This window comes from Mobula hypostoma, chromosome 2, assembly GCF_963921235.1.
Source record: "Mobula hypostoma chromosome 2, sMobHyp1.1, whole genome shotgun sequence".
NCBI classification, from domain to species: domain Eukaryota; kingdom Metazoa; phylum Chordata; class Chondrichthyes; order Myliobatiformes; family Myliobatidae; genus Mobula; species Mobula hypostoma.
In genome coordinates, this window is record NC_086098.1 from 166,702,091 (window position 1) to 166,774,179 (window position 72,089).

At 42.7% G+C, this 72,089-nt stretch overlaps 3 protein-coding genes across 5 annotated transcripts; all 3 read right to left on the bottom strand.

Annotated features, from left to right (window-relative positions):
- Nucleotides 1-1,603: 1,603 nt before the first annotated feature.
- On the bottom strand, nt 1,604-35,135 carry poglut1 (protein O-glucosyltransferase 1). Of its 2 annotated transcripts, none has more exons than XM_063041023.1 (11): nt 34,429-34,745; nt 28,106-28,190; nt 24,587-24,730; nt 22,199-22,334; nt 21,163-21,284; nt 14,770-14,829; nt 13,460-13,559; nt 10,882-10,940; nt 10,149-10,316; nt 4,903-4,959; nt 1,604-3,107 (listed from the first exon to the last, which is right to left on the bottom strand). In XM_063041023.1, the coding sequence occupies exons 1-11, from the start codon at nt 34,505-34,507 to the stop codon at nt 2,951-2,953; spliced, it is 1,167 nt and encodes a 388-aa protein (XP_062897093.1). In that variant the 5' UTR covers nt 34,508-34,745; the 3' UTR covers nt 1,604-2,950. The 2 variants fall into 2 exon arrangements, with proteins under 2 accessions (XP_062897093.1, XP_062897094.1); XM_063041024.1 differs by lacking the exon at nt 34,429-34,745 and adding an exon at nt 35,112-35,135 and having other exon boundaries at nt 1,605-3,107.
- A 5,376-nt stretch (nt 35,136-40,511) lies between these two features.
- timmdc1 (translocase of inner mitochondrial membrane domain containing 1) lies at nt 40,512-58,072 on the bottom strand. Of its 2 annotated transcripts, XM_063073774.1 has the most exons (8): nt 57,936-58,057; nt 57,203-57,469; nt 54,520-54,685; nt 52,727-52,815; nt 50,573-50,640; nt 47,462-47,540; nt 43,610-43,720; nt 40,512-42,183 (listed from the first exon to the last, which is right to left on the bottom strand). In XM_063073774.1, exons 2-8 carry the CDS (start codon nt 57,331-57,333, stop codon nt 42,045-42,047), a joined length of 783 nt encoding a protein of 260 aa, XP_062929844.1. In that variant the 5' UTR covers nt 57,334-57,469; nt 57,936-58,057; the 3' UTR covers nt 40,512-42,044. The 2 variants fall into 2 exon arrangements, with proteins under 2 accessions (XP_062929844.1, XP_062929854.1); XM_063073784.1 differs by lacking the exon at nt 57,203-57,469 and having other exon boundaries at nt 57,936-58,072.
- A 7,495-nt stretch (nt 58,073-65,567) lies between these two features.
- On the bottom strand, nt 65,568-66,927 carry abraa (actin binding Rho activating protein a). Its single transcript, XM_063073797.1, has one exon. It carries the CDS (start codon nt 66,887-66,889, stop codon nt 65,795-65,797), a length of 1,095 nt encoding a protein of 364 aa, XP_062929867.1. The 5' UTR covers nt 66,890-66,927; the 3' UTR covers nt 65,568-65,794.
- Nucleotides 66,928-72,089: the final 5,162 nt, after the last annotated feature.

Below are 72,089 nucleotides of genomic sequence, written 5' to 3' on the forward strand. Positions count from 1 at the left end.
AGAAATTGCTTCCATTTTTGAGGAGAGTCCAGGGGAATAAATGGGCGGTTACAGATCATCTTGTCCGAAAGGCTAATGAGTCTCCAGGCAGCACAATCTCCCTTAAAATTACATCAACGAGGAAGTAATCAAAATGTGGAGGGGTGTTTTGACTGGCTGTGAGACTCAACAACAAGTGATAGTTAAAAGTACTAATAAACACATGAGATTTTACCGATGCTGGAAATCTAGAGCAACACACACCAAATACTGGGGGAACCCAGCAGGTCAGGCAGCATCTATAGAGAGGAATAAACAGCTGATGCTTCAGGATGAGGCCATTCATCAGGACTGGAAAGGAAGGAGAAAGAAAGCAGAATAATAAGGTGGTAGGAGGCGGGGAAGAAGTACAAGCTGGGTGGTGAGAGGTGGAAGGAATAAATGGCTGAAGAAGAAATCTAAAAGGAGAAGAGAGTGGACCATGGGAGAAAGGGAAGGAGAGGAACCAGAGTGAGCTGATGGGCAGGCAGGAGAGGAGAAAGGGAGAGGGGACTAGTACAAATCATAAACATAAGAAGGTCTGCAGATGCTGGAAATCCAAAGCAATACACACAAAATGCTGGAAAAACTCAGCAGGCCAGGCAGCATCTATGGAAATGAATCAATGGCCAAACCCTTCGTCAGGACTAGAAAGGAAGGGGGAAGACATCAGAACTAAGGATAGAACATAGAATAGTACAGCACAGTACAGGCCCTTCGGCCCACAATGTTGTGCCGACCCTCAAACCCTGCCTCCCATATAAGCCCCCACCTTAGATTCCTCCATATATCTGTCTAGTAGTCTCTTAAACTTCACTAGTGTATCTGCCTCCACCACTGACTCAGGCAGTGCATTCCACGCACCAACCACTCTCTGAGTAAAAAAACCTTCCTCTAATATCCCCCTTGAACTTCCCATCCCTTACCTTAAAGCCACGTCCTCTTGTATTGAGCAGTGGTGCCCTGGGGAAGAGGCGCTGGCTATCCACTCTATCTATTCCTCTTATTATCTTGTACACCTCTATCATGTCTCCTCTCATCCTCCTTCTCTCCAAAGAGTAAAGCCCTAGCTCCCTTAATCTCTGATAATAATGCATACTTTCTAAACCAGGCAGCATCCTAGAAAATTTCCTCTGTACCCTTTCCAATGCTTCCACATCCTTCCTATAATGAGGTGACCAGAACTGGACACAATACTCCAAGTGTGGCCTAACCAGAGTTTTATAGAGCTGCATCATTACATCGCGACTCTTAAACTCTATCCCTCGACTTATGAAAGCTAACACCCCATAAGCTTTCTTAACTACCCTATCCACCTGTGAATCAACTTTCAGGGATCTGTGGACATGTACCCCGAGATCCCTCTGCTCCTCCACACTAGCAAGTATCTTGCCATTTACTTTGTACTCTGCCTTGGAGTTTGTCCTTCCAAAGTGTACCACCTCACACTTCTCCGGGTTGAACTCCATCTGCCACTTCTCAGCCCACTTCTGCATCCTATCAATGTCTCTCTGCAATCTTTGACAATCCTCTACACTATCTACAACACCACCAACCTTTGTGTTGTCTGCAAACTTGCCAACCCACCCTTCTACCCCCACATCCAGGTCGTTAATAAAAATCACGAAAAGTAGAGGTCCCAGAACAGATCCTTGTGGGACACCACTAGTCACAATCCTCCAATCTGAATGTACTCCCTCCACCACCACCCTCTGCCTTCTGCAGGCAAGCCAATTCTGAATCCACCTGGCCAAACGTCCCATGCCTTCTAACTTTCTGAATAAGCCTACCCTGTGGAACCTTGTCAAATGCCTTACTAAAATCTATATAGATCACATCCACTGCACTACCCTCATCTATATGCCTGGTCACCTCCTCAAAGAACTCTATCAGGCTTGTTAGAAACAATAGGGGAGGAAAAGGAGGATAGCTAGAAAGTGATAGGTGAAACCAGGTGGGTAGGAAAGATAAAAGTCTGGAGAGGAAGGAATCAGATGGGAGAGGACAGTGGACCACAGGAGAAAGAGAAAGAAGAGGTACCGGGGGATGTAATAGGCAGGTGAGAAGTGAAAGGTCGGTGTGGGTAACAGATGAGGGTGGGAAGGGGATTTGTTTACTGGTGGGAAAAAAAAAATCAACATTCATACCATTCAAATTGGAAGCTACCCAGATAGAATATTAGGTGTTGCTCCTCCACCCTGAGGGTGGCCTCATCTTGGTACAAAAGGGGGCCACTGATTAACATCAGAAAGGAATGGGAACTGAAACGTTTGGCCTCTGGGAAGTCCGTCTTGTGGGAGATGGTGCGAGGTGCTCAACAAAATGGTCTCACCAGTCTAAAGGAGGCTGCATCGGGAGCACCAGACACAATAGACGACCCCAGCAGATTCACAGGTAAAGTGTTGCCTCACCTGGAAGGACTGCCTGGGGCCCTGAATGGAGGTGAGGGAGGAGGTGAACGGACACTCAGGCTGCTTGCAGGCATAGGTGCCGGGAAGGACAATGGACAAGGGAATCACAGCAGGAAGCAGAGTGTGGGGGGTACATGGGGGAGGTAAGGATATGTTAGTGGCAGGATCGCTTTAGAGATAACAGGTTGCGATGTATAATGTGTTGGATGTGGAGGATGATAGGGTGGTAGGTTAGGACAAGAGGAAATATCACTATTAAGGAAGATACAATGAGCGTGGATGTATGGGAAATGGAGGAGATGCAGGTGAGGGCCATATCAACATTGGAGGGAGGATATCTCTGATGTCCTGGAATGGAAACCTGCATCCTGGGCACAGATGTGGCACAGGCAAATATAAATACTAGTCAAACCCTTTTAGAAAACCCAGAGGTCAAGAAGCTTGCTACCCACGCTGAAAGTTTGGCATGGAATGTGTTAGGTGTTGTAGAGGGACCTGGAAGGTCCAGGTGGTTTTGGAAGCTATAGTTCACTGTGCCTGTCCTTGCTGAGGATCTGGGAGTAGCTCCTGTGTCTCCTGGGTTTGTAAAGGAGCAGCTTGGAATACTCCACCAGCAGCTGCTTCCAGTAACAGGAAACGTCCTTCATCTTGAGGTGATCCTGGATGAACCTGCAGCCCCTGGTGAAGACAAACACATGCTGGAATTACGGGAAAGCACAGTTACTTAGTGGTTAGCACAACTCTTTACAGTGCCAGTAACCTGGGTTCAATTCCTGTGGCCGCCTGCAAGGAGCTTGCACGTTCTCCTTATGGGCACATAGATTTCCTTCTGGTGCTCTGGTTTCCTCCCACATTCCAAAGACGCGCAGGTTAGGGTTTGTAAGCTGTGAACATGTTATGTCGGCGCTGGAAGCGTGGTGAAACGTGCACACTACCCAGCACATCCTCGATCCTCGGACTGTGTTGGTCATTGATACGAACGACACATTTCTCTGTATTTTTCAATGTACAAGTGACAAGTAAAGCTAATCTTTACGGATGAGAGCTCAGATGAACTGTAATAATTGGGCATTGATAACAGGGAAGATAATCCAAATTAACTCAACCTTGCATCCCTGCACCCAGTATAGAGATAGTGATAGTGGATGATGAAGTTGCTGTTATTTTGGGAACAGTGACAATAAACTTTCACCAGAAAAAGGAGAGGAAAGTCTTTCCACATTGTGTTTGGCTCATAGCTGGTTCCAGAACAAACTTCAGAAAATAAGGCTAAAATGGATAAAGTTAACTGTCAACTGTGAGCAGCAAGATTATTAGCAACATTGAGAGTCACTGTAAAAAGTAAAATTTCTATGAAGTTGAAGCAAAAGAATAAACAGGATGGAGAATGACAGGAGATATGATAGAAGTATATAGAATTTTGAGCAGCGTACTGCCCTTGCTGAGGTGTTCTAACATTAATTAGACAGTCAGCCAAACTCCATTCAAAAACAACACGAGAGCCAGGGTATAACATCCTAGCTCCCTGGGTTTGTTGCAGACTCAGTATCACGACATAATGAAGAGGAGCTAGGACGCTATACCCTGACTCTCATGTCATTTTTAAATGTTGGCTGACTGTCTAGTTGATTTTACAATATCTCAGCAAGGGCAGTACAGTGCAAAAGGAAAGCTTCTGCTGGGGCAAAAAACAGGACGGCTTTAGATGGAATCTTCTTTCCCTCCAAACATAAACCTCTGGTCTACTGCCAGCCAATGTGCTTTTACACTTACTGGCTGCACAGGAACTGACCTAATACAGATCTGAAACTGGTCGTTAAAATAAAAGCTGAATACGCTTAACATAAATCAATTGCCTGAAAGGCAGAACAAACAGTACAGAGAGGGTAAATGCAAGCAGGCTTTTTCCACTGAGGTCAGGGGAGACAAACATTAGAGGTCATGGGTTAAGGGTGAAAGGTGAAATATTTAAGGACAACCTGAGGGGAAAACTTCTTCAGTCAGAGGGTGGTGAGAAAGTGGAACGTGCTGTCAACAGATGTGGTGGATACGGGTTTGATTTCAATACTTAAGAGAAGTTTGGATAAGTATATGGATGGGAGAGGTACAGAGGGTGATGGTCCAGGTGCAGGTCGAAAGGACTAGGAAGAATAATAGTTAGGCATAGACTAGATGGACTGAAGGACCTGCTTCTGTGCTGTAGCACTTTATGGCTTTAAATAAATTGCTGGAGGAACTCAGTGGGGTGAAGCAGCGTCTCTGGAAACTCAAATCATCATCTATTCCTCTGCCTCCACAGATGCTGCCTGACCTGCTGATGTGCACCTTGTTCCAGATTCCAGCATCTGTAGCATCTTGTGTCTTCCTATGTTGAAAACTGCTAACAGAGAAATCAACTTGAGAGAGCACAGTACACCACATGTTGGATTTCACCAAAGATACTGCTGTAACTGAAAGGACTGGATATACTCACCTTTCTGCGATGTCTCGGGCAATCTGATCATTTTCCTTAGCAAACTGCAAGAGTTCCCTAAAAATAAACACAAACAAATGAGGGGTATAGAGAGGGTAAATACAAGCAGCTTTTCCCTCTCAGCTTGGTTGAAACTGCAACTAGAGGTCATCGATTTAGGATGAAAGGTGAAATATTTAAGGGGAGTATGAGGGGGAATGGTGGTGAGAGTGTGGAACGAGCTTCCATTGCAAGTGGTGGATGTGGGGTCAATTGCAACATTTAAGAGGTTTGGATAAGTTCATGGATGGATGGGGTGTGGAAAGTTAAGGTCCAGGTGTGGGTCAAGACTAGACAAAACAGGCTGGCATGAACTCGATGAGCTGAAGGGTCTGTTTCTGAGTTGTAGTGCTCCGATTCTAATAAACTCTCGCGCTCTGCAGTTCAGCGTTCCTACGGTCACATGACCAGTCTCTGCACAGAAGTCACACTTCACTCGCATCCACACACACTTGGCTCTATGAGGATGGATGGATACTGTGCACACCCATTCTATCAGCAAACACTCAATACACACTCAGTCCACTCTCTGTGCACACTCATTCAGCATGACCACCCTGTGCACACTTGGACATTGCAACCATCCTGTGTACACAATCAAGACCACACTGTTTACCCTCCTCCAGGATAGTAATTTCTGGATTGCTTAATGTGCCAGTGAGGGTAGAAACAGGATGATCTGGCAGATAAATGCATGGCTGAGAAGCTGGTGCAGGGCGCAGAGCTTCAGGTTCTTGGATCATTGGGATCTCTTCTGGGGGAAGGTATGACCTGTACAAAAGGGACGGGTTGTACTTGAACCTGAGGGGGACAACTATTCTTGCGGACAAGTTTGTTACAGAGATCGGGGAGCGTTTAAACTACTTTGGTAGGGGGTGTGGGAACCGGAGTGAAGGGACTCATGATAGGACAGATGGTAAAAAAGCAAAGATAGTGTGCAGTCAGACTGTCAGGAAGGGCAGGCAGATGATAGGACAAAATTGCAGCCAATATGGTGAGTATAGTTCATTAGGGATGCAGAATCAAAAAGGGTAGCAAATACAGTACTCAAAGTGTGATATCTCAATGCACGGAGTAAGAAATGAGGTGGATGTACTATTACAGATTGTCAGGTACGATGCTACGGCCATCACTGATCATGACTGAAGGATGGTTGTAGTTGGGAGCTGAATGTCCAAGGTTACACGTTGTATAGGAGGGATAAGAAGGTAGGCAGAGGGGGTGGCGTGGCTCTGCTGGTAAAGAATGGCATCAGATCTGTAGAAAGATGTTGAATCCTTGTGGGTTGAGTTAAGAAACTGCAAGGGTAAAAGGACCCTGATGAGAGTTATATACAGGCCTCCCAACAGGAGCTGGCTTGTGGCCCACAGATTACAACAGGAAATAGAAAAGGCGTGTCAAAAGGGCAATGTTATGATAATCATGGGAGATTTTAACATGAAGATTGATGGGAAAATCAGGTTCGTAATGGATCTCAACAGAGTGAGTATGCTGAACACCTACGAGATGGCTTTTTGGAGCAGTTTGTTGTTGAGCCTACTACGGGATCAGCTATACTGGATTGGGTGTAATGTATTGAACCGGAGGGAGATTAAGGTAAAAGAACCCTTAGGAGGCAGTGCTCACAATATGATTGAGTTCAACTTGAAATTTGATAGTGAGAAAGTAAAGTCTTACGTAGCAGTATTTCAGTGGAGTAAAGCATATTACAGTGGTATGAGAGAGGAGCTGACCAAAGTAATTTGGAAGGAGATGCTGGCAGGGATGACAGCAGAGCAGCAATGGCTTAAATTTCTGGGAAAAATGAGGAAGGTGCAGGATAGATGTATTCCAAAAACAAATAAATACTCAAATGGCAAAATAGTACAACAGTGGCTGACAAAGAGAGTCAAAGCTAATGTAAAAGCAAAAGAGAGGGCATAAAACAAAGTAAAACAAACACAGAGGGAAGACAGAGGATTGGGAAGCTTTTAAAAACCTACAGAGAGCAACTAAAAGAAATAGGAGGGAAAAGATGAAATATAAAAGCAAGCTAGCAAACAATATCAAAGTGGATCGTAAAAGCTTTTTCAAGTATGCAAAAAAATAAGAGAGATGAGTGTGGTTAGAGGACTGCTAGAAAATGAGGCCAGAGAAATAATAATGGGAGACAAGGAGATGGCTGATGAACTAAATGAGTATTTTGCATCTGTTTTCACTGTGGAAGACACTAGCAGTGTGCCAGATGATGAAGGGTGTGAGGGAAGAGAAGTGAGTGCAGTTATTATCACAAGGGAAAAGGTGCTCAAAAAACTGAAAGACCTAAGGGTACATAAGACACCCAGATCAGTTCTGGGTTCTGAAACGGGTAGCTGTAGAGACTGTAGAGGCATTAGAAATAATCTTTCAAAAATCATTGGAATCTGGCATGATGCCAGAGGACTGGAAAATTGCAAATGTACTCCACTCTTTAAGAAAGGAGGAAGGCAGCAGAAAGGAAATTATAAACCTGTTAGCCTAACCTCAGTGGTTGGGAAGATGTTAGAATCAATTGTTAAGGATAAGGTTATTGAGTACTTAGTGACACCGGACAATACATGAGAAAGTCAGCATGGTTTCCTTAAGGAAAAATCTTGCCCGACAAACCTCAGAATCAGGTTTATTTTCACCGGTATGTGTTGTGAAATTTGTTAATGCAATACATAATATAGAAGAAAAAAAGTAAAACTAAATAAATAAGTAAATTCAATATGCATACTGAATAGATTAAAAAGTGTGCCAAAACACATATATATTAAAAAAGTGAGGTATTGTCCAAGGGTTCAATGTCCATTTAGAAATCGGATGGTAGAGGGGAAAAAGCTGTTCCTGAATCACTGAGTGTGTGCTGTCAGGCTTCTGTACCTCCTACCTGATGGCAACAGTGAGAAAAGGGCATGCCCTGGGTGCTGGGGGTCCTGAATACTGGACGTGGCCTTTCTGAGACACTGCTCCTTGAAGATGTCCTGGGTACTTTGTAGTCTTTAAACTCCTAATGAAGTATAGTCGCTGTCTTGCCTTCTTTATAGCTTGCATTCATACGTTGGGATCAGGTTAGATCTTCAGAGATCTTGACACCCAAGAACTTGAAACTGCTCACTTTCTCCACTTCTGATCCCTCTATAATTGGTATGTGTTCCTTCATCTTATCCTTCCTGAAGTCCACAATCAGCTCTTTCGTCTTACTGATGTTGAGTGCAAGGTTGTTACTGCACCACTCCACCAGTTGGTATATCTCGCTTCTGTACACCCTCTCATCTCCATCTGAGATTCTACCAACAATAAAGCAGTGGGCTAAGCTCACACCCCTGAGGTGCACTGGTGTTGATTGTCAGCAAGGAGGAGATATTATCACCAATCCGCACAGATTGTGGTCTTCCTGTTAGGAAGTCGAGGATCCAATTGCAGAGGGAGGTACAGAGGCCCAGATTCTGTAACTTATCAATCAGGCTTGTGGGAATGATGGTGTTAAATGCTGAGCTATAGTCAATGACCAGCATCCTGACATAGGTGTTTGTATTGTCCAGGGTTTCTAAGACCATGTGAAGAGCCATTGACCTATTGTGGCGATAGACAAATTGCAGTGGGTCCAGGTCTAGGAGGATGTTTGCCATGGTGGAGTAATCTAGGACAAGAGAGCACAGCCTCAGGTCAGAGGGGCGTCCATTTAAAACAGAGATGTGGAGACATTTCTTTAGCCAGAGGGTGGTGAATTTGTGACCAGACAGCTGTGGAGGCCAGGTTGTTGGGTTTATTTAAGGCAGAGCTGGATAGGTACTTGATTGGACACAGCATCAAAGGTTACAGGGAGAAGACCGGGGAGTGGGGCTGAGAAGGGGAAGAAAAGGATCAGCCATGATTGAATGGCGGAGCAGTCTTGATAGGCCAAATGACCTAATTTTGCTCCTGTATCTTACCGTCTTATGGTCTTCACACACTATCTGTTACAAGGAAAGGTTTTTCCAGCTGTCTCCCCTGGTTTTGTATACAGGTATCTCCCACTTTTCGAAAGTTTGCTTTACGCCACTTCGCTTTTACGAAAGACCTACATTAGTACCTATTTTTGCTAACCGAAAGAAATCCGAAGAGGATTTTCGCTTTTACAAAAAAAGGTGAAAAGTGAAAATAGCGTTCAGCATTTGTTTTGCAGCGAGCCCTTATAGAGGCAGCGCGCACCCTGAGCAGCGAGAGTGGCACCACCAAGCTCCTTCCCCGGGAACTACACTCAGCATCTCAGCATCAAGCCGCCATAGCACTGAACTGTGCCTGTGAGCATCCGTGCTTACCTCGATTTATTCTGTGCATCCGTTAGCAAGATGTGTCCTAAGGTATCAGAAAACCCTAAGAGAGCTCATAAAGGTGTTACGCTTAGCGTAAAACTGGATGTAATTAAGTTTTGATCGTGGTTACTGGAGAGAGTGCTTCGGCTGATACTGAAGCTGCCGAAAAGTTCCCAGAAGAACTGAAGAAAATAATTACAGAAGGTGGTTACTCGTATAAGCAAGTGTTTAACTGTGACGGAACTGCAATTTATTGGAAAAAATTGCCAAGCAAGACATTTGATAAGAATACACTTCCTGTTGTGTTTCCTACACATCCAAGCAGTTGGAATACCCAAGTGATTTTTTCTGAGTACATGAGTGGATACATTAGTCCTCCCACCACTCCAACCTCCAACGACTCAGCCTAACACACCATCATCACCACCACCACCTCTCAATCTTCCAGTGTGCTCACTGTCTTCCCGATTCTGGTAAGTGAAACTACACTGTACGTACATTATTTCTACTTTATATAGGCTGTGTATTTATCACATCATTCCTGCTTTTACTATATGTTAGTGATATTTTAGATTTTATGTGTTATTCGGTATGATTTGGTAGGTTATTTTTTGGGTCTGGGAATGCTCAAAAATTTTTCCCATATAAATTAATGGTAATTGCTTCTTCACTTTGCATCATTTCGGCCTACGAAAAATTTCATAGGAACGCTCTACTTTCGGATAGCGGGGGAAATCTGTATTCTATTGCGGGATTGCCTGCATCCCATCAATGCTACAGAATTAAACAAGAAGGAATCATCCTTGGGGACAGACTTCTCCCCCATGCAGAATTCCCAGAGGAATGTGGACCCAAATGGCGGCTCAGGAAGACCCAAGCTCCTTGCTGCTGCCCTTGCCCTCAGCTTACCGTACGTCAGAGAGGTCTTGACTGACAGGAATGTAATGCACCCATGGCTTCAGCTGAGGGTAAAAGAATTCCAGCCACTCGTTCCCAACATGGAAAACCAACGATCCACACAGAAAGAGGTGCTTGAATCGGAAACTGGCTGCAACTCCCCGGAAGTTAAACAAGTATCTGGGTAAAGAAAAGTGCAGGCATTTCAGTCCTTTGTTGTACTAATTGCTTCCAGTAACAAGATTAAGTCAATGCAATCAGCAATCGCCTCTGATCTGGGCCGACATTTACATGCCGGGCGGCACCTAATTAATTAGCTTGTTTATTTCGGCTTTTTTCTTAAAGATGTGCTGGGTGCGTTCCGGCCACCACTGCACCCCTGCATTCTTCGCGGCAATGTATCGGTCCATGGCCTGGAGGTTGGGGACCACTGATCTAGCCCTTCCCTCCTCCATAGCCTTCCAGTTTTTTCATTTATGTACCTACCTAAAATTCTCTTAAATGCCCATAATGTACCTGTCTCTACCACTACTCCTGGCAGGGCATTTCACACTCCCACCACTCTCCCATGTAAAAAAAAACTAACTCTTACACCTCTCTATGCTTTCCTCCAATCAGCTTAAAAATTATGCCCCCTCGTATTAGCCATTTCCACACTGGGAAAAAAATCTCAGGCTGTCTGCTTTCTATTACTGATGGTTAGTCTAGATATCTGGATTACTAGCTCAGTAATTTAACTACATACTTGTATTTGCAGTGTTCCACCAACGGAATTTCTTTAGCAGGAGGTCTTCCCAGTGTGTCCTGTAAATAGACCAAATTATAAGATTAACAACAGCTGCAGTTTGCATATACAGTGGATTCTGGTTAATTGGGACACATTCAAAAAAAGTACATTTGGCCCAATTAGACGGCTGTCCCAATTAACTGAAGTTTCATGGAAACAGTTAAAATACTATAAAAAGACAAACTACCATTTAACCATAATAAATTATGTATTTAACTGAAACACAGAATTAGAACACTACCAATAGAACTACTGTACTATAAAACTGTGTATAGTTCCTAATAGTTATTGACAGAAGAATTCATCCAGTGCTGCCATGTTCTTTTGATTGACTGTAAAAGAACAAAGTCAGTGCGGGAATCTCGGGTAATCTTTTCGCTCAGTGTCATATCTTTTCGTGGCATCTTGGCAAGGGTCTGAAGTTTATCAACAGCTTTTTGAATTGGAGTCTGTCAACAACATAAGCATATGCATCTGACGTTATTTGAAAACTTTGCTCAGTAGGGCCACACAAGTACACGTGACTGATGCTAGTTAGAAACTGCTTGGCAACTATCTCCTGTCCCAATCAAGCAGCAAACACCTTTTCTTTTGTAATATGCACAGTGTCCATGATCTTGCTGCTACTTTGTCTCCCTCCTATAGACTCCGAGTAGAATAAATACAGATGCAAAAACATCAATCACAAACATGAGAAAATCATCTGCAGACGCTGGAAATCCAAGCAACACACAGAAAATGCTGGAGGAACTCAGCAGGCCAGGCAGCATCCATGGAAAAGAGCACAGTCGACGCCTCAGGCTGAGACCCAAAGGCATTGACTGTGCTCTTTTCCATGGATGCTGCCTGGCCTGCTGAGTTCCTCCAGCACTTTGTGAGTATTGCAAAAAAATCAATATGAGATCTCCCCCATCTCTTTCGACTCCACAAGTAGATTATCACTCTGATCTTCCAGAGGACCAAATTTGTTCCTTGCTATCTTTTTGCTCTTAATATATCTGTAGAAGCCCTTAGTATTCTCCTTCACCTTGTCCACTAGAGCAACCTCATGCTTTCTTTTAGCCCTCCTGATTTCCTTCTTAAATGTTCTCTTGCATTGCTTATACTCAAGTAGTACCTAATTTGTTTCTACCTGCCTATACCTGCTATGCACCTCCATTTTTTTTCTTAACCAGGGCCTCAATATCTCTCAAGGTCCCCTAAACCTGTTACCCTTGACTTCTATTCTGACAGAAACATACAAAATCTATACTTTCAAAATTTCACTTACCAAGTACACCTTTGTCAGAAAACAACCTATCCCAATTCATACTTGCCAGATCCTTTCTGACATCATCAAAATTGGCCTTTCTCCAACTCAGAATCTCAGCCCAAGGCATAGACCTATGCTTTTTCATAATTACTTTGAAACTAATGGCATTATGATCATGAGATGCAAGGTATTCTGCTACACAAACTTCTGTCACCTGCCCTCTCATTCCCTAATAGGAAATCTACCAGCAAACTTCCTCCTAGTTGGGACTTCTATGTACTGTTAGGGAAACCTTACTGAACACATTTGGCAAACTTTTTCTATCCAGGCCTTTTACAGTATGGGAGTCCCAGTGAATATGTGGAAAGTTAAAACTAGGCAGCATCTGTGGTGGAAAAGGGCCGAAGGGTTCCCAAATGGTGACCAGACAGCTCAAGGGCAACTGCCTATGGTGGAAACGATGAAATTCAGAGCAGATTAAAACCACAGGAGCAGTATGACCTGAAGGTTGTAGGCAGGAAGGTCTTTTCAGAAGCAAAGGGAGGAATTTGAAAGTGAGCAAAGATTTTAATACTGAGACAGTGCTGACATGGGAACTGAGACAGCAGAAGTGAGACGGGTGAACATAAGAGATAGGAGCAGAATTAGGCAATGTAGTCATCAAGTCTGCTCCACAATTCAATCATGGCTGACTTGTTATCCCTCTCAACCCCATCCTCCTGCCTTCTCCCTCTAACCATTGATGCTCTTGCTGGGTGGCGCAACTCTGTATCTCTAAATTAAAAAGTAATAAGTAATCAAGATCCTATCAACCTCCGCTTTAAATATACTCAATGACAACAACAGGAGGTATGAGTTACTTACTCAGAGATACAGCACAGTAACAGGCCCTCCGGCTCAACAAGCCTGCGCAGCACAATTACACCCAAGTGACTAATTAACCTCGTGACCAGTACATCTTTGGAACGTGGAAAGAAGCTGACTGGAGCACCCGGAGGAAACCCACGCAGTCATAGGGAGAACGCACTAACTCCTTACAGACAGCCGTGGGAATCGAACTCAGATTGCTGGCTCTGCGGCCTCCGTGCCTGACTTGAGATTTTGAAATAAATCCTGCTTTCATTACCTTGGCTTCCACTGCCGACAATGGTGTGAAGGAAGCCAAGAAGTGCAAGATTCATTTTAGTCACGTTTCCTCATGCACTGGAACTTTGTACCAGTCCAGAATGTTTATATACTATCAACTCCAATGAGACTTCAATTCAGCTCCTACCTGCAGCTTACCTTCTCAGACTTCCAGGCCTGGTTTTTAGTGTACGCTGCATCTACCAGCGACGGATCCTCACGCGACAGCAGAACAAGAGGATCCCGCTCTGAGCTCGTCCTGAAATGGAAACAATAAACCTGGTATTGCCATGTCATGTGTCAGGGAAAGGGACGTACACAGAAAGGAGTCACGTGTAGTGTCTGAATGTTCATATCATGATAGGGTGTTTCATTTACCATTTGACACATTTACTTACTTACTTAGATACAGTGAGAAATAGACCCAACACTGCCCAGCAAACCCCCTATTTAATCCTGCACTAATCACAGGACAATTTACAATGACTAATTAACCTACCAACTTGGACTGTGGGAGGAAACTGGAGCATTCACAGGAAACCCACGTGGTCACAGGAAGAACGTACAAACTCTTTACAGGCATGTTGTTGCCAATGTAAGTGTCTCCTAGTAGATAAATTATTTTGTATTGGTATCGGTTTACTATTGTCATTTGTACCAAGATGCAATAAATAACTTGTCTTGTACACTGTTCACACAGATCAGTACAATAAAGTACCTATCCAAACTTCTCTTAAATGTTGAAATCGAGCTCACGAGCACCACCTGCGCTAGTAACTTGTTCCACACTCTCATGACCCTCTGCATGAAGAAGTTTTCCTTCATGTCCCCTTTAAACTTTTCACCTTTCACTCTTAACCCATGATCTCTAGTTGTAGTCCCACCCAACCTCAGTGGAAAAAAGCTGCTGGCATTTATCATACCTATGTCCCTCAAAATTTTGTATATCTCTATCAAATCTCCCGTCGAGCTTCTATATTCCAAGGAATAAAGCCCTAGCCTATTCATTCGTTCCTCATAACATATGATCTCTAGACTCAGCAACATCCTTGTAAATTTTTTCTGTACTCTTTCAACCTTTTTACATCTCTCCTGTAGGTAGGAGACCAAAACTGCACGCAATACTACAAATTAGGCCTCACTAACGTCTCATACAACTTCAACATAACATTCCAACTCCTGTACTCAATACATTGGTTTACGAGGCCAATGTGCCAAAACCTTTCTTTAAGACCCTATATTCTACCCCATATATTCTATGGCATCATTTTAATAAACCTATCCATCTCTTGCAGCAAGCCTTCTCTAATTACTTTCGTTTATGTACTAAACCTTTCAACAAGGGTAAATTTTGGAATCAGCCCTCACCCCGTGAGGGGAAGGAAGCCACATTAGGTTCAGAAACTGGGTTTATTAGTCAAGTTCTCAGATACTCTCCAGCATTTATTTGGTACATCTTTACAAATTACCTTGATCCTCTAAAGAAACCTTTTGTGATTTTCTTCTCCCATGGCCATTCTTCAGCTGATCTAGTGAAGGAAAGTGAGTAAGTTACGATAGACACCACTGACTGTAAACAGATATCCCTCCTATTTCACATACTGAGCACAGTATTTACCATCATGTAACTTGTTCTAGTTGTTGCGCAATTTTAGAAAAGTCTATTCAAATTGGATTAAACAAAGCCAAGAGTACTAGCTAGACTTGAGGAGTCTACCTGGAGGATATGACCAAACACATTGATGCAGGTAGAGCAGTAGATGTAGTGTACATGGATTTCAGCGAGGCATTTGATAAGGTACCCCATACAAGGCTTACTGGGAAAGTAAGGAAGCATGGGATCCAAGGGAACCTTGCTTTGTGAACCCAGAAGGCAAAGAGTGGTTGTAGGTGGGTCATACTCTGCACGGAGGTTGGTGACCAGTGGTGTGCCTCAGGGATCTGTTCTGGGACCCCTGCTCTTTGTGACTTTTTTATAAATGACCTGGATGAGGAAGTGGAGGGATGGGTTAGTAAATTTGCTGATGACACAAAGGTTGGGGGTGATGTGGACAGTGTGGAGGACTGTCAGAGGTTACAATGGGACATCAATAGGATGCAAAACTGGACTGAGAAGTGGCAGATGGAGTTCAACCCAGGTAAGTGTGAGGTGTGAGGCAGGCCGACAAATCCAGGGCAAGCATTAAAAAGGGCCACTTTTCAACATAATTGTATAAGGGCTAAGAGAGTTGTAAAAGAGCGCCTGAAGGCTTTATGTGTCAATGCAAGGAGCATTCGTAATAAGGTGGATGAATTGAAAGTGCAGATTGTAATTAATGATTATGATATAGTTGGGATCACAGAGACATGGCTCCAGGGTGACCAGGGATGGGAGCTCAACGTTCAGGGATATTCAATATTCAGTAGGGATAGACATGAAGGAAGGGGAGGTGGGGTGGCGTTGCTGGTTAAAGAAGAGATTAACGCAATAGAAAGGAAGGACATAAGCCTGGAAGATGTGGAATCGATATGGGTAGAGCTGCGTAACACTAAGGGGCAGAAGACGCTGGTGGGAGTTGTGTACAGGCCACCTAACAGTAGTAGTGAGGTCGGGGATGGTATTAAACAGGAAATTAGAAATGTGTGCAATAAAGGAACAGCAGTTATAATGGGTGACTTCAATCTACATGTAGATTGGGTGAACCAAATTGGTAAAGGTGCTGAGGAAGAGGATTTCTTGGAATGTATGCGGGATGGTTTTTTGAACCAACATGTTGAGGAACCAACTAGAGAGCAGGCTATTCTGGACTGGGTTTTGAGCAATGAGGAAGGGTTAATTAGCAATCTTGTCGTGAGAGGCCCCTTGGGTAAGAGTGACCATAATATGGTGGAATTCTTCATTAAGATGGAGAGTGACATAGTTAATTCAGAAACAAAGGTTCTGAACTTAAAAAGGGGTAACTTTGAAGGTATGAGACGTGAATTAGCTAAGATAGACTGGCAAATGACACTTAAAAGGATTGACGGTGGATATGCAATGGGAAGCATTTAAAGGTTGCATGGATGAACTACAACAATTGTTCATCCCAGTTTGGCAAAAGAATAAATCAAGGAAGGTAGTACACCTGTGGCTGACAAGAGAAATTAGGGATGGTATCAATTCCAAAGAAGAAGCATACAAATTAGCCAGAGAAAGTGGCTCACCTGAGGACTGGGAGAAATTCAGAGTTCAGCAGAGGAGGACAAAGGGCTTAATTAGGAAGGGGAAAAAAGATTATGAGAGAAAACTGGCAGGGAACATAAAAACGGACTGTAAAAGCTTTTATAGATATGTAAAAAGGAAAAGACTGGTAAAGACAAATGTAGGTCCCCTGCAGACAGAAACAGGTGAATTGATTATGGGGAGCAAGGACATGGCAGACCAATTGAATAATTACTTTGGTTCTGTCTTCACTAAGGAGGACATAAATAATCTTCCAGAAATAGTAGGGGACAGAGGGTCCAGTGAGATGGAGGAACTGAGCGAAATACATGTTAGTAGGGAAGTGGTGTTAGGTAAATTGAAGGGATTGAAGGCAGATAAATCCCCAGGGCCAGATGGTCTGCATCCTAGAGTGCTTAAGGAAGTAGCCCAAAAAATAGTGGATGCATTAGTGATAATTTTTCAAAACTCGTTGGATTCTGGACTAGTTCCTGAGGATTGGAGGGTGGCTAATGTAACTCCACTTTTTAAAAAAGGAGGGAGAGAGAAACCGGGGAATTATAGACCGGTTAGCCTAACGTCGGTGGTGGGAAAACGGCTGGAGTCAGTTATCAAGGATGTGATAACAGCACATTTGGAAAGCGGTGAAATCATCGGACAAAGTCAGCATGGATTTGTGAAAGGAAAATCATGTCTGACGAATCTCATAGAATTTTTTGAGGATGTAACTAGTAGGGTGGATAGGGGAGAACCAGTGGATGTGGTATATTTGGATTTTCAAAAGGCTTTTGACAAGGTCCCACACAGGAGATTAGTGTGCAAACTTAAAGCACACGGTATTGGGGGTAAGGTATTGGTGTGGGTGGAGAATTGGTTAGCAGACAGGAAGCAAAGAGTGGGAATAAACGGGACCTTTTCAGAATGGCAGGCGGTGACTAGTGGGGTACCGCAAGGCTCAGTGCTGGGACCCCAGTTGTTTACAATATATATTAATGACTTGGATGAGGGAATTAAATGCAGCATCTCCAAGTTTGCGGATGACACGAAGCTGGGTAGCAGTGTTAGCTGTGAGGAGGATGCTAAGAGGATGCAGGGTGACTTGGATAGGTTGGGTGAGTGGGCAAATTCATGGTAGATGCAATTTAATGTGGATAAATGTGAAGTTATCCACTTTGGTGGCAAAAATAGGAAAACAGATTATTATCTGAATGGTGGCGATTAGGAAAAGGGGAGGTGCAACGAGACCTGGGTGTCATTATACACCAGTCATTGAAAGTGGGCATGCAGGTACAGCAGGCGGTGAAAAAGGCGAATGGTATGCTGGCATTTATAGCGAGAGGATTCGAGTACAGGAGCAGGGAGGTACTACTGCAGTTGTACAAGGCCTTGGTGAGACCACACCTGGAGTATTGTGTGCAGTTTTGGTCCCCTAATCTGAGGAAAGACATCCTTGCCATAGAGGGAGTACAAAGAAGGTTCACCAGATTGATTCCTGGGATGGCAGGACTTTCATATGAAGAAAGACTGGATGAACTGGGCTTGTACTCGTTGGAATTTAGAAGATTGAGGGGGGATCTGATTGAAACGTATAAGATCCTAAAGGGATTGGACAGGCTAGATGCAGGAAGATTGTTCCCGATGTTGGGGAAGTCCAGAACGAGGGGTGACAGTTTGAGGATAGAGCGGAAGCCTTTTAGGACCGAGATTAGGAAAAACTTCTTCACACAGAGAGTGGTGAATCTGTGGAATTCTCTGCCACAGGTAACAGTTGAGGCCAGTTCATTGGCTATATTTAAGAGGGAGTTAGATATGGCCCTTGTGGCTACGGGGGTCAGGGGGTATGGAGGGAAGGCTGGGGCGGGGTTCTGAGTTGGAGGATCAGCCATGATCATAATAAATGGCGGTGCAGGCTCGAAGGGCCGAATGGCCTACTCCTGCACCTATTTTCTATGTTTCTATGTTCATTTTGGTAGGTCAAATATGATGACAGAATATAGTATTATGGTACGACTCTTGGCAGTGTGGAGGATCAAAGGGATCTTGGGGTCCGAGCCCATAGGACACTCAAAGCTGCTGCACAGGTTGACTCTGTGGTTAAGAAGGCATATGGTGCATTGGCCTTCATCAACCATGGGATTGAAATTAAGAGCCGAGAGGTAATGTTACAGCTGTATAGAACTCTGGTCAGGCCCCACTTGGAGTACTGTGCTCAGTTCCGGTTGCCTCACAACAGGAAGGATGTGGAAACTATAGAAAGGGTGCAGAGGAGATTTACAAGGATGTTGCCTGGATTAGGGAGCATGCCTTATGAAAATAGGTTGAGTGAACCCGGCCTCTTCTCCTTGGAGTGACGGAGGATGAGAGGTGACCTGATGGAGGTGTAGTGTATAAGGTGATGACAAGCATTGATCTTGTGGATAGTCAGAGGCTTTTGCCCAGGGCTGAAATGGCTAAAACAAGAGGGCACAGTTTTAAGGTACAGAGGGGATGTCAGGCGTAAGCTTTTTTTTTTACGCAGAGAGTGGTAAGTGTGTGGAATGGGTTGCCGGCGACGGTGGTGGAGGCAGAAACGATAGGGTATTTTAAGAGGCTCCTGGATAGGTACATGGAGCTTAGAAAAACAGAGGTCTATGGGTAACCCTAGGTAATATCTAAAGTAAGTACATGTTCGGCACAGCTTTGTGGGCTGAAGGGCTGGTATTGTGCTGTAGGTTTCCTATGCTTCTATGTAACTCTTACTCCACTATACTGATAATTGCATTGTTGCTGCTTCCTGCAACCAAGCTAAGCTCAGCAATTCATCAACTTTGCCTCTAATTTCCACCCTGCCCTTAAATTCACTTAGTCCATTTCTGACACCCCCCCTCCCCTTCTTGATTTCTCTTTCTCCATCTCTGGAGACAAACTGTTCAGCGACATTATTCATGAACCTACCGATTCTCACAGTTATCTTGACTATACCTCTTCGCACCCTGTCTCCTGTAAAAAGGCTATTCCCTTTTCTCAGTTCCTTCGCCTCTGCCGTATGTTCCCAGGATGCGGCTTTGCTTTCCAGGACATAGAGATGTCCTTATTCTTCAAAGAATGGGATTTTCATTCCACCACTATCGATGCTGCCCTCAACCGCATCACCTCCATCTCCTGGACATCGACGCTCACCCCATTTTCCCGCCGCCTTAACAGTGATAGAGTTCCTCCTGTTCTTACCCATCACCCCATGAGCCTCCACATCCAACACATCATTCCCTACAACTTCCACAATCTCTAAACGGATCCCACCACTAAACATAACTTAACCTTCCCTCCCTGCTTTCTGCAGGGATCGTTCCCTCCCTTGTCCGTTCGTTCTTCCCCACTAATCTCCCTCTCAGCACTTACCCCTGCAAGCAGCATTAAGTACTACACCTCCTCCCTCTCATCCATTCAGGGCCCCAAACAGTCCTTCTAGGTGAGGCAAACCTTCACCTGCCAATCTGCTGGGCTCGTCAATTATGTCTGGTGCTCCTGATACAGCCTCCTCTACATTGGCGAGACCTGTTGTAAATTGGGGGACATCTTCATCAAGCACCTCCACTCCACCAGCCAAAAGTGGAACTTCCCAGTGGTCAAACATTTTCATTCTGATTCAAATTCCCTTTCCAACATGTCAGTCCATGGCCTCCTCTTGTGCCGATGAGGCCACCCTCAGGGTAGAGGAATAACACCTTATATTCCGTCTGGGTAGCTTCCAACCTGATGACATGAATATCCATTTCTCTTTCATGTTAAATCACTCCCCCTTTACCCTTTTCCCCACTCTGGTCTTTTAAGTCATCTCATCTGCCTATTACCTCCCGAGTCCCATCCTCCTTCCCTTTCTCTTATGGTCCTCTCTCCTATCAGATTCCTTCCTCTCCAGCCTTTTACCTTTCCTATCTGCCTAGCTTCAACTGTCATCTTACCCAGCTAGCCTCCTTCCCCACTCCCACCTTTTTATCTTGGCATCTTGCCCCTTCCTTTTCAGTCCTTAGGAAGGGTCTCGGCCCATAATGTTGACCTTTTATTCATTTTCATAGATGCTGCCTGACTTGCTGATTCTTCCAGCATTGTGCGTATGTGTGTTGCTTTGGATTTCCAGCATTTGCAGACTTTCTTGTGTCCAGATTACATGTTTTGGATTCGACTGTATAATTGTTATTTCTGTGCAGTTTAATTATTCATGCCTGCTTGTATTTTATATAACTATCTATAAACATGGAACTATTCAGCATGTTTCCTAGTGGTCACAGTATGTATATGAAATTTTTAGCGTATTCCCTAGTGGTTACATTTGTATGATTTTGGAAACTTCTCTGGTGTAGCATTATTTGAATAGGGGCTATCTGATTGGTTAACTCTTATCTATATATTTGAATGGAATATTTCTTATCTATGGAGTATAAGAAGGGTAAGCCATATTGGCCTGTTATTCTTTGTCTTTTTTGTTCTTTGTTCTTAGCTACTGGAGTTTTACAGCTCTACACTTCTGATTCTCTTTGTTCTATTAGTGCTTAATATAACCAATCGAGAAGCAAAAGGCTTGTGCCACTTTTTTGACTTCCAAAAGAACCTTGTATTAAGAACATCAGAACCCAACAGATGGAGAGGTTACACAACACACCATTTGCACAGTTAGACACAATAATTTATTCAGTCAACTCACGTTTGCAGCTCCTCCCTCATGAGGTCCCAACGTCCGAGTCCTGTGGGATAAATTGGCCAAACTGCTGGACCTCCCTCCCAGAAGGTCCATGCAGGGTACATGATATCATAGTGTTCTGCTGTCTGTGTGGAAAAGACAGAGAGAATTCTCTTCAAACAGTGGAAAGGAAGAGTTAATTATAAAGTTTATTGCCACAGGCATATCTACTCAGGGTATAAGTGCCACAAAGATTTGATTCTTGCAGCAGTAGCACAGTACATTACAAAACAGAAGTCGATTTTGAAGACAGAAACCTGAAGTTCGATAAGAAGTCTGGAAATTAATGTCCAATGGCCGAAGCCTGGACACCTATTCTGGAGTTGGAGGACCATTCATATGTGTGGGTGGGAGGAATTTAGCGGTTTGTTTTCCTGTCATGGTTTTGTTGTGTTGTTCTGCCAAGCATTGTGGGCCTGATATGCTGGTGCTGAATGTATGGTGACACTTGTGGACTGCCCCCAGCACATCCTTAGGTTGATAATGCAAACAAAGCATTTCTCTGTATGGTAACATGTACATATGATGAAAACATCTGAAGTTAATATAAACTTAAATTACTATTAAAACTTCCACATAAAATACAAGTTATAATACTAGTACAAGTTATAGATGGTTCGGATTATTGCTCATCTTTCTCTCCTACAGCAGGGAGTCTGAACTATAAGAAGGTGACTGCAAAAGTCTCATTTCTTCCACAAGTTTGCTAAGATCATGAATTGATACAACAAACAGACAAAAAAGCTAATGAAATGGTAAGATTGCGCCCTGATATGCCACAGGCATGGGAAGGAATAACAGCAACAATAAACAGAACACTGATAGTAGGAGTATGGAGGGCTATTTTTCCAATGCAGATCAATGGGAGTAGGTAGTTTAAATGGCTTGGCATGGATAAAACGGACCAAAGGGTCTGTTTCTCTGCTGTACTTTTCTGTGTAAAAGATGAGCAAAACTGTGCTGTTCCTCGACAACCTGAGAATATCGACCACCCATTTACCTTGCTGAACGATAAAACAGGCTTGATGGGTTGCATCCACTTTGGAATCTGAGGGTAGTCTCGAACATTGAGGACAAATTCCATGTCAGGGAGCTCATCGATTATTTCCAGTATAAAATGCTCTACCCCACTGCACCTGAACTCAAAAGAAAAAGGGTTGAGATCCATCTTCTGATTTAGAGTTTGAGCTGCAAACTGTCTGTGCTATTTTGATATCATCCTTGCCTTAATACAGAACAGCACAGCACATAGGCTCTTCAGCCCACGATGTTGTGCCGAGCTTTTAACCTACTCCAAGATCAATCTAGCTCCTCCCTCCTACATAACCCTGCACTTTTCTATCATCCATGTGCCTATCTAAGAGTCTCTTAAATGTCCCTAATGTATCTGTCTCTACTTACAATGCTGGCGGGGCGTTCCATATACCCACCACTCTCTATGTAAAAAAAAACTCTCTCTGACACCCCCTATACTTTCCTCCAATCTCCTTAAAATTATGCCTTCTTGTATTAGCCATTCAACTATGGGAGAATGTCTGTGGCTGTCCAATCCACCAATGCCTCTTATCACCAACATGAGAAAATCTGCAAATGCTGGAAACTTAAGGCAATGCACACTAAAAGCTGGAGGAACTCAGCAGGCCAGGCAGCATCTATGGAAAGAATAAATAATTGGCAGTTCAGGCTGACACCATTCATCAGGACTGGAAAAAAGACAGCGGTCAGGAAAAGAAGGTGGGGGGAGGGGAGGAAGAAGTACAAGTTGGTAGGTGATAGGTGAAACTGGGAGAGGCAGGGCGGGGTGAAGAAAGAGCTAGGAAGTTGATTCGTGAAAGAGATAAAGGGCTAGAGATGGGTGAACCTGATAGGAGGCAGGAGACGACCATGGAGGAAAGGAAAGGAGGAGGAGAACCACAGGGAGGTGAATGGGCAGATAAGGAGAAAGGGAAACAGGCATGGGGAATGGTGGGAGGGGGGAGGAGGCAATTATCAGAAGTTCAAGAAATCGATGTTCATGCTATCAGGTTGGAGGCCATCCAGATGGAATATAAGGTGTTGCTCCTCTAACCCGAGTGTGGTCTCATTGTGATAGTAGAGGAGGCCAGGGACTGACATGCCAGAATGGGAATGCGAAGTAGGATTGAAATGGGTGGCTACTGGGAGATCCCATTTTTTCAAGTCAGAGATTCTTTGTTAGAGGACTTGTTTGCAGAATTCTGAATACTCCTTGAATCTAGAGAATAAACCTTCTGACAAACCAGACCTGAAGAAGAACACATAGATTACCATAAAGTGACAGACTATTAAGAATAGATGTTAGAGCTAAAGACCAGAGAATATTTCTTATTCAGAGTTCTGCAAACAAGTCCTCAGAAAAAGAATCTCTGACTTGAAACGTTAACTGTTTCACTTTCCACAGACTGCAGCTTTTCTGTTTTAATTTCAGAGTAAAACCCCTTTGTCTCATTCAGATTGTTGCCCACCCCTCTGAATCCCTCTCCTTCACTTCGATGTTATTATACACTTGATAGATGTCTACAAGATGACAAGAGGCATAATTCTCTGTAACTTAGGCCATCTACAACAGGATCCCACCATCAAGCACATCTTTCCCTCTCTCCCACAGAGATCACTCCCTACATGACTCCCTTGTCCACTCGTCCCTCCCGGTCCTCGTCCTTGCAAGCAGAACAAGTGCCAGGCCTGCTCCTACACCTCCTCCCTCACTACCATTTGGGGCCCCAAACAGTCCTTCCAGGTGAGGCAATACTCATCTGGGAATCTGTTGGGGTCATCACTTGACCATGATCTTAGAACGTAGAACAATACAGCACAGGAACAGAGTCTTCAGCCCACAATTGTGTGCCGAACCAATTAAATGGCCAACTAAACTAAACTCTTCCATCTACACAATGTCCATATCCTTTACATTCATGTGCCTATCTAAACGCCTCTGAAAAGGCCCTCTACCACAACCCAGGCAGTGCATTCCAGGCACCCACCACTCATGTAAAAAAACTTGGCCCTCACATCTCCTTTGAAATTACCCCCCTCTCACCTCTGGTATTAAGACATTTCACCCTGGGAAAAAAGATACTGTCAACTTTATCTATACCTCTCATAGTCTTACAAGCCTCTATTAAATCTCCCCATCGCTTGCCTTGTTCTACTGTGCAACTCACTTCTGGTTATGTTAGAGGGTTTTACTCGTTCTTCACTGCACGTTAGAATATTTGACTCAACAAGCAGCCTCAAGGATGGCGAAGTCGAATTTTCACTGTTAACAGGTGCAGAGTCAAACATCTCTCCAGGAAAGATTCTATGCTCGTGGCCATTTCAGTCCTGGAATAAATATATCAAGGCCCAGCAGGGTACGTTGCACTCCCACCTGGCAGGAAACATGCAGTTGTCTTGTCGATAGAGCTTGCCCTTAATAATCTGGTAGTGGCTCCCCACGTCCTGACGGACAGTCGCTGCCATCATTTCTTCCGAGATTCCTTGCTGAAAAGGTGAAAGGTCATCCTCTAGAACACTGCGTAAAGAATAAAATATTCTCAATTGGTCAGAGGTTCATAATTATAGATTGTTAGTAGGTCTATAGCAAACACTAGTATATTAGCCTACTGAAAAGCTAAATTCTGCAGATGAGAGAAGAACCGCGCTGACATTTTGGGTTGAGAAGTAACAAGGCAAGGAAACATACAAGCAACATACACATATTTCAGGCTGCATTATTGGAGGGGAATAAACAGTCAACAATTCAGGCTGAGACCCTTCATCAGGATCATGAGTGTGGGAGTCAAGTGGTTAGCATCGCGGTTTACAGCGTGACCTGGGTTCATTTCCAGCCACTATCCGTAGGCAATTTGTACGTTCGCCCCATAACAGTGAAGGTTATCTTTGGGTACTCCAGTTTCCTCCCACATTCTAAAGACATACAGGTTACGGTTAGTAAGTTGTGAGCACGCTGTTGGCATTGGAACATGGTGACACTTATGGGCTGCCCCCCCCAGCACACCCTCGAACTTTATTAGTTGTTGACACAAATGGTGCAGTTCACTGTATATTCATATACAGTGGTGCTAAAAGGTTTGTGAACCCTGTAGAATTTCCTGTTTCTACATAAATATGACCTAAAATGTGATTAGATCTTCATGCAAATCCTCAAACTAGATAAAGAGAAGCCAATTAAATAACACAAAAAACGTTATACAGGTCCACAATCCCTTATCTGAAATCCTTGGGGCCAGTTGCACTTCGGAATTCAGAATTTTTCAGATTTCAGACCCCCTCCCCCCCTGATACCAAAAAAACACTTATGTTCAAGTCCCTTATTTAACCTGTCTCGGCACGGTGCCCAGCGGCACACCAAACCTATGCACATCTTCCCGTATACTTTAAATCATCTCTAGATTACCTATAATACCTAATACAATGTAAATGCTATGTAAATAATTGTTATACTGTATTGTTTAGGGAATAATGACAAGAAGAAATTTTATTTCCAACAAAAACATTCAATAAAACATAAAAATATACAGCTTCAAACAAACCGAATCAAACACATGGTAAATGACTTATTGGAATAAATGTAGAACGTCACTGTCACTATAAAACTTCAGTAACTTGTCTCTCTGTTTATTTAAATCATATACAGTGGTAGTTCCAACACTGTTTACTTCAGTAAGACGCCACACAGATACACCACGATCAAGCTTCTGCAATAACTCCACTTTTTGCGTTATTGATAGAGAAGATTCCTTCTCTTTTTCTCATTGTTACCCATAGGGTATCTGCAGCTCTTTTTGACATTTTCACAGTGAAATTAAACACAAAGTCAACATTGAATACAAAATATCAGCGAACAGCAAATGCACGTGTAACCAGTACGAGCGCTGAGCCACAACTTACGTCTGGCCGCCTCTGCTAGTGCTGCCATGTCACACCTGAGTAACGTCAGCTGTTGGCGAAAAAAACTTCTGTTTTCAGAGCTTTTTGGATTTCAGAATTTCAGATAAAGGAACGTGCACCTGTATGTGCTCATTTATTTATTGAGGAAAATGATTCAATATTACATGTATTTGTTGGAAAAAGTATGTGAACCTCTAGGATAATACCCTCTACAAAAGCTATTTGGAGTCAGGTGTTCCAAACAATGAAATGAGATTGGAGGTGTGAGTTGTAGAGGTGCCCTGCCCCATATATATAAAAAAAGACACACAAAGTCAGGTAACTGACAGAGCCTGCTCTTCTCAAGAAAGATCTGTTTATGTGCACCATGCCTCAGTCAAAACAACTTTCAGAATACCTTAGAAGAAGAATTGTAGAGATGCATGAAGCTGGAAAAAGCTACAAAAGCATTTCTAAAGACCTGAGTGTTCATCAGTTCAAAGTAAAATAAATTGTCTAAAAATGGAGAAAACTGTTGCTACTCTCCCTAGGAGTGGGCATCCTGCAAAGATCACACCAAGAGCACAATGTGCAATGTTGAAGGTGGTGAAAAAGAACCCAAAAGAAACAGCAAAAAACCTGCAGAAATCTCTAGAACTTGCTAAAGTCTTTGTTCATGTGTCCACTTTAAGAAAAACACTGAACAAGAATGGTGTTCACGAAAGGACACCATGGAGGAAACCACTGCTCTCCAAAGAAAACATTGCTGCGCATCTCAAGATTGCAAAAGGCCACCTGGATGTTCTCAATGCTTCTGGGACAATGTGCTGCAGATAGATATGACAAAAGTTGAATTTTTTGGCAGAAATGCACATTGCTATGTTTGGAGGAAAAAAAGGTACTGCACACCAACACCAAAACGTCATCCCAACTGTGAAGCATAGAGGAAGGAGCATCATGGTTTGGGGCTGCTTTGCCACCTCGGGGCCTGGACAGCTTGCAATCGTTGAGGGAACAATGAATTCAGAATTGTAACAAGACATTATACAAGAGAATATCAGGGTAGCAGTCCGTCATGAATGGAGATAAGACTAATGACTCTCTCATTACCTCTACAACTCCTACTGGCCCTCAGGTGCTCAGGTCCTTTAAACAACTCAGTTTATAAACTGGAAAACTACCCAGCACGGATCAGAACTGAGAAAGTCTCTCAGACGAATGCTGTAAGGTCTTCTAGACAACACAGCAAGTCCAGTTGCCTTGATTTAGTACTGCTTGATACAAGAACAGAATGGGTTAAAAAGAAAATTCCTGTTTTGGAATGGCCCAGTCAAAGTCCGGACCTTAATCCTATAGAAATATTGTGGAAGGACCTGAAGCAAGCAGTTCATGCAAGGAAGCCCACCAACAGCCCCGAGCTGAAGCAGTTTTGTAAGGAGGAATGGCCTAAAATTCCTCCAAGCTGATATGCAGCACTGATCAACAGTTACCAGAAACGTTTGATTGAAGTTACTGCTGTACAAGAGGGTCACACCAGTTACCGAAAGGTTCACATACTTTTTTCTAACTAATATATGTAATATTGGATCTTTTTCTCAATAAATAAACGAACAAGTATAATGTTTTTTGTGTTATTTATTAAATTGGAACTCTTTATCTAGTTTTAGGACTTACATGAAGATCTGATCACATTTAAAATATTTATGCAGAAAGAAAAAATTCTACAGTGTTCACAAATTTTCTAGCACCACTGTACATGTGACAAATAAAGTTAATCTCTTATTGTTTTTCTTTAATTATTTACAGATACAATGTGGAACATCCCATGCTGCCCAGCAACCCACCTATTTAATGTGGGGCAAGGGTGAAATGGATCACATCCTTAAATGGGAAAAGACTGTGATGGAGCCAGATGCACAAAAGTTCACAGCTGGTGGTGGTGGGGAATTATAACATCAAAACATAATTCAAAATCCGAAGTATGCTTTTACAAAACTAAACAAAAGTAAGCACATACCGTCGGTGACAGCTACAGTTATGCAGGCTACAGGTCTGGTAAAATTCCAAAGCAGCTGATATCATATCCTTGTATTTCTGCCAATCTACATTTGGAAAATAAAGATAACAATGTTAACAACAGAGTTGTGAGCACTCAAAAGATCAGTGAATACAATAGCTTGATTCTGGCTGATGCCACTAATTCCTCTCATTCCACTCCTCTGTTAGTGAGCAGGATCTACACTCGTTTAATCTAAAATGCAAACAACCAACCGTAACGGGACTATTAATTTGTGAATGCATTGTGCTTTATCATAACTATACGTGCTGTGTGTACTCTGCTGTGTGTACTGTGTTTAGCACCTTGGCTCCAGAGGAACAATGTACACTACTGTCCAAAAGTCTTCGGCACATACATACAACTAGGGTGCCCAAGACTTTTGCACAGTACTGTACTTGTCAATGTGGAGTGGAGCGCGAGTGTGTAAACCTGGTAGGAGCAAAAGATATTGGGAATGGCGCGGGTGGAGCACTGTGGGAAGGGTGTGGGACAGGCGGCAGAGAAGGAGTGCCGAGGTAGGGTGTGACACGGGTGCAGATACCAGGTAAGGTCATATGAATCCAAACAATTGTTTTTTTGATCATTACAAAATGTCCCTCTGGTGCTTCCCACTCCCTTCCCCTTTTCCTAGCCATTATTCCCCCCTCCCTGCACACTTCACACTCTCAGTCCACAATAGAGACACATATCAGAATCAGGTTTATCATCATTCAAAAATGTCACGAAATTTGTTTTTATTTTGTGGCACTACAGTGCAATACATAAAATTACTACAAAATTGTGCAAAAGCCTTTAGGTACCCTAGCACTATATATATATATATATGTGCCTAAGACTTTTGCACAGGGCTGTATGGCTGAATGATAATAACCTTAAACTTGAATTATGTGATTTTTTTCAGGACATCTGTACTTCCAAGACCAGAGAATGATACTCTGACTGACAGATTTTCAATATGAAAAGTTGTCAAAAAAGCTTCACCTTGTGTTGGCTAATTTCAGATACTAATTATAATTATCATTAATCGCGGAATTAAATTCAAACTATTCAGCAGCATAATCAGGAAACAAATTCCACATAAATGGAGATACAGACTCTTTTTCCCATAAGGCTGTGAATGCCAAAGGTCAATCAAAATGTTCAAAGCTAAGTAGATCTTAGTTAGAGACTGTTATTTTAAATAGAGATTACAACGTGCTAACCGGCTCTTCTGGCCCAACAAACATATGCTGCCCAATTACATCCATGTGACCAATTATCCTACTAACCCATGTGTCTTTGAAATGTGGTGAAATGAAATGAAATAAAATATCTTTATTGTCATTGCATAGTACAATTTGTCATGCACCAATACAGCGAAAATGTGTTTGCAACTCTCGGAAACCAGTGCATCCAGATAAAACCCACATGGTCACGGGGAGAATGTACAAATTCCTTACAGTCAGCGGTGGGAATTGAACCTGGGTCGTTTGCGCTGTAATAGCGTTACACTACTATGTTACGTTACTGTACTGCTATAAAATTACTTAATTTCTCTGCTGTTGTAATAGCATTTGAACTCACATTTCTGGAACATTAATCAAGGTGTTGAGTGCTCGTTGAGTAACGTTACCACTATCCTATCCTTTGTGATTGTTTGTTCTTGAACATGGAACAATGAAAGATAGATCAGGCATCGTCAAGTGAATACCAACGAGATGAACAGCCTAATCCTTCTCCTGAGGTTTCTAGCATGGAAATGACAGTGGTATGGTCTCAATGCAATGACTGATTCATTGCTTTGCGCTCGTGTTTCTAATTCTTCAGCTGGCTTACTTTGTAACATCATGAGGCAAGTTCAATCATCATCATCATCATCATCATCATCATCAGGTGCCATGCCCAGTTTGAGCTTTGACTGCCATGGCCCACACACTCCTGTTTGGGTCAAGTGGATCAATTCATTGGTATTCATTTCCAGTTCTCTGGCTGCTGTCTCTATCATCATTTGTCTTTGCCTTCCTCTTGCTTTCTTCCCTTCAATCTTTCCCATAATTACTGAGCATTCTAACTCCTCTTTCCTAATTACATGTCCAATGAAGTCACATTGCCTTTTCATGATCGAAGTCCAGTCATACAGGGCTCAAAATGGCGAATAGTAATTGAATTACTTCTTGTCCTCCAGCCTTGTGCCAGCATATGCAACACTGCTCAGTGCCAAGATGAGAAAGGCTACACAACATGTATGTTCTCCACCAGCTCCAGTCTCATACTTTCAGAATCACCTATAATTAAAGCAACTTCACAGCACATCTACATGCCACAGGAAAGCAGCAGTCATCACCAAGGACCCCCACCAGCCAGGCCATGCTTTCTTCTCGCTGCTGCCATCAGGAAGGTGGTACAGGAGCCTCAGGACCCACACCACCAGGTTCAGGAACAGTTATTACCCCTCAACCACCAGGCTCTTGAACCAGTGTGGATAACTTCGCTCACCTCAACTCTGAACTGATTCCACAACCTACAAACTCACTTTGAAGGACTCTACAACTCATGTTCTCATTATCAATTTATTTATTTATTTATTTTTGTATTTGCAGTTTGTTTTCTTTTGTACATTAGTTGTCTGTCAGTCTTGGTTTATGTGTAATTTTTCATTAATGCTCTTGTATCACTTTCTTCTACTGTGAATGCCCATAAGAAAATTAATCTCAGGTAGTATATGAGACTTAGATAGTACATTTACTTTGAACTTTGCAATTGTGCATTCACTTTCACAAATCAATTTTCAAATGTCTCCTCCATAGAATCAATCTTAGTCCACCAAAGAAAATTATGCTATGCATAACCTTGTAGTGCCTAAGAAGATTGTGGTAATGAACTGACCCTAACCCTAACCCTTTGAAAGGTGGCAATGAAACATATCAAGTCCTGCATGAGAAGTGACTTGGATCCACTCCAATTTGCCTTCCAGCACAAAATGTCCACAGCAGATACCATTTCAGAATCAGAATCAAGTTTAATATCATGGCATATGTCATGAACTTTGTTGTCTTTTTCATTGGCTTTTCATTCAACCCTGGAACAGCAAAGATGCATACAGCAGGATGCTCTTTATGAACTACAGCTTGGCTTTCAATACTATTATCCCCTCAAAACTAATCAATAAGCTTCAAGAATTTAGTCTCAATACCTCCTTGTGCAAATGGATCCTCAATTTCCTCATTCACAGACCCCCGTCAATTCGGATTGGCAACAACATCTCCTTCACAATCTCCATCAGCACAGATGCACCACAAGACTGTGCTTAGCACCCTGCTCTACTCACTTTATACTTATGACTGTGAGGCTAAGCACAGCTCCAATGCCACATTCAAATCATTGGTTGAATGGTGGTGATGAATCAGCATATAGGAGGGAGATTAAAAATCTGGCTGAGTGGTGCCACAACAACAATAATAACCTCTCATTCAATGTCAGCAAGATCAGGGAGCTGATTATTGACTTCAGGAGGAGAAAACTGGAGGTCCATGAGCCAGTTCTCACCAGGGGATCAGAGGTGGAGAGGATCAGCAACTTTAAATTCCTTGATGTCAGAGGATTTATCTTGGGCCCAGCATCGAAGTGCAATTACAAAGAAAGCACGGCAGAACCTCTACTTCCTTTAGAAGTTTGCAAAGATTTGAAGAAACCTAGAATCTGATTTAACACCTTACAGTTAGGAAAGGAAGGAGGAGGTATGGCACTTCCTTGCTTGAGAAACTATTTTTATGCTTCACAGATAACCCCTCTGTTATATTGGTGCAATAGGGAATACAAGGCTAGATGGAAGGAAATAGAATTTGGATTGATTGACAGTTTTCCTCTACCGGCCTCAATTGCAGACAAAGGATTGATGGCCCAATTGGAAAAGTTTAAAAACAGCTGGATAAATCTCACACTAAAAGTATGGCAGAAGGTGGCTAATTCATGTGGAATCTACAACATGTTAACACTTTTCAGATGGTGTGCTTATGATACCAAATTCCTTCCCAGCAGAGATGATAAAAGATTTGAACTATGGATAAAGAAAGGTCTTACAACCTACCTCTCATTCACACATAAAAATGCATTACGAAGTTTTCAATCCCTGCAGGACAAACATGGCCGAGAACACAATGACTTTTTTTTAGGTACCTTCAAGTACAGCATTATGTTAACCAGAGTTGTAGACATACTTATCAACAGCAGAATTAGAATTTTTCAAGATTCTGAAATCGGCTTACAGCTCAATACCAAGTAAATCTATTTCTCGATTATATAATGCCCTCGCTCATGCCAAAAATGAAAACACATTGTACATTAAAGAGAAGTGGGAGAACAAAGCGGGGTTGGTACTTTCAAAGAAGGCTTGGGGAAAAATATGCAACTTCCAGTGGTCTTCAACTAACTTTTTAGTTTGGAGAGAACATTGCTGGAAAAATATAAGATACTTCAAGACCCCATACCAGGAAAAATATAAAAACACAAATGTGGCGTGTTGGAGAAGGTATGGCTGCAAGGAGGCAAATCATTTCCATAACTTTTGGGATTGCCCTAAATTAAGTTTATATTGGAAAGGTATTCACAGAACATTAGTCAAGGTATTTAAGACTCAGATACCTCTGAACTTGGAGACTCTCTATTTGGGGCATGTATTGTTTTTGGAACAGAAGAAAGATATAAAGCTGCTGCAAGTTTGGAATAAATGGATTAAATTTATAACCCCAATACAAGCAGATGAATCTCCTAATAGTTCATACTGCTTTCCTCATCAACATAGTAATAGTGTTAATATAAGCTCCCTTGGTTCGAATGTTCACTGTTCTAATTCTGGAAAACGTGGAATTAACACAAGTAAAGAAAAAGATTTGGGGGAAAAAAGGATAAAATGAAGTAAATAAGTACACAGGGACTGGATAAGTACGTTTGTGGGTAGGAGCAAACATGAACGTGTTAAGATACAAACACCTGCGATGGAAGTTACATAGGGTTACAAACAATATTTTGGACTAGAAAGAAATGGACCAGAAGAGATACATGGAAATTAATATTCAACCACTGTTATTACTATTTTTAATAACTATTATTATTTAAATAGTGTGGAATTACAATTGCACATAAATATCTATTTAAGTGCCTAATTATACATTCTTTTTTATTCCCACTTTGTTATGCTCCCTTTTTATTATATTTTTTTCATTATTTTCCCTTTAATATCATCTCAGTGTGTACTTGTGAATGTATACATATTTATACATATATTAAAAAATGGAAAAGGTTTTATATGTAAAAAAGTGTGCATAATACTTGCAAATACCTTATCCAAATAAAAATAAAATTAAAAAAGTTTGCAAAGATTTGGCATGATATCTAAAACTTTGACAAACTTCTATAGATGTATATTGAAAGGAATATATTTTACCAATGCCCAGGAGCAGAAAAGACCACACAAAGTACTGGATATGACCCTCCTCACCATTGAGCACATCTACACAAGAGTGCTGTCACAGGAAAGCAACTTTCATCATCAAGGACCCCCACCACTCTGGACATGCTCTCTTTCTGCTGCTGCCATCAAGCAGGTGGTACAGGAACCTCAGGACCCACACCACCAGGTTCAGAAACAGTTATTACCCCTCAACCATCAGGCTCTCAAACCAGAGGGGATAACTTCACTCACCCCATCACTGAACTGTTCCTGCAACCTATGGACTCACTTTCAAGGAATCGTCATCTCATGTTCTCGATACTTATGGTTTTTTCTTCTCTTTTGTATTCTCACAGTGTGTTGCCTTTTGCACATTAGTTGTTTGTTCTTCCTGTTGCGTGCGGCATTATTTTATTGTGCATCTTGGACTTACTGAGCATGTCCACAAAAAACAACGAATTTCAGGGTTGTATATGATGGGATATATGTACTTTGATAATAAATTTACTTAGAATTTTGAATAAATACATTGCGGCAGCTCACCAGATTTACTTGCAATTTATCTGTTTCCATGTTATCTCAGTCTATGAATATAGTCAATGACCGCTGCCTCAAGGTGCCAGTGAGGTCGATTTAACCCAGATCTTGGCGCTATCGGTGTAACTTTTGCATCTTCTTTCCCAATATCCCCATTCAATCCCTCGACACCAACACAGCATCTTAACTCTCATCCTACCCAGCCCTCACCACCCTGTCTGTAACCTCTCTCTTCCCCATCCGTGGAATTCTCTGCTTTCAGTTGCTGAAGCCACTGCCGGGCGCTGCCTGCCAAACCCGACCGGAACCACTCTACCTGTCCTGCCGCCGCCTGCAGCCGCAATTACATTCGAGCCCCACACAAGGGCCGCCAGCAGGTGCCATCTTGTCGCCATCGCACAACACGCCTGCGCACATCCACGGCTCTGCGATCCATTACACGGTCTGGCCTGTGGTTACCATCGCGACGGCGCCCAGGCCTGGTCGTGTACACAGCCTGTTGATGCAACTGATGATGACTGCCTGGCTATCTCAGCCTACCAATAAATGGTGGGTTTTACCTAGCGTCAGGGATTCAAATGTAGCGTTCGTAAATTTAAAACTTTGTTTGCACTCTCTGTAAAGTTTGTCAAATTCGCGCAGCCATTCACTGCTCGAGACGTGAATCCTGATAGGATTTACACTTCCTCGCTCATCATTGGGCTTCTACACTTGTTAGTCAAACGATTCTACCTTCTCCCCCATTTCCAGCACTTTTAAAACTCCCAGAAATATTAAAACATGAGCGACGTGCTCATCGAGTTGTTACATCCGCCATTGTCCTGCAGATCAATCTTCAACCACAGGGGCGGTGTCCATAGCAATTTACCGCTGTTGTTTGCAAAAGCTAATTACAGCTGCAGAGCTATTAACAGTGATTCTCAACTACTGAACTATATATCAAAAATTCATGCAGATTTCTCAAAGGTACACTCATTAACACTACCCTGGAGATCTAACCTTAAAAGCTGATATTCATGGTCCACTCTACAGACTGGAGAAGAAAAGTATAAGCTGGGATTTCAATATCACATTACCGCATTGTTTATAAATGTGCCTCTGAGTAGAATTATTTCCTACACCATGGGGCCAATAATTATTTATAACGTACACCGTCATATTGATCACATTGCCTGGTTGTTTTAATTGTATAATATGTAGGAGTTTTATAAATTCATACTGCCTTTGTTGCATTTTCTACATAATTAAACATTAAAATATTCGTGTACTTTGGTAGAAGGAATGAAGTACTTTGGTAGAAGGAATAAAGGCGTAGACTATTGTCTAAACGGTGAGTGAATTCAGAAATCGGAGTTGCAAAAGGATTTGGCAGTCGGTAGTAAGGACGGCAAATACAAGGTTAGCATTCATTTAGAATATAAAAGTAATGCTGAGGCTTTTTAAGGATTTGGTCTGACCACATATGGAGTTTTATGAGCAATATTGGGCCAATTTAAGAAAGGATGTGTTGGCATTGGAGAGGGTCCAGAGGAGGTTCTCGAGAATTATCCTGGGAATGAAACGGCTAACATATGAGGTGCATTCGATAGCTCTGGGCCTATACATGCTGAAATTTACACGAATAGGGGTGTGGGGTGGGGGAATATCTGTGGACAGGATTAGGAAAGTCTGGGACCAGAGGGCACAGCGCCTTTAGAAATGAGATGAGGAAATAATTTAGCCGAAGGGTGGTGAATCTTCCTTGCCACAAACTGCTATGGAGATCAAGTCTTCGGGTATATTTAAAGCGGAGATTGATAGTTCTTGATTAGCAAGGGCATCAAAGGTTACGAAGAGAAGGAAGGAGAATGGGATTGAGGGAAAAATGATCAAACGGTTCTCCTACTGTATGTTTTGTGGTCTTATTACATTAGGCTGAGATTATAATTTACTACCAAAGAAATGATCATCTGTATTGGATTTGATTTGATAATTGCTTCATAGTGAAAACCAACTTAAGTTATAACCAGTTATTCTGCAAAATCTTTTATTTAAAAATGAGGGATAAAATGGGTATTTTGAAAACTTCAGGATCAGGCATATCTATGATGTGAAGGTTAGGCCATTAAATGGACACTCAGCATCCATTTCCAATGATTCATACATAATTCCCCCAGCACTTCCAATTTTCAGCCAGTACAGTTACAGAAATTCAGTATGTGTTCCAAATTCCAAGAGTAAAGGTGTTTTATTAGCTCAAGGCATTCTCTGATCTGTGTTACTATACTTACCCATTAGCTGCAGTATGGAACAATTTCAGAACTCCAGTGAGATCATTCTTATTTTTTTCTATTTGTGGTTTGTCTTTTGCACATTCATTGTTTGTCAGTCTTTGTTCATCTATAATTTTATATAAATTCTATTGTATTTCTTTATTTTTACTGAAAATACCCACTAAAAATGAATTTCAAGATAGTGTATGGTTACAAATAATTTGTAAATAAATTATTAGAATTTTGAATTTAGCATTCACAGACCTACCTTGAGGCACTCGTCTCCTCACCAGCAAGGGCATCTTCAAAAGGCGATGCCTCTAAAAGGCAAATGGAGGAGGTATCTGAGCCCGACAACACATTCAGTATTTTAGGAAGAGCTTCATCATCAGATTTCTGAATCGTCCATAAGCCCATGAATATACCTCACTAATTTTGTAATACTTATTTATTATATATTTTATTTTATATAAGAAATTAAACAAGATAAATTATAAATATATAAATTATAAAAATATATATACACATACATATGCCACAAGAAATTCTGCAGATGCTGGAAATCCAAAGCAACACACACAAATTGCTGGAGGAACTCAGCATCTATAGAAATGAATAAACTTTTTGGACCAAAGACCCTTCTTCAGGATTGGAAAAGGGGGGAGATGCCAGAATAAAAAGGTGGGAGGAGGGCAACGATAGCAAGAAGATGATAGGTGAATCCAGGGAGTCAAGGACTGAAAAGGAAGGAATCTGATAGGAGAGTGGACCATAGGAGAAAGGGAAGGAGAGGATCTAGTGGGAGGTGATAGACAGGTGAGAAGAGATAGAGGCCAGAGTGGGGAAGGAATTTTTTTTTAACTGTAAGGAGAAATCAATATTCATGCCATTAGATTGGAGGCTACGCAGAGGGAATACGAGGTGTGGCTCCTCCACCCTCAGGGTGGCCTCATCATGGCACAAAAGGACACGTCAGTAGGGGAATGGGAATGGGAATTAAAATGTTTGGCCATTGGGAAGTTCCAATTTTGGCAGATGGAATGGAGGTGCTTGACGAAGTGGTCCCCCAACTTATGATGGGTCTCACCAAAGCACAAGAGGCCTTACTGGCAGCACTGGACACAATAGCCGAGCCCAGCAGATACGCAGGTGAAGTGTTGCCTCACCTGGAAGGACTGTTTGGGGCCCTGAATGGAGGTGAATGGACAGGTGCTCGCAGGCATAAGTGCTGGGAAGGATGAATGGACAAAGAAATCATGGAGGGAGCAATCCCTGCAAAAAAGTTGGGGGGAGAGGTTGGTAAAGGTATGTTTGGTGGTAGGATCCTTTTGGAAATGGCAGTGTATGCAGAGGCTCTTGGGCTGGTAGGTAAGGACAAGAGGAACTCTATCAGTATTAAGGAGGCGGGAAGATGGGCTGAGCACGGATGTTTGTGAAATGGAGGAGATTCTGTTGAGGGAAGCATCAATGGTGAAAGAAGGGAAATACCATTCTTTGAAGGAGGACATCTCTGATGTGCTTGAAAGAAAAGCCACATCCTGGCAACAGATGCAGTGGGAGATGAAGGAATTGAGAAAAGGGAATAGCATTTTTACAGGAGACATGGTAGAAACTACTAGGTTTATAAAAGATGTTGACCAACAGTTTGTCTCCAGAGATGGAGACAGAGAGATTGAGAAAGGGAAGGGAGGTGTGAGTGATGGTCCAGATAAAGAAAGAGGAGGGAGTGGTGTGGACCATGTGCCACATACATTTCTTATAGTCTATTTTGTGTATTGCATTGTACTGCTGCTACAAAATAAGTTTCACAACATACACTAAGTGACCACTTTATTAGGTACAGGAGTGGAACCTAGTGTGGTCTTCTGCTGCTGTAACCTACCCACTTCTGTTCAATGTGTTTGCATTCAGAGATGCTCTCCTGTATACCAATGTTGCAATGTGTGGTTATTTGAGTTACTGCCAACTTCCTATTGGCTTGAACCAGTCTGACCATTTTCTTATGACTTCTCTCATTAACAAGGCACTTTCACTCACAAAACTGCCACTCACTGGATTTTTTTTTTGTTTTTCGCACCATTCTCTGTAAACTTAAGAGACTTGTTCATGAAACTTCCAGATTAGCAGTTTCTGACATACTCAAACCACTCCATCTCGCACCAACAATTATTCCATGATCAAGGTCATTTTAGATCACATTTCTTCCCCATTCTGATGTGCAGCCTGAACAACAAATGAACCTCTTGACCACATCTGCATACTTTTATACATTGTGGTGCTGCCACATGATTGGCTGATTAGATATTTGCATTAATGAGCAAGTGTACCTAATGCAGAGGCCACTAATTATACGCCCTTTACATCAGTGATAATAAACCTGATTGGTTGAAGAAAACATTTCAGTTTAGTGACATTATTTGCAATGCTGGCATTTCATAAGATTAAAGTGAGGTGACAACACAATTTATGAAAAGACAGGTTCCTACTGCTTGGCGTACATACAAATAGTCTTCATTTCCACAGTACGTTTCTCAAGATCACAGGATTAATATGATTTTGAAACTTCCTTTGTCACTACTTTAAATCATAAAGATTATCAAAGGCAAGAATGCATGTTAGAATTTTAACCAGTGACTTAAAATAATTCAGAAAATTTAACAAAAAGTATAAAAAGTATTCATCCCCCTTGGAAGTTTTCATGTTTTATCGCTTTACAACATTGAATCATAGTGGATTTAATTTGGCTTATTTTGATACTGATCAACAGCAAAAGGCTCTTTCATCTCAAAGTGAGAACAAATCTCTACATAGTGATCTAACTTAATTACGAATATAAAACACAAAATAATTGATTGCATAAGTATTCACCCCCTTTAATATGACACACCAAATCATCACTGGTGCAGCCAATTGATTTTAGAAGTCATATAATTAGTTAAATGGAGATCACTGTGTGCAGTCAAAGTGTTTCCATTGATTGTAGTAAAAATACAGCTGTATCTGGAAGGTCCAATTGCTGGTGAGTTAGTATCCTGGTAAAAACTACACCATAAAGACAAAAGAACACTCAAAGCAACTCCGTGAAAAAGATATTGAAAAGCAGAATTCAGGAGATGGACACACAAAATTCTCCAAGCAACACACACAGAAAAATGCTGGTGAACGCAGCAGGCCAGGCAGCATCTCTCGGAAGAGGTACAGTCGATGTTTCGGGCCGAGACCCTTCATCAGGACTAACTGAAGGAAGAGTTAGTAAGAGATTTGAAAGTGGGAGGGGGAGGGTGAGATCCAAATTTAATAGGAGAAGACAGGAGGGGAGGGGTGGATCTAAGAGCTGGAGAAGGGAGAGGATCATGGGATGGGAAGCCTGGGGAGAAAGAGAAGGGGGAGGGGAGCCCGTAGGGTGGAGAGCAGGCAAGGAGTTATAGTGAGAGGGGCGGAGGGAGAAAAAGAGAGGAAAAAAAAGGGGGGGAAATTTAAAAAAATATAAAATAAATAAATAAGGGATCAGGTGTGAAGGGGAGGAGGGGCATTAACAGAAGTTAGAGAAGTCAATATTCATGCCATCAGGTTGGAGGCTACCCAGACGGAATATAAGGTGGTGTTCCTCCAACCTGAGTGTGGCAAGATCGCCCAGTGGCCACACATTTTAATTCCACATCCCATTCCTATTCTGATATGCCTATCCACGGCCTCCTCTATAGTCAAGATGAAGCCACATTCAGGTTGGAGGAACACCACCTTATATTCTGTCTGGGTAGCCTCCAACCTGATGGCATGAATATTGACTTCTCTAACTTCCGTTAATGCCCCTCCTCCCCTTCTCACCCCATCCCTTATTCATTTTATATATTTTTTTAATTTTTCTCCCTTTTTTTCTCTCTCTTATTTCTCCCCCCTGTCCCTCTCACTATAACTCCTTGCCTGCTCTCCACCCTCCAGGCTCCCCTCCCTGCTTCTCTTTCTCCCCAGGCTTCCCATCCCATGATCCTCTCCCTTCTCCAGCTCTTGGCTCCACCCCTCCCCTCCTGTCTTCTCCTACCATTTTGGATCTCCCCTTCCCCCTTTCAAATCTCTTACTATCTCTTCTTTCAGTTAGTCTTGACGGAGGGTCCCAGCCCAAAACGTCGACTGTACCTCTTCCTATAGATGCTGCCTGGCCCGCTGCTTTCACCAGTATTTTTTGTGTGTATTACTTGAATTTCCAGCATTTGCAGATTTCCTTGTGTCTGCGTTTTAAAAAAACTTTCCAAGTATCTGAATATCACGGAGTACGGTTAAGTCAATCATCAATGAATGAAAAGAATATGGCACAGCTGTAAAACTGCTGAGGGCAGGTCGTCCTCAAAAACTGAGTGACCATGCAATAAGGAAACTAGTGAGAGAGGCCACCAAGAGACATATGACAATCCTGGAGGAGTTACAAGCCCCAGTGGTTGAAATGGGAGAATGGAAAAGGGACAGCCACTGATGAAAAATAACTCACATGAAATCTTGGATAGAGTTGCCAGAAAGCATGTGGGCGACTCTGAAGTCAGCTGGAAGAAGGTTCTATGGTCTGATGAACCAAAATTGAGCTTTTTGGCCATCAAACTAAATGCTATGTTTAGCATAAGCCTTAACACCACATATCATCAAAAACACACCATCCCTAACGTGAAGCATGGTGGTGGCTGCATCATTCTCTGGGAATGCTTCACTTGCAGCAGACCCTGGAGGGCTTGTGAAGGTAGAGGGTAAAATGAATGCAGCAAAATACAGGGAAGTCCTGGAGGAAAACCTTTAAAAAAAAACTTTGTGGCTGGAGTTGAAAAGATCTGTTCACTCATGATCCCCATGCAATCTGACAGAACTTGAGCAGTTTTGTAAAGAATGGGGAAAAATTGCAATGTCCAGCTGTGCAAAGCTGATGGAGATCTATCTACACAGACTCAAGGCTGTAATTGCTACCAAAGGTGCTTCTAAATACTGACTTGAAGGGGGTGAATACTTATGCAATCAATCGTTTTATATTTGTAAATAATTTATATCACTTTGTAGAGATCTGTTTTCACTTTGACACGAGTCTTTTTCTCATCAGTGTGTAAAAAAAAAAGCCAAATTAAATCGACACAAAATGCTGGAGGAACTCAGCAGACCATGCAGATTTTCTCTTGTTTATGGCAAATTAAATCCTCTGTGATTCAATGTTGTAAAACAATAAAGCATGAATGAACCTTTCCAAGGGGGTGAATACTTTTTATAGGCACTGTACAACCTGAATTGTGAGGTAGTATTCAGGAGTTACAGTGTGCTGATCCATCTTGATCATACATTTGAGGGACAAGCTTGCGAAATGGCCACTGCTTTCTTATGGAAAGGAAGATAGTCACCTTTAGCTAATCTTCTGATGAATACTAAACCAGGTGCAGATTTCTTGTATGAAACATGGCAGAATACTAACAGAAGGTAACATGGATCTTCACCGGGTCCAGTATATTCACAGTCATGAGATTTGTAGCTTGTACAGTCATTTCACATATCAATCCCTTTAAATCTAGTCCTGGGACTCCATTGTCCTCCAACAAGCCAAGAATATCACTATTGTGAGTGCCTTGGATATATTCAATATCTTTTTTTTTAAAAAGTCATTTGAATTTTGGTATCTGTTACAAACACTCTTCTTAATTCTTTAAATGAGTCAGCTTTTCTCTTGAACAGATGAACTGGGATTTCTGGGCTGCTTCAATAACTCCTCCAATTTCTCCAAATCATTTTCCACTGAATCTTTTCCAGCAATTTCATGTACTAAATCTTCCGTCACATTAAGTCTGGCTCTCCTGCGGAGAAGATGCAAATTGTTTATGTAACAAAAACAATTCCTTATACGATGAGTTGGTAATAATCAGTGTGATTTGTACGAATCAGAACAAATTATAATTCAAACCAGCACAGAGAGTAGAGCTGCTGACTCACTATTCCATTGACCTAGTTCAATCCTGTCCTTGGGTGCAGTCAGCCTGGAGTTTGTATGTTTTCCATAAGAAATGTGTCTTCCCTCCAGTGTTCCGATCAAAGTCAAAGTAAATTTATAGTCAAAGTATGTGTATGTCATCAAATACAACCTTGAGATTCTTGCAGGCATTTACAGGAAAATAAAGATATACAATAGAATTTAGGAAAAACTGTAAACAAAGACTGACAACCAATGTGCAAAAGACAAAGACAAATAGCGCAAATAAAAATAAGCAAGAAATAATACTGGGAGCATGAGTTGTAGAGTTTGTGAATGAGAGTCTGTAGGTTGTTGAATCAGTTCAGTGTTGAGGTGAGTGAGGTGATCCATGCTGGTTCAGAAACCTGATGGTAGAGGAATAATAACTGTTCCTGAACCTGGGGTGGCGTGGGTCCTGAGACTCCTGTACCTTCTTCAAGATGGCAGTATGAGAAGAGGGCATAGCCTGGACGGTAGGGGTCTTTGATGATGCCTTCTTGTGGGCTGAATGGTGGCGAGTGCTTTGTCTGTAACAGACTAGGCTGTATCCACCACTTTGTAGACCTTTCTTTTTCCATATCAGGCCCTGATGCAACCAATCAGGAAACTCCAACTTCTCAAAAAAATCTGTGGATTGGTAGATTAATTGCCCACTGTAAGTTGGCCTTATTGTGTAGGAGAGTTTAGTATCTGGAGGACATAAATAAGTGTGGAGAAGACTAACTAGCATAAGGTTTGTATACGAATGGGTGCTCGATGGGCAGTGTGGACTTGCTTCTGTGCTGTATCTCTCTATAAATCTACGTATCTGTGAGAAATGGTGAACCAAAAAAATTAACAATACTAAATATTCTAGTTTCAGATCTATTGCTTGGATGTATCATGCAGGTTATCTTTAGCTTTATCAGCTTTATTTGTCACACGTATATCAAAACAATGAAATGTGTCATTTTGCAGTGAATCAAATCAGTGAAGATCGCGCTGGGCAGCTCACGGGTGTCACCAGGCTTCCAGCACTGACAGAGCATGCCCACAACTTAATTATTCTGACCCATACATCTTTGAACTATGGGAGGAAACTGGAGCGCCCAGAAGAAATTCATGGGGTCACTGGGAGAAGACCGTGGCGGGAATTAAATATTGATTTTACAGCCGGCACTGTAAAGCATTACGCTAACATGCCACATTTTAAAATACATTTCAAAACCTGTTTCAAAGATTTTCCCATGTCTTATTCTAGTTTCAGAGGTCACAAAATTATAACTTCTTACCATTCTTCCAACTTAAGTTTATAATTTTCTTGACGTTGTCTATGTTTCCTTTCCCGCAGGCTCTCTCCATTAACTTTTTGAATTCCCAGGATCAAAGCCCCAGCTGGTATCCTGGAAGAAAATGGTATATATAGCTGTCAGTACACAATCTACATGAAACTGGACTGGAAAGCTCACTGACTTTTCTCAGGCATTGAGTGACTCTATCTTAAAGTACTTGCAGAAAAAAAAAACAAACACCAATTGCAAGTATTTCAAAAACAATTAAACCTCACTACCTTCACCAGTCTTCAACCACCTTCACTTAGGGAAATACCATCACAGTGACAGGCAGCACACAACGAAAAGGAGGGAACAAAATTTGTAGCCAAGGCGAATACGACAAATGTTTTACATGAAAGTGTATTGCTACCACTTCAAGCCTGGACAATATTACTCACTTGCTCATTAAGCACTAGAAATCTGAGGGCAACTTTATATATTTCAGTTTTGTCTTTAGACCAATAAAAAAAACCCTCTCCTGGCACCACCTTCTCCAGCCAGCAGCCTATCCAATGGATTTCACTATTTCAACATGTTAACTCTCAGTAATAGAACTTCCTTTACAACAGGGGTTCCCAACTTTTTTTATGCCATGGACCAATACCATTAAGCAAGGGGTCTGTGGGCCTGAGGTTGGGAACCCCTGCTTTACATGAAGTACAAACTAACTTTAAAATACTGCCTCCTCACCATAGGTAGATTCGACTAGAGGCGCTGCCTCTAGAAGGCAACATCCAAAGATTGCCATCATCTGGGCCATACCATCATCCTGTGCTCCAATCAAGCAGGAAGTACAGAAGTCTGAAGTCCCACACCACCAAATGTTCAGGGGATATTTGTGTGGAGTTCTGCATAGGTACGTTCCAATGGGACAGGGAAAGGATGGTAGGGTACAGGAACCGTGGTGTACAAAGGCTGTTGTAAATCTAGTCAAGAAGAAAAGAAGAGCTTACAAAAGGTTCAAAAAGCTAGGTAATGATAGAAAGCTAGAAGTTTATAAGGCTAGCAGGAAGGAGCTCAAGAAAAAAATTAGGAGAGCCAGAAGGGGCCATGAGAAGGCCTTGGCAGACAGGATTAAGGAAAACCCCAAGGCATTCTACAAGTATGTGAAGAGCAAGAGGATAAGACGTGAAAGAATAGGACCAATCAAGTGTGACAGCAGAAAAGCGTGCATGGAACCGGAGGAGATAAGAGATGTACTTAATGAGTACTTTGCTTCAGTATTCATTACGGAAAAGGATCTTGGCGATTGTAGGGATGACTTACAGCGGACTGAAAAGCTTGAGTATGTAAATATTAAGAAAAAGGATGTGCTGGAGTTTTTGGAAAGTATCAAGTTGGATAAGTCACCGGGACCAGATGAGATATACCCCAGGCTACTGTGGGAGGCGAGGGAGGAGATTGCTGAGGATTGGTGGGTTGCGGATATAGTTCCATTATTCAAGAAAGGGAGTAGAGATAGCCCAGGAAATTATTGACCAGTGATTCTCACTTCAGGGGTTGGTAAGTTAATGGAGAAGATCCTGACAGGCAGGAATTATGAACATTTGGAGAGGCATAAAATGATTAGGAATAGTCAGCATGGCTTTGTGAAAGGCAGGTTGTGCCTTACGAGTCTGATTGAATTTTTTGAGGATGTGACTAAACACATTGATGAAGGTAGAGCAGTAGATGTAGTATATATGGATTTCAGCAAGGCATTTGATAAGGTGTCCCATACAAGGCTTATTGAGAAAGTAAGGAGGCATGGGATCCAAGGGGACCTTGCTTTGTGGATCCAGAACTGGCTTGCCCACAGAAGGCAAAGAGTGGTTGTAGACAGGTCATATTCTGCATGGAGGTTGGTCACCAGTGGTGTGCCTCAGGGATCTGTTCTGGGACCCCTACTCCTCGTGACTTTTTAAAAAATGATGTGAATGAGGAAGTGGAGGGATGGGTTAGTAAATTTGCTGATGACACAAAGGTTGGAGGTTATTGTGGATAGTGTGGAGGGCAGTCAGAGGTTACGGTGAGACATTGACAGGATGCAAAACTGGGCTGAGAAGTGGCAGATGGAGTTCAACCCAGATAAGTGTGAGGTGGTTCATTTTGGTAGATCAAATATGATGACAGAATATAGTATTAATGGTAAGACTCTTGGCAGTGTGGAGGATAGGAGGGATCTTGGGGTCCGAGTCCATAGGACACTCAAAGCTGCTGCGCAGGTTGACTGTGGTTAAGAAAGCATACAGTGCATTGGCCTTCACCAATCATGGGATTGAGTTTAGGAGCCAAGAGGTAATGCTGCAGCAATGTAGGACCCTGGTCAGACCCCACTTGGAGTACTGTGCTCAGTTCAGGTTGCCTCATCATAGGAAGGATGTGGAAACCATAGAGAGGCTGCAGAGGAGATTTACAAGAATGTTGCCTGGATTGGGGAGCATGCCTTATGAGAATAGGTTGAATGAACTTGGCCTTTTTTCCTTGGAGCAACAGAGGATGAGAGGTGACCTGATAGAGGTGTATAAGATGATGAGAGGCATTGATCATGTGGATAGTCAGAGGCTTTTTCCACAGGGCTGAAATGGCTAGCACGAGAGGGCACAGTTTTAAGGTGGTTGGAAGTAGGTACAGAGGAGATGTCAGGGATAAGTTTTTTTTGTTTGTTTGTTGTTGTTGTGTTGTGTTTCTTTCTTCCCCCCCATAGAGAGTGGCGAGTGTGTGGACTGGGCTGCCAATGACGGTGGAGATGGATACGATAAGGTCTTTTCAGAGTCTCCTGGATAGGTACATGGAGCTCAGAAAAATAGAGGGCTATGGGCAACCCTGGGTAATTTCTCAGGTAAGGACATGTTTTGCACACTTTGTGGGCCGAAGGGCTTGTATTGTGCTGTAGGCTTTCTATGTTTCTCTTTCTAAAAACAGCTTCACTTCAACCTTTCAGTTCTTGAACCAACCTAATCACTACAGTTTAGCAATACTGTGACCATCACTCAAATATACTCCTTTTTGTTCTTACTGTGTTCTTTTTTGAGAGAATAGTGGGACCCAGGGCTTCTGTAATTCCTGTCCAATGCTAGTAGTGAGAAGATAACATGGCCTGAATGCTGGAGGTTTTTGATGATGGATGCTGATTTTTTTGTGGCAGCACTCCATGTAAATGTTCTCAATAGTAGGGAGGGCTTTTCCTGTGATGGACTAGGTTGTATTCAGCACTTCATTTAATCTTTTCTACACCTGGGGGTTGGTGCTTCCATACCAGCTGATGATGCAACCACAAACAAAAGAAAATCTGCAGATTTTGAAAATACAAGCAACACACACAAAATGCTGGCCAGGCAGGCCAGGCAGCATCTATGGAAAAAGTACAGTTGACATTTCGGGCCAAGAACTTTTGGCAGGATGGTGCAACCAGTTAGGATTCTCTCTACTATACACTTATAGAAGTTTGTTAAAGTTTTTGGGGACATCTAAACAAACTTTAAGTAGAGCTGTTGGGCCTTTTTTGTGATGGCCACAAGAGAGATCCTCTGAGACGTTAACGCCAAGGAATTTAAAGTTACTGATCCTCTCCACCTCTGATCCCTTAAGACTGGCTCATAGACCGGCTTATTGTAACACTATTACAGCACCAGTGACAGCATTAATTCCGCCACTGCCTGTAAGGAGCTTGTATGTTCTCCCCACGACTGTATGGGTTTCCTCCCACATTCCAAAGACACAGGGGTAAGTAGGTTAATTGGTCACATGAGTGTAACTGGGCAGCATGAGGTCGTTGGGTCATAAGGGCCCATTACCATGCTGTAAGACTAAATAAATTTTCTGACTCACCCCATTACAGCGCCAATGGCTGAACCAGCTAAAAATCCACCCAGTCCAAGATTCATCCGGAATAGTCCTCCTGCGATTGCTAAAAACAGAAGTACATGCTTCACATTAGCTCTCAGTAACTGGTGCTACTTGTAAATGACAAAGGAAATAAAAGCTTCATTCTTTGAGCCCTGCACTCAATGTACACAAATACTGGTTTTGTACAGTTTGTGGAGCTTGCTACAAGCTTCTCTTGTTGTACAAGAGGTCAGGTTTCAACACCAGCCATGACATTACACAAAGGGATATTCAGAGAAGGTTCACCATGTTGATTCTTGGGATGAAAGACCGTTCTATAAAGGAAGGTTGAGGCTACACTCCTTACCACTGGGAAAAATGGTACATGACCTTATTGAAACATGAGATTCTGAGGGAGTTGAAAGGATAATAGGAAATCTAGAATTAGGAGGTGGGGAAAAGTTTCAGAATAAGAGGTCACCCATTTAATATAGATGGACAGGAATTTCTTCTTGGGAGTGTATTGATATTGGTTTATTATTGTCACATGTACAAGAAACAGTGAAAAATTTATTTTGCATACTGTTCATACAGATCAAATCATTATACAGTGCATTGAGGTAGAACAAGGAAAATTGGGGCGTCATGGTAGCACAGCAATTAGTGTGACACTATTACAATTCGGGGCTTAAGAGTTTGGTGTTTAATCCTGGCATCCTCTGTAAGAAGTCTCTATGTCCTCCTTGTGGAATGGGTGGGTTTTCAGATTTGTGCCACAGTAAACAGACATACTGGGTAAATTGTAAATTGTCCTGATTAGGTCAGGGCTAAATCAGGGTTGCTGGGGTGCCCCTGGAGGGGTTGAAAGGGCCTACTTTGCACTGTATCGATAAATAAATAAAAATAGAAAGTGATGACAGATCAAAAGTTCAAAGTAAATTATCGAAGTTCATTCATGTCAACAAATACAACCCTGAGATTCATTTTCTTGAGGGCGTACACAGTAAATATAAAGAAACATGATAGAATCAATGAAAGACTGCACTGAAGACCGATAAACAACGTGCAAAAGACAATAAATTATGCAAATACAAAAAGAAAAAAATAATAAGAGTAAATAAACAATAATATTAAGAACATGAGATGAAGTGTCCTTGAAAGTGAGTCCATAGGTTGTGGGCACAGTTCAGCGATGAGACAAGTGAAGTTGAGTGATGTTATTCCCTCAACTTCATGAAGTTGATGAAGATGCAGAATAAAGTATAATAGTTATAGAGGATGTACAGTGCAGGTAGATAAGGTGAGAGATCATAATGAGGTAGATTGTGATGACATGAGTACAACTTTCAGGGAACTATTCAATAATCCTATTACAACAGGATAGCTGTCTTTGAGTCTGGTGACACATGCTTTCAGGCTTGGATTAACAAGCACAAGGGACTGTAGATGATGAATCATTAAAATACTGTACATTCAAGTTTGGGATGGATTTCTGAACCATAGGGGAAAATCAACGATTATGGAGATATGCTGTAGGACATAGGAGCAGAATCAGGCCATTTGGCCCATCGTGTCTACTCTTCCATTCCTTCATGGCTGACTTATTACCCCTCTCAACCCCATTCTCTTGCCTTCTCCCATAACCTTTGATTTCCTGACTAATCAAGAACCTATCGACTTCTGCTTTAAAGTTACCTAATGATAGCAATTAACTCAATTCACCAGACTCTCACTAAAAAAAATTCCTTACCTCTGCTCTAAAGCAGGGATTCCCAACCATTTTTATGCCACAGAGATCTACCATTGACCAAGGAGTCCGTGGACCCCAGGTTGGGAACCCCTGTTGTAAAAGAACAGATCTAGCAGAAAAGAGGCCCCACAAGCATATTGAATCGTAAGTTGCTTTGAGGAAGCCATACTGCCCACTTACAACATTCTAGTGACAGCGTTCAGCTGAACCACCTGTTGAAGCATCCAGTTCATTCTGCAGTGGTGGTGGTGTTGGTGATGGCAAGCCCATGTCAAAGTTGGCTCCACCATTCAGAGGATTTAAAAATAAGTCAGTCTAGATTTCCATTTCTTGGTCACTTTTGAAACAATTAAGCAACACTTGTGGTCTGGATTATGCCATGGCTCTTCCCTGGTCAAACAGTCAACCAGCACTCTCACAGTGACCTCATGAAGAATGGTCATTAGGTCCCACCGACTGATGAAAACCATTCAACTAGGAGAGGCATGATAAAGAATCTGAAAAAGATTCAAATTCTAGGGAAGATCACAGGCAAAGGGGGAAAAAGACAAGATCAAATTAACAAATCCAGTAGGGAATTGTACCTCGCCTATCAGGAGCAGCTTCTTCCTCTCTGCCTTCCGATTTCTCAATTGAACATGAACACTAATTCACTATTTTGCTCTTTTCAAAGTTCAAAGTAAATTTTATTATCAAAGTACATATATGTATTCATTTTCCCGTGAGCATACTCAGCAAATCTATAGAATACAAACTATAACAGGATCAATGAAAGATCAACCAGAGTGCAGAAGACAACAAACTGAGCAAATACAAAATAATAGCAGTAAATTACGAGAATATGAGATAACAAGATAAAGAATCCTTAAAATGAGATCATTGGTTGTGGGAACATCCCAATGGACGGGCAAGTGAGTGTAGTTATCCCTTTTGATCAAGGGCCTGATAGCTATGGGGTTGTAACTGTCCCTAAACCTGGTGCTGTAAGTCCTGAGGTTCTTGTACTGTGTTTAGTTTTAAAATTCTTGTGTTACAGTAATTTTTCTGCTCATTGTACTGTACTGCTGCCACAAAACCATAAATTTCACAGCACATGTTAGTGACAATGAAACTGATTCCTAGAAGAAAGGTCTTTTTTCCCCTCAGATCGGTTGCAATGGATAACTCATTTAAATGTAAATTAGCTCAGCATCTGAGGGTGGGGTGGTGGGTGAAGACTAGGTAGAGTATAAAACTAGGTATAGACATTTGAAGCAAATAGTCTATCAATGCACTTGAAAATAAATAAAATGTTACAATTAAGAAATACAAAACACAGGGGGAGGTTCATGATTCGAAAAGTGCAAGTTTAAGCAGGCTCTCACCTCCAGCTGCAGAATAGTACCTCAGGAGATTCTGATCATGATACACCGATAGACCCATGCTAACTGTACTGTTTGGGGGAAAAATAACGAAGTAAGAATAAACAAGTAAAAACAAGGTAATCACATCTACATGGCCTGAAAAGGGAAAGTAAACCTGCACCCATACATATAATTGGGACCGCATGGTAGTGTAGTGGTTAGCACAACACTGTTACAGCACTGACAACCCAGGTTCAATTCCCCCTGCTCTCTGTAAGGAGTTTGTACTTTTTCTTCTGTGACCATGTGGGTTTCCCCCAGGTGCTCCGGTTTCCTCCCACATTCCAAAGACCTATGGGTTAGTCACATGGGCGTAATTGGGCAGTGTGGGCTCTCTGTACCTAATAAAGTGGCCACTGAGTGTATGTTTGTGCTCTTCTGCTGATGTAGCCCATCCACTTCAGGGATGTTCTTCTGCACACCATCATTGTAATGTGTGGTTACTTGAGTTATTGTCACTTTCCTGTCAGCTTGATCCAGTCTGCATTTCTCCTCTGACCTCCCTCATTAACTAGGTGTTTTCGCCCATTGAACTGCCACTTACTGGATGTTTTGTTTTTTGTTTTCGCTCCATTCTCTGTTATCTGTAGATACTTGTGCATGAAAATCCCAGGAGATCAGCAATTTCTCAGATACTCAAACCACTCTGTCTGCCACCAACAATCATTCCATGGTCTGTCACTTGGATCACATTTCTTCCCCATTCTGATGTTTGGTCTGAATAACCACTGAACCTCTTGACCATGGCTGCAGGCTTTTGTGCATCGAGTTGCTGCCACATGGTTGGCTGATTAGATATTTGCATTAACAAATAGTGAGCACTGAGCAGTTTTCAGTTTGCATCATTTCTTTTTTTACAGCATCCTTTATTTTACATTATCCATTTTGTTTAAAGTCTAATCTTAACTCACTCTGTGATACCCCTGATGATTCAGCTATAGACAAAATGTCACACGAAAGCTCCTTCAAATCTGAAAACAGAATCCAAAGTCGGCTCTTTGGATCCAAAAGATGTTAATGTTTGTGTAATCTTGCACCTAAAATAACAAGTCAAATTAAAGAGAATATTTTCCTGGTATTATTTCACCATTGGCACAGGAGAGAAATCTCATCCAAATCAAATTGTCATTCCAATCAGAATTCCTCTCTTACTTGTGATGATGAGTGCAATTACCTCCATTCAGTTTTACTCATACTATTAATGCAGTTGTCTTAGTACCTACGTTTATTTGGAAGCCAACAAGCCTGCTCAATCTATCCATGGAGAGACTAGGACTACAGATATTGGAATCTGGAGCATCGCACAACATGCTGGAGAACTCAGTGGGTCAGGCAGCATCTTTGGAAGGAGATGAACACTCAACATTTCAGGTCTGATTAAATCATGCATTTCTCATTTTCAGCATCTGTGCTATGTATCTTTTTAAATGTGCCATTACCATCAACAATTTAAAAATAAAGACTTAGAGAAATAGCAGCTTACTGAAATTTCAGAACGTATTATGCAAAAATAGTTCATTGAACAGTACAGCACAGGAACAGGCCCTTCGGCCCACAGTGTTTTGCTGAACCATTTAGTAATCAAATGGGCAACTAACTTCTGCCTACACAATGTCCATATCCTTCCGTTTTCCTCACATTGATGTGCCTATCTGAATGTCTCTTAAAAGTTCCAAATGTTTCTGCCTCTACCACCTGCACCAGGCAGCACATCCCAGACACCCACCACTCTGTGTATAAAAAAAAATAAAGCCCCTCCCCTCCCAATCTCATTTGAAATTACCCTCCTCACCTCAAATGCATGCCTTCTGGTATTATGACATTTCTAAATTGTAGTTCAAAGAAACATTAAAATCCAGCTGTAAAGGAAAATGGTCTAAGCCGGAACATAATCTGATAGAGACAGTTAATTTTTCCGTATTATGCTCTTGGGAACACTAACACATCTTGAAAAACACATATTAGTTATCACTTTTGACTTTCCAGTTTGTGACGACCAAATTCGGATTCCTTCCAAACATATTAAAGTGGTTCCAGGAGTTGGTCCTGGGCATTTGGCTCACACCTTAAACACAATTAGTTTGCGTGCTGTAACTGACCAAACATTTCACTTACTTGAAAATCGTGACAAATGCAGTCACCCTCCAGCTCCACCGCCATCCATAACGGATGAAACCTCGGACAGCAGCATCCTGTGCCGACCTCTAACAGATGAGAAAAAAGCAGCATTGATGCAGGGAAATTGTTGCTCACTCACACAAGCTACATAATAGTACCACAGAAAAAACAAATGCAGTTAATTGGTTTCAATTTGCAACATATTGCAGCACTGTCACTGCAGTTTTGGAGACTGCCTAATAAAAACACATAAACTGAGAGCCTTAGAGGGTTTTTTTCCCCTTTCAGAGTGGGAATGTTAAATGCTGGATAGCTTAGGTTAAGGTAAGAGTGCACCAGTTTAAACATTTGTATGGCAGGCTGTTTTTTTTTTAAATTAAAGAGAGATATAGGTGCCCAAAACCAGAGAAATTCCTAAGAGGCAGATACAATACTAGAGGCTTGTGTCCATTCTGAGGCAGCTCACTCACCTTTGGTCCCCACCAGGCATTCACTCATGGCTCCCAGTAGCTGTTTGCATGTGACAGCAGCCACACCTGGGTACACCTCTTCGAAAGGTGAGCTAAACCAGGTGAGGGTAGCCGACAGCCTCATACTCGATTGAGACAGGGACATAACTGTTTTAGCATGTGAAGCAGCTGCGACAGACTGGGTGGATGAGATCTACAGTGAGGTCCAACAGCCAGGGTGGTGGTACTGCACCACTCCGTGGAGACCGAAGGGCATGACAAGGCACAGAGGATGTCATGGTCATCCACTGCAACCAGGGAAGACTCCAGTTTGTTACACTTGTTCATACCACTAGACCCGGACTTCCGAGGTCGAGAGAGTGGAACTGTCCCAGTGCAACAGGTTAACCACTTTAAAAACTCTCCCGCACAGTTTTCCTGTCGTAATTGGACAGGATGGACAACATCACCGTTTAAGACGCATTTAGACAGACACATGAAAAGGCAGGGAATGGAGGGTATGGACCACATACAAGCAGATGGGACAAGTTTGATATGGCTCACTATTCTATGTACCTGACACAATAAAAGCAATCCGTGTGGCACCCAACACTTGAAAAGTTGAAGGAAACACAGTGGAAGCAATTGACACATCCATAAGTCCTGATGAAGGGTCTTGGCCTGAAATGATGACTCTTTATTCCCTCTCCATCCATACTAACATCCCCCAAGGCTTCCTGCAACCCATCTGTATAACACTGGTAAATCAAGGCTGTGATCCCCACAGGTTACAAGCAGGGTTTTCTTATGTTCTCAGCTTTACAATTATTTGCTGTGTCTTTTGCACACTGGTTGTTTGTGTCAGTTTTTGTCTGTTTAAGTTATTGTAAATTCTACTGTATTTCTTTTTCCCTGCAAATTCCATCTCAAGATGGCATGTTGTAACAAATATATACTTTGAAAATAAATTTACTTTGAACTTGCATCCCAAAGTTATGTGGGTTAGCAACTATTAATTGTTTCTACTGTGTAACTAGACCTGGGCTGGTGAGAAGGGCTTCCTGTCAGATTAGCACAAATAAAGATTAGCTTTATGTATCACATGTACATCGAAAGATACAGTGAAATGCAACATTTGCATCAAATCAGCAAGGGTATGTTGGGGGCAGCCTGAAAGTGCTGGATGCTTCTGGCGCCAAAATAGCATGCCCACAACTTACTAACCCTAACTTGCATGTCTTTGGAATGTGGGTGGAAAAAGAAATAAAACTAGGTGCTTGATGGTCAGAACAGACTCCGGGCCTGTTTCCAGTTTCTGTACCGCGTAATTCTGTCACTCACCACAGCTTCCAAGCGATTTCTGTACACCTCAGCCTGGCTCTGTTCAATGTAACGGATTTTAGCATGTCGAGCTGCAGGAATACCACCATACACCATCCCAACAAATCCAGCGACAACAGCGCTCTTCCAGATATGGATGACTTCCTCCGGGTAATTCTTCATCTCGCTGCGTGCACAGGACGTGTATTCAATCATAGAATCACAGCACAGAAACAGACACTTCAGCCCATCCAGCCCGTGCCGAACCATTCAAACTGCCTAAACCCATCAACCTCCATCTGCACCATACCTCTCCCATCCATGTACCTCTCTAAATGTCTCTTGAACACTGAGATTGCAATTACATCTATCACTTGTGCTGACAGCTCATTTGGTACTCTTACCACTCTGAGAAGACATTACCCCTCATCTTCCCCTTAAACTCCTCACCTTTCATCCTTAACCCATGACCTCTAGTTGTAGTCTCACCTAAACTCAGTAAGAAAAGCCTGCTTACATTTACCCTATCTGTGCCTCTCATAATTTTGTACACATCTGTCAAATCGCCCCTCAATCTTCTACGTTCTAGAGAATAAAGTTTGAACCTATTCAATCTTTCCTTATAACTCAGGTCCTCCAGTCCCAGCAAAATCCTTGTAAATTTCCTCTATAATCTTTCAATCTTACTTACATCTTTACTCTAGGTAGGTGACCAAAACTGCACACAATACTCCAAATTTGGCCTCACCAATGTCTTATATAACTTCAACATAACATCCCATCTCCTGTGCTCAGTACCCTGATTTATAAAAGCCAATGTGCCAAAGGCTTTCTTTATGAACTTATCTACCTGTGACATCACTTTCAATGAATTATGGACCTGTATTCTCAAATCCCTTTGTTCTACCACACTCCTCAGTGTCCTAACATTCAGTGTGTAGGACCCACCCTGGGTGGTCCCACCAAAGTGCAACAGCTCACAATTGTCTGCATTAAATTCAATTTTCCAGCTGGTCCAGATTTCACTGCAAGCTTTGATAGTCTTCCTCGCTCTCCACTACACCACAAATGACAATAAAGGTTCAATTGTTGCTCAGTTAACCACACTTCCATTTCAAAAAAAGATACAATTATGAACTTAGGCTCAAGGTTCAATTTTATTTGTCATGTACATTTACATACATTTAGTGGCCATTTTGTTAGTAATCTCCTGTACCTAATAAAGTAACTACCGAGTATATTGTTCATGGTCTTCTGTTGCTGCAGCCCATCCACTTCAAAGCTCGATGTGTAGTATGTTCACAGATGCTGTTCTGCACACCACTATGGTTATTGAGTTATTGTCACCTTCCTGTCAGCTTAAACCAGTCTGGCCATTCTCCTCTGACCTCTCTCATTAACAAGGTGTTTTAGCCACAGAACTGCCACTCACTGGATGTTTTTTTCTTTTTCATACCATTCTCCGTAAACTCTAAGAGATTGTGCGTGAAATTCCCAGGAGATCAGCAGCTTCTCAAAAGATACTCAAACCACCCTCTCTGGCACCAACATTCATTCCACAGTCAAAGTCACTAAGATCACTTTTCTTCCTATTCTGATATTTGGTCTGAACAACTGAACCGCTTGACCATGTCTGCATGCTTTTATGCATTGAGTTGCTGCCACACGATTGGCTGATTAGATAATTGCAGTAATGAGCAGGTGTACAGGTGTACCTAATAAAGTGGCCAGAGTGCAAATTTACATGTATTAGGAATTTGCAGTGGTGTGTTGGTGCGACATGCAACAAAAAAACAATATTCAATGATTACATTTAAAAAGTACAGATATGGAATATGATGTGCGTAAATCTATAAATACTGTCATGTATTTACAGTGCAAAGAACATTACAAAAAGTGGTTTAAAGTGTTTACAGTGCAGAGTAATAGACAAAGAGGTTGGGGGGCTAAATAGAATGGTTCATCAGATTAACTGCCTGGGGGAGGTTTTCAAATGTAAAAAAGGTAAAGGCTGATATTGCTGAGGAATAAAACTTGCTACTTTTAATTTTGTCCAAAACTGACAGTTTTGTTAACTAAATATACTTAGGGATACAAGATACAGGCAGATATACTGTATAGAGTTAGGTCAAATCTCTTTCAACAGATGCTGTCTGACGTGTCGAGTGTTTCAAGTTCCTGGAGCAAAAATAAACTGCTGGAAGATTCAGCAGGATGAGCTACTGTATATATTACATATTTTTAATTTTTATTTCATTTATAGTGAATGTTAACCATTGAATGGAAGGATAGATTGTGGAACTAAATGGTCACTTTCTGTTACTGCGTTTCATAGCCAGAAAGATTGAGACTGTCAAAAAGATTTCAAAAAGACCTCTCTAGCCCACCCCCACCCACACAAAATGGAACTCAGCAGGTCAAGCACCATCAGTGGAACTGAATAAACAGTTCACCTCTGGGGCCAAAACCCTTCATCAGGTCCTGAACACTGACTGTTTATTCATTTCCATTTTGATCTACTGAGTTCCTCCAGCATTTTGTGTGTTGCTCTGGATTTCCAACATACGCAAAATTTCTTATGTTCCCTCCCCTCCCCCCCAAATTTTCTGGTTTTCCCTCAATCAACTCTCTATGAATGTCTGTTAAAATGACTACCCTTTTCCAGGTTTACTGCATTAAAAAAAATGACTGGGTTCATACTTACTCTCGATGGAATAGTTCCCGGAGTCTATCCCATCCTGTCTCAGGGATCTGGGAACTACCAATAAATTTTGGAAGCTTTTCATCCCGGCTCTCCATGTCTTCCGTGGCACACACCCGAGGGAAGCAGAACATTTTATCAAAGTAGCAGTTGAGATAACTCCAGAAATACTCGTCACCTGGCACTTCGTGGAGGCAGAGGCACGTCTAAGGGTCAATGCTTTATTTCACCACTAATATTGCTCCTCATTTAGCCCCAGATGCAATGGCACTGTAAATCAATAACATAAACCACGTTCCATCACCTCCTTCACCAAATTAAACACTAAAATATTAGCTTTATTTCTCACATGTAGATGGAAGTATACAGTGAAGAGCATCGTCATAATGCAACTGGAATATATTTTATTATTCGTCAACATACTACAGGGAACATTTGTGTTGTGAGCAAAATATCTGTACTGTGTTGTGTACTTTGGTCCGTAGGAAGTGTTTCATTTGGCGGGTTGAATGAAAATAAACGAATTCCCCCCACTCTCCTTCTCCCCATCCCACTGCTCCTCTATCTCCCCCTACCATTCCTCTCCCTTTCCCCCTTCCTCCTCTCCTCTCTCTCCCCTCACTACCCATCTGCCATCACCTACCCTTCGACACCGGTGACATTGACGCTGTCCTGTTTGGACCCTGGGGCCCAACTGCCGCACAATTGCCGGCCGACAGACTATAAGCCACCTTACCTTCCGGCGCAGCCAAGACATCTGCTTCAACTGCTGGTGACAGAAAAACGAACTCCCCAGCTTTCCCCGGCACCCAGGTACCTCTCACGCCAGGAGGCCAGAGGAAGCCCGATAGAGCAACTACGCAGGCTCTGGAAATATGGCATTATGGGAGTTGTAGTTCAAGAGACAGCAGTGGGAAGAGCATGCGCCTTCCATCCATTGCAGGTGCGAGGGGAAAAGGTTAGAGGGAGGCCTTTAATATTAGGAATCAGAATCAGGTTTAATATCATCGGCATATGTTAATTTTATTAACTTATCATACAATACAGGATAAATATAGAAACAAATGCACGAATTATAGCATATTATGTATACTGAATAGTTAAATTAAAAATAGTGCAAAACAGAAATAATTGAAAAAGTTGAGGTAGTGTTCATGGGTTCAATGTCCATTTAGAAATCGGATGGCTGAGGGGAAGGAGCTGTTCCTGAATCACTGAGTGAATACCTTCAGGCTTCTGTACTTCCTGACGGTAACCATGAGAAGAGGGGAAGTCCTGGGTGATGGGTCCTTGAACTTTCTGAGACACCGCTCCTTAAAGATGTCTTGGAAACTACAGGGGCTAGTACCCATGAGGGAGTTGACAAATTTTACAACTTCCTGCAGCTTCTTTCGGTCCTGTGCAGTAGCACTCCCCCCTCCCATCCCCATACCAGACAGTGATGTAGACTGTCAGAATGCTCTCCATGCTACATCTGTAGAAGTTTTCAAGTGTTTTAGGTGACAAACCAAATCTCCTCAAACTCCGAATGAAATATAGCCACTGTCTTACCTTCTTTGTAGCTGCATCTATAGGTTGGGACCAGGTTAGGTCTTAGAGAAATTGACACCCCTGAACTTGAAATTGCTCACTCTCTCCACTTCTGATGCCTCTGTGAGGATTGGTTTGTGTTCCTCGTCTTACCCTTCCTGAAGTCCACGATCAGCTCTTTGGTGTCACTGACGTTGAGCGCAAGGTTGTGCTGTGACACCACTCAACTAGCTGTTATGTCTCACTTCTGTACGCCCTTTTGGCACCATCTGAGATTCTGCTCACAATGGTTGTCAGCAAATTTATACATGGCATTTAAGCTATGCCTAGCCACACAGTCATGGGTATAGAGAGATCGGAGTTGGATTTATTATCACTGAAATTTGCTGTTTTGTAGCAAAAATACCGTGCCAGATAAAAATTGCTGTAAGTTACACAAGTAAGGGAGGCAGAGAATGTAAAGAAGAGGGTGCACAAGCGAAGAGAAAGACAATAAATGGGGAGATGAAAAAAAGGGGAATAGACTTGGGAGAATGAGGGATGGAGGGGATTGCAACTGGGCAAGGTCAAAAGCAATGAATGGTGGGGGAGGAATTCAAAGTTCAAAGTAGAGTTCATTATCAGTGTACATACATGTCACCAATACAACCCTGAGATTCTTTTTCCCGTGGGCATACTTAGCAAATCCATAGAAGAGTAACTGTAAACAGGATCAATGAACAACAAACTGCAAATGGAAATATAAATAAATAGCAATAAATAGCAAGCATTAAATAACAAGATGAAGAGTCCTAAAAGTGAGACCATCGGTTGCAGGAACACCAGAAATAGAATGAGTGTAGTTATCCCCTTTTGTTCAGGAGCCTGATGGTTGAGGGGTAGTAACTGTTCTTGAACCTGGTGGTGCGAATCCTGAGGCTCCTGCTGTACCTTCTACCCGATGGCAGCAGTGAGAAAAGAGCATCGTCTGGGTGGTGATTGACGATGATGATGGATGCTGCTTTTCTATGGCAACGTTTCATGTCGATGTGCTCAGTGTTTGGGAGGGTTTTACTTGTGATGTACTGGACCGAATCTGCTGCCTATTGTAGGAGTTTCCATTCAAAGGCATTGGTGTTCCCATACCAGGCTGTAATGCACTCTTAAAGATCACTCTTTATTGAAGGACTAAGTTTGTGTGGCTGGTCTCTTTGTATGCAGACAAAAAAAATGTTTACTATATTCGTAACCGTTCGGCATGGACTAGAAGGGCCGAGATGGCCTGTTTCCATGCTGTAATTGTTATATGGTTATATTCTGAGATTTATGTGATTATTGGACTGTATATTATATTCAGTTTTTCCGTGTTTTCTATCTTGTGGTCCATTGGCAGTTGGGTGATCTGTGTGTAAGAGGAGGGGTTGGGGTTTTGGTGCTACTGCTGCTGTTCTTTTCTGCGAGTGACGGCATCAGGGATTGTTATGTGTAGAGGTCAGTGATTGTTTTCGTGGCTGCTTTTCGCTGTGGGGGAGGGGGATCTTGGGGCCTGTGAGTTTTGTTTCTTTTCTTTTTCATCCTGGATTTGGTGGGGGGGGGTTGGGGAAGGTGATGTCTTTTCTTTCATCAACACCTTTCTGTATTTAATGGCTATCTGGAGAAGACAAATATCAGGGTTGTTTTGTACATGCACGCTTTGAACCTTTGGACCTTTGGGTGCAGCCAGTCAGCATACGTACCACACGTCTATAGAAGTTTGTCAAGATTTTTGATGACATGTTGAATCACTGCAGACTCCTGAAGAAACAGAGCACTGTTGTACTTTCTTTGCAATTATATTTATTCGATGGGCCCAGGACAGGTCCTCTGAGATAGTCACACACAGGAATTTAAAGTTACTGACCCTTTCCTCCGATGATTACTTGCTCTTGGACCTCTGGTTTTCCTCCTCTAAAGTCTACAATTAATGCCTTGGTCTAATTGACATTGAGTGAGAGGTTGTTGTTATTACACCACTCAGCCAAGTTTTCAATCTCCTTCCTGTATGCTGATTCATCCCACCTTTGATACAGTCCACAACAATGGTTCATCAGCCAACTTGTATATGGTGTTGGAGCAGTACTCACCCACACAATCATAGGTGTAAAATGAGTAGAGCAGGGGGCTAAGTACACATCCCTACGGTGTTCCTGTGCTGATGGAGATTGTGGAGGAGATGTTTTTACCAGTCTGATCTGACTGGGGTCTACAGGTGAGGAAATCCAGAATCCAATTGCACAAGCGGGTATTGAGGCCCAGTTCTTGTTCTTAAACTAGTGAATCGAGGAGATTAATAATAACAGTTAAAATTATTAACAGTTCAATAGAAAATTTCATGACATACCCTCTTCTCATTACTACCATCAGAGAGGAATGTGACGAGAATACACATAAATTAAGATGTTTGCTGGCCTGGGCTAGCACCAGTGGCATCAGCAGTTGGTCTGCCACCTGTCCTCAGGAGAGGGAGAGATAAGGAACACAATGAAGCAGCATTTGGAGATGTTAATGAAGGAGCCATCAGTCTGGGTATTGTCAAGATCGGCTCCCCCTTTGAACCCTGAACTGTTTGAAGTGATTGTCAGGCGATACCCCAGCAGGGGGATAAAAAGTGACAGGTTCGCTAAGGCAGCACACACGACACCCTGAGGTAACGAGACCCTGGAAGCGGTTCGCCTCTCACAAGTCGGTGGGAAGCTCTTGGACAGCTGATCGCGGGATCAGCCTTAGACGCACAGGGTGGAAAGGTACGATCAGCGGGAACCCGGTGTGTGTCCGCCCTTGCTTGGGTGCCGGGTTCACTGCAGAGGATCGACCGCATCTGGAGGAGGGGTCACAGTCGGTGACCTCAGGTGACATCACAAAGGACCTGCCCGAAAGCTGCTTGTGAGCAATATCGCCGGTCTGTGAGTGGAAGCCGTTTTGAATGATCATTTGTTCTCGTTCTCTCTCTCCTTCCCCCCACATTGTCCATCGCCACGGCAACGATTACTGCGAACTGAACTAAATTGGACTGAACTTTGCGTCACTTTGAAATTGGTCATTTACCCCGAGACAACGATAGAGCTTGATTGATGCTGTTATCTTAATTCTGTGCACATGTGTGTTTATCATTGCTGAACTGTTGCATTTATTATCCTTTCGATTACTGTGTTGCTTGTTTCTTTAATAAAACTTTCTTAGTTCTAGTACTCCAGACTCCAACTGAGTGATCCATTTCTGCTGGTTTGGCAACCCAGTTACGGGGTACGTAACAGGAAGTACAGGAGTCTGAAGACCTGCACTGAATGATTCAGGAAAAACGTCTTCCCCTCCACCATCAGTTTTCTGGATGGTCCATGAATCCATGAACACTAATTTGTTACTCCTTTATTTTCTGCACTATTTTTCAATTTTGTAATTTATAATAATTTTGACATCTTTGCACTGTACAGCTGCCATAAAACAACAAATTTTGCATTCTCCCAATTTGGCTAAGTCCTTCTGCAGACTCCCTGCTTCCTCAACACGGCCTGCACCTCATCAGCAAACCTGGGCACCAAGCCACCAATTCTGTCAACCATATCATTGACATATATGTGCTGTGTGAGAGTTTTACATACTGTGTTGTGCACCTTGGTCAAGAGGAACATTGTTTTATTTGGCAGTATACATATAGACGGTTGAAATGGCAGTGAACTTGAACTGGAATGGTCCATGAACACTACCTCAGTAATCCTCTTTCACATGTATTTATCTATTGTATCTTTCAGCAATTTTTATGTCTTGTACTGTACTGCTGCCACCAAATGACAAATCTCACAACTTATGTCAGCAGCAACAAACCTGATTCTGATTCTGAGGAAAGTAGCTTCTGCAGTGAGCTGTGTTCTGGGTCTATACGAGGCTAGGCAGATTGGCAGGTAGCATTGAGGAAGCAGGGAGTCTGCGGAAGGATTTAGGTGGAAAGGATGCGCTGGCTTTAGAGAAGTTCCAGAGGAGGTTCATGAGAATGATCCTGGGAATAAAAGGGTTAACACATGAGGAATGTTTAATGGCTCTGGGTCTGTACTCGCTGGAGTTTACAAGAATGAGGGGGGAATCACATTGAAACCTATCAAATATTGAAAGGCCTCAATAGAGTGAACATGGAGAAGATGTTTCCTGTGGTGGGGAGAGCTTAGGATCAGAGGGCACAGCCTCAAAATAGAGGGATGTCCATTTAGAACAGAGATTAGGAGAAATTTCTTTAGTCAGAGAGTAGTGAATCTGTGGAATTCATTGCCATAGATGGCTGTGGAGGCCAAGTTATTGGTTATATTTAAAGCTGAGGTTGATAGCTTCTTGATTAGTCAGGGCACTAAAGGTTATGGTGAGAATTCAGGAGAATGGAGTTGAGAAGGATAATAAATTAGCCATGATGGAATGGTGTAGACTCAATGGCCCAAATGGCCCAATTCAGCCCTTTGTCTCATGGTCTTCTGCTCCACCACATTCAGGGTCCAGTGACATGGAGGGCAAGATGACTGGGGACCCTTCAGTGCTGTGGCCTTCCTCTACCATCACTGCTGTTGTGATGTGTCATCATCTTCTGCCGGCTGCACCGTTGAGATCTTGGTTGGATCAGTCTTTGTCTGAATCTTCTCCCTTGACCTTACCACTATGGGTGACCCTACCAGGAAGGTCCAGATGGCATCACTCTTGGGATCTCAGGAACTCACAAGCCTCTTCACCATGACAAGGTGATGATCCTCAGAGAAGGTATAGGGAGTACTAGTATTTTGTCCAGCAGTACGTGTCCTGGCCTCTTCTCATTGCTACCATCACGGAGGAGGTACAGAAGCCTGAACCAGTAGAAATAGAAACTCATTTAGCAAAATGTGCTGTCAGAAAGCAGCCATTGTAAATTTTTTACATTTAAAATCAGGAAATTAGGATCAAGTTGGGTTGTGCAGAAATTTGTTGCAATTGGTGCAGGTACAATAGCCTTATAACAGCAGCATAGAAGTTGTCTCCTTGAGTCTGGTGCTACATGCTTTTAAGCCGTTGTATCTTCTGCCCGATGGGAGGGAGGAGAAGAGAGAATGTCTGGGGCGAGAGGGATCCTTTATTATGCTGACTGCCAATCCTGAGTCATCAGGAGGTGGAGACAGAGTGAGTAGAGAGGAGGCTTGTTTGCTTGATGGTTTGGGCTGCATTTACAACTCTGCAGTTCTTGTTGCTGCAAGCAGAGCAATTGTTGTGCTGCATCCGGATAGAAGTGCTTTCTGTGTGTGGGTCATCGTGGACATGGTGAAAGGAGAACAGGGTGTGTGAGACATGGGACGATGAGCCTTATAAACACTGGCATGGATTTACGAGTGTGCAGAATCCTTTGCGTGTGCTGCGTTCTAACTGTTTAACTGTGGGCGTGCCGCAGCCCGTCCCTCTCAGTAGCCAGATGTTGGCATTTTCTGAACAGGGTGGTGTTGGTGAACAGTTTGTCCCTTATCTTGCTGATGACATTCTGATTGAAATCAGCTGATACACCATGGGCTGTAGCTGAAATATGGGATTTTCTAGTTTAGTATTTGTGCCTGCATTTTGCCAGACGATATCTTATCATCAACCAAAATATAATTAGGGCAGGGACTGTTAGAATTGGGGAACAGTTTCTTCCCCCAGGCTGTGAGACTACTGAAGTCCCTGTCACCACCCAGGTCTCATCACGTATGAAGCAACAGTAGTGTTACGCTGTTTACTTTTTAATGTATGTCGTAAATGCACCTTATTATTTGTGGTAATAGTGCATTAAGTGTTGTGTTTGAGTTATACTGTATGCACTGTGTTGTGCACCTTGGTCCGGAAGAACGTTGTTTCATATAGCTGTATACATATATATGGCTGGATGACTATAAACTTGAACTTGAAAATTCCCTTCAGAACCTCTCTTCCTCTTGCTGCTGATGCTTCCGTGGCTGCAAATAAGTTTTTCATTGCTCTTCTGCATACCTGTAGAACACGGTAGCATAGCAGTTAGCAGAATGTTTTACAGCACCAATGATCCGGGTTCAATTCCCGCCCGTGGCTATAAGGAGTTTATACATTTCCCCCTCCCCCCCACCCCTATGACCGCATGGGTTTTCTCAGAGTGCTCCAGTTTCCTCCCACATTCCAAAGTCATTGTATCATTTCTTAATGCATGCATTACTAAATGACAATAAAAGAGGACTGCGTGTCTTCATAATCTAAAAAAAAGGTCAAATGGGTTAGTAAGGGTTAATAAGTTGTGGGCACGCTACATAGGCACTGGAAGCATGCCAACACTTGCGGGTTGCCCCCAGCACAACCTTAGACTATATTAGTCGTTGATGCAAATGACACATTTCACTGTATGTTCCAATATACCTGTGACAAGCAAAGATATCTAATCTAAAACAAGAGACGATCTGCAGATGCTGGAAATTGAAGTAATACACACAGAGTTCTGGAGGAACTCAGTGAACCAGGCAGCATCTATGGAAAAGAGTCCTGATGAAGGGTCTTGGCCTGAAACTTCAACTTTACCCTTTTCCTTAGATGCTGCCTGGGCTGCTGAGTTCCTCCAGCCTTTTGTGTGAGAAGCTAATCTAATCTAGTTGTGCGCATGACAATAGATTTAACTTTGGCATACAATCAGTCATCAGTCCTAATATCTCCTTACGCAGCAGAATGACAGATTGGTTTGACAATATTTCTGTGAAGTATGTTGGAACGCTTGCCTATATTAATGAAGCTCTACTGAAACCCTTCAACGCATATGAAGAAATGAGTCGCCTTTAAATACAAAAGTAGGCTCTAGTCCACTGAGCATCATTTTTCACACTTGTTGGACAGATCTTTATTCAAACCTTGAGCAGAACTCATAATAATTTTAATCAAAACAGCTGACACAGGAATTAATGCTAACATTTGTAGAAAAATATGTACAAAATATACCACAACGGTCTCTGCTCCAAGGAGATAAATACACTTTCACTTTGAAAGAAGTAGAATACGAATCAAATTCTCTGCCGCATGGCTCTTCATCTGATTCTAATACTCTGGATTTTGTCATTCCATGAGGGTGATAATAACATCATCGTCTCTTCCCTGCCACAACATCTCACCTGGGAATTCCACCAGTCCATGTTTCCTAGCCCTCATCAAAATGCCCACCACTTTATCTGAGATGGTGACGTATCTGTCAAACAGCTGGCCGAAAGTGACTCGGGTCATCCCGTCCTTCCCCTCTATCCCTAGGTCTCTGATGATGTAGCAGAGTTCATCGACCTCTCTGCGGATGTGCCTCTGAGCTCTCTCTCCCCTCTCTGCGGACTTGCTCCCCTCCTTTGGCTGCCCGTAGCCCCGGTCACCCTTCTTTAGACGGAAGGACATGGCGTAGTCATAGTCAAAGTCTTCACTGAAAGGGTTGAGTTTTTGCTTCTCGATATGATCCTCTGCCCACCTCAGCCAGGCCTTCCTCAGCTCTCCCATGGTGTGCACGTGGACATTCTGGACCAGCTTCTTCCTCTTCCCTCTGTCATCTGTGCCGTCCTTGTCCTTGCTCCCTTCCTCAATCCCTTCTTTCCTCTTCTCTCTCCCACCATCGCTGGCCAGGTTGCATTTGAGTGCCAGGTCCTTCCCTTCCTTCTCCGCTGTCTTCCATGACTGCAGCAACTCCGATGCTTTGCTGAGACGCAGTCGCCTTCGGGTGGGTGACCTGTCACCCAGAAATGGCTTTGGTGCCTCCTCCGGCGCTGGCTGATTGAATCGGCCACTCATCATACTCACCAGCTCGTTGCCCTTGGCAGTTTGTCTGGCGCTGACTGTTTTGTTAACAGGGACAGTCCTAATGGACAATTTTGTTTCCTGATTTTCCTTCTGCTCTTTGCTGGATGCCACATTCTCCCCATTGAAGCTGCTGCTTTTTAGATCTATTTGCAACACTTTTGGCGGCTGGATTTCGGTCTCACGTGGGGTGGGCTTCTTGGCATAGTCTTCTGAAGAGCCACTAGGCTGCCAACCGAGAGGCTGCGTTTTCTGTTTGTGTGTGTGATCACTTGCCCACTTTTGCCAGTTCTTCGCCAGACTGTTCACCATGGAGACACACCGGAACCTTCTGACTGCTTTACTGACTGGTCTCGGAGAGTTGGACTCAGCGTTCATCGTTTGAAGAGCACGGAGAGTGAGCGGAAGGAAACTCAGCCTTGAACCTCTGCTTCCTGGGACTGATTTTGAACACTTTATATAGAGCACGACCTGGGAGTTATTTTGAAAGCATGATTGGTATTTCAGATTGAGGACAAGTCCCTGGTTCTGACTGGCTCCCACACATGGAAATGTCCTCTTTACATTCCCAGATGCTCCTCACTCTCCCTCCATTGTTGGCTGTGTTCCAGTGCCTGCATCAAGCTGCCAAGACAGCGTCTTACACTCTGCAATGAAGTGACAGGTGGAGCACATAGTGCCAACTCTTTTTTTAAATTTAGAGATACACCATGGAATAGGCCCTCCGGCCCTTCGAGCTGCACTGTCCAACAACCCCCGACAGCCGCAATTTACCCCTAACCTAATTGCGAACGAATTTACAATGACCAATTAACCTATTCGGTTTGTCTTTGGACTGTGGGAGGAAACTGGAGGACCCAGGAAACCCATGTATTCCACACGGAGGACGTACAAATTCCTTACAGAGGATGCTGGGATTGAACTCTGAACTCCAATGCTCTGAGCTTTAATAGCATTCTGCTAACCACTATGCTACCATGGATTTCTAATCTAATCAGCTGCAGGCAGCTAAAATCAATCTCAAAATGAAAACTCTGTCATGCAGTGTAAGACGACACTATCGGACAAGGTTATTCTTCCTCTTGAGTCTATTCGGTCCTTCCTAGAGATACCACTTGATCCATGACCTCCCTACCAACAGCCTCCATGTTCTATCTTTCTACACTCAGGCCATTTTGTTAGTAATCTCCTGTACCTAATAAAGTGGCCACCGAGTGTATGTTTGTGGTCTTCTGCTGCTGTGGCCCATCCACTTCAAGGCTCAACGTGCTGTGTGTTCAGAGATGCTCTTCTGCACACCACTGTTGTAATGTGTGGTTATTTAAGTTACTGTCACCTTCCTGTCAGCTTAAACTAGTCTGGCAATTCTCCTCTGACCTCTCTCAAATGTTTTTGCCCACAGAACTGCCATTCATTGGATCTTTTTTTGTTTCTGCACTATTCTCTGCAAAGTCTAGAGCAGAATTTCCCAACCTGGGGTCGGTTAATGGTAGGGGTCCATGGCATAAAGAATAGTGGGAACCCCTGCTCTAGAGACTGTTGTGCGTGAAAATCCCTGGAGATCAGCAGTTTCTGAGATACTCAAACCACCCTGTCTGGCACCAACTATCATTCCATATTCAAAATAATTTCGATCACATTTCTTCCCTATTCTGATGTTTGGTCTGAACAACAACTGAACCTTTTGACCACGTCTGCACGCTTTTATGCATTAGAGCTTAGGAGGATTAATGGCACCTAATGGCGTCCTTTGCTTGCATCTTCAGAAACAGCTCTATTTCCATCTTTAATGTCTCTAGTTTTCCCATTCAGGGTTCTTTTGAAGACCCTGACCTGGAGTTACACGTTGACTACAGTTCTTTGTGAGAATGAGACCTGCTCTTGGGGTTTTACAAATGGCCGTTGTTTGGCATGCCAAGGGCTCAGCTAAAAGCTTTGCTCGCCTTTGGAGGACCGAGATTTTGTGGCTCTGGAGATGGGGGTGGGGTGGGGGGCGGTATTGGAGGTCGGTGCCTCTGCAGGAGATCAGTGTGTTGTTGGTGACGGAACATCTCCGGCTGTGTGCCCAGAGACCTGAGATCTTTCGGCACAGAGCTCGGAAAAAGTGACACAATAGATTTTTAACATCATACCAGTGAGTTGTTTGTTATGTTTCTCCTCTCACTGTGAAACAGAGACACCGCTCCCTCCCTTATTAGGGAGAGAGAGAGAGAGAAAGAGAGAGAGTCTGTGGTACGTTGAATACTGGGTGAACAAGTAGTCTTTGGGGTACTACAAGTCTGTGTCTTTGCTGTTGCTTTGCTCATGCTTGAGTGCTCGGTGACAGGTGCCAATGTTTTTTTTTGCTGGCAGGGAGAGGGGGCAACTGTTGCTTCCTGCTGCTTATGCGCAGGAGGGAGGGGAGCTGGGGGGGACTTTGGGGTTCTAACATTTAACTGTCGTTCATTCTATGGGGCACTCCTCTGTATTTGTGGATGGTTGTGAAACAAAAGCATTTCAGGATGTATATTGTATTCATTTCTCTGACATTAAATGTACCTTTGAAACCTTTGAATTGCTGCAACATGATTGGCTGATTAGATATTTGCGTCAATGAGCAGATGCACAGGTGTACCTAATAAAGTGGCCACTGAGTGTACTTCTTCTTTCCTCATATGTTTATCCAGCTTCCCCCCTCCAATTCATCTCAACAAATATATGTGGCAAGGGCTCTTTGAAAGGTTTAGTGGGCTTAGGCTTTTCTCTTTGGTAGAAAGAGAATGAGAGGCAACTTGATGAAGGTGTACATCATTGTGAGTGGCATAGACAATATGAACAGCCAGCACCTTTTTCCCAGGGCATCAGTGGCCAATGCCAGAGGAGTGAGTGGAGGAATGTATTAAGAGGGATGTCAAAAATGCACGAGATTCAGTAGATGCTGGGAAGGCCTCTGCAAAAGCTTTCGTGGGTAAAGCCCTCTCAACAAATGAGCACATCCACATGAAATGCTGTCGGAGGAAAGTAGCATTCATCATCAGAGATGCACATCACCTAGGCCTTGGACTTTTCTCACTGCTACCATCAGGTAGAAGGTATAGGAGCCTCTGGACTCACACCACCAGGTTCAAAAACAGTTACTACCCCTCAACCATTAGGCTCTTGAAGAAAAGAGGATAACTAACTCACTTGCCCATCCGTTGAGGTGTTCCCACAGCCAATGATCTCACCTTGAGGACTCTTTACCTTGTTATCTTATGTTCTTGTTATTTATTGCTATTTATTTATATTTACATTTGCACAGTTTGTTGTCTTCTATACTTGAACTTTCATTGATCCTGTTATAGTTACTATTCTATAGATTTGTTGTATGCCCACAGAAAAATGAATCTTAGGGTTGAAACTGGTGACATATATATACTCTGATAATAAAAATTACTTTGAAATCCAAAGTAACACAGGCAAAATGCTGGAGGAATGAGCAGGTCGGGCATCATCTACAGAAAGGACGATGTTTCTGGCCTTCATCAAGGCTGATCAAGGTCTGATCAGGAGTAATGAAATGTCGATTCTTTATTCCTCTCCATAGTAGGGATGTCAGAGGTAGGTTTTTTACACAGAGTGGCTGGAATGCACTGCTGGGGTGTTGGTTGAGACTGCTGGGGTGATGGTTGAAAGTGCTGGGATGATGGTTGAGACTGCTGGGGTGATGGTTGAGACAGCTGGGGTGATGGTTGAGATTGCTGGGGTGATGGTTGAGACTACTGGGGTGATGGTTGAGACTGTTGGGGTGTTGGTTGAGACTGTTGGGGTATTGGTTCAGACTGCTTGGGTGTTGGTCGAGAATGCTGGAGTGTTGGTCGAGCTTGCTGGGATGTTGGTCGAGCCTGCTGGGGTGATGGTTGAGACCGCTGGGGTGATGGTTCAGACTGCTGGGGTGACGGTTGAGACTGCTGTGGTGTTGGTTGAGAATGCTGGGATGATGGTTGAGACCGCTGGGGTGATGGTTGAGACTGCTGGGGTGTTGGTTGAGAATGCTGGGGTGTTGGTTGAGACTGCTGGGGTGTTGGTTGAGAATGCTGGGGTGTTGGTTGAGACTGCTGGGGTGATGGTTGAAGCTGATGCAACAAGGACTTTTAAGAGACTCTTAGGTCATCATGGAAATTAGAAAAATGGAGGGCTATGGGCTGTGTAGGAGCGAAGGGTTAGATTGATAGCGGAGTATATTTATATAGGTCAGCGGAACATCAAGGGTGCATACGGTGCTGTACTTTGATGATCTCAGTCCAGTGCAGAATGTTTAATAGGAATGCCTCTGTAATGAGACAACAGGCAATAATAGACAGGAAGATGACTTCAGAATGACCGGTGTGATATTTCTGTGTGGATGGACTCTGTGTGCATTCTTCTGTGTCCTTTTCCACTAATCCACAGCAGTCAATTACATAGACTTCTAGCCCCGATGAATCACATGCTCCATCAGCCTCTTCCCATGTAAACAGTCCCACAGCTCCTGACATCATGTCCAGAAATGTCAGGCCTTAAAGAGGAATCAGAATCAGGTTAAATATCACTGGCACGCATCGTGAAATATGTTCTTGTTTCATGGCTGCACTATATTGCAATACACAATAATAAAAAAATGATAAAGTACATGATAAAAAAAAAGATAAATGAGAATAAATGAGAAGTGTGACAGTGGAAAAGTGTGTATGGAACCGGAGGAGATAGCAGAGGTACTTAATGAATACCTTGCTACAGTATTCACTACAGAAAAGGATCTTGGCGATTGTAGGAATGACTTACAGTGGATTGAAAAACTTGGGCATATAGACATTAAGAAAGAGGATGTGTTGGAGCTTTTGGAAAGCACAAGTAGGATAGGTCTCTGAGAGCGGACGAGATATATCCCAGGCTACTGTGAGAGGCAAGGGAGGAGATTGCTGAACCTCTGGCAATGATCTTTGCATCATCAATGAGGACGGGAGAGGTTCCAAAGGATTGGAGCGTTGCAGATGTTGTTCTCTTATTCAAGAAAGGGAGCAGAGATAGCCCAGGAAATTATAGACCAGTGAGTTTTGCTTCAGTAAATTGATGAAAAAGATCCCGAGAGGCAGGATTTATGGACATTTGGAGAGGCAGAATATGATTAGAAATAGTCAGCATGGCTTTGTCAAAGGTACGTCGGGCCTTATGAACCTGATTGAATTTTTTGAGGATGTGACTAAACACGTTGATAAAGGTAGAGCAGTAGATATAGTGTATATGGATTTCAGCAAGGCATTTGACAAGGTACCCATGCAAGGCTTATTGAGAAAGTAAGGAGGCATGGGACCTAAGGGGACCTTGCTTTGTGGATCCAGAACTGGCTTGCCCACAGAAGGCAAAGAGTGGTTGTAGACAGGTCATATTCTGCATGGAGGTCGTAACCAGTGGTGTGCCTCAGGGATCTGTTCTGGGACCCCTGCTCTTCGTGATTTTTATAAATGACCTGGAAGAGGAAGTGGAGGGATGGATTAGTAAATTTGCTGATGACACAAAGGTTGGGGGTGTTGTGGATAGTGTGGAGGGCTGTCGGAGGTTACAACAGGACATTGATAGG

Coding starts and splice junctions, on each gene's coding strand:
- poglut1 (XM_063041023.1), bottom strand. CDS start 34,507: ATGGCGACAAGATGGCACCTGCTGGCGGCCCTTGTGTGGGGCTCGAAT. Junction 22,335..24,586: donor AACTGCATGTTTCCTGCCAG/GTGGGAGTGCAA, acceptor TTTTGAGTTCAG/GTGCAGTGGGGTAGAGCATT. Junction 10,941..13,459: donor AGGCCTGGAAGTCTGAGAAG/GTAAGCTGCAGG, acceptor GTCTATTTACAG/GACACACTGGGAAGACCTCC.
- timmdc1 (XM_063073774.1), bottom strand. CDS start 57,333: ATGTTCTGCTTCCCTCGGGTGTGTGCCACGGAAGACATGGAGAGCCGG. Junction 54,686..57,202: donor CGGGAACTATTCCATCGAGA/GTAAGTATGAAC, acceptor CTGTGCACGCAG/CGAGATGAAGAATTACCCGG. Junction 50,641..52,726: donor GCATTTGTCACGATTTTCAA/GTAAGTGAAATG, acceptor TCCCCCAAACAG/TACAGTTAGCATGGGTCTAT.
- abraa (XM_063073797.1), bottom strand. CDS start 66,889: ATGAACGCTGAGTCCAACTCTCCGAGACCAGTCAGTAAAGCAGTCAGA.